This window comes from Gopherus evgoodei, chromosome 2 (genome assembly GCF_007399415.2).
Source record: "Gopherus evgoodei ecotype Sinaloan lineage chromosome 2, rGopEvg1_v1.p, whole genome shotgun sequence".
Classification (NCBI taxonomy): domain Eukaryota; kingdom Metazoa; phylum Chordata; order Testudines; family Testudinidae; genus Gopherus; species Gopherus evgoodei.
This window is the reverse complement of record NC_044323.1, coordinates 32,793,276-32,854,223: the sequence shown is the minus strand read 5'-3', so window position 1 is coordinate 32,854,223 and position 60,948 is coordinate 32,793,276. Positions and strand designations below refer to the sequence as shown.

Genomic DNA, 60,948 nt, shown 5'->3' with positions numbered 1-60,948 from the left:
TGGTATTATTATTATTATTTATTATTACCCATAGATCCTTCCTCAAGTAGCTCTGGGTTGTATTTCCCATATGACACATGCAACCTAGTCATTCTCCCTTCAAAGGGCAAGCATTGGTGCATACCATTATGGGACCCTGAATTATAACCACAGACACAACAGTTAGATACTGGATAAACAAACATACATAACCCATGCCAAAGAATCAGGCTTAAAAATCTAGTTTTGAAAAGCAAAAAGCACTGGGCCAAATTTTACCGTGATTGAGATTGCACGCTGGTGTAAAGCGGGAAAAATGTGTTCCTTTTATTATAGAGTCATGCAAATAAAAAACATGTTCAAAATGACAACTCCAGGTAGATAGCTTTTCCTCCTCCTCCAACACCATCAGATTTTTTCCAGTATCTTGTCTTTCACATTCATGTATCATCCTGCTGCCTGATCCATCTGCTGCTGGAGTCCCATTGACTTCAGTGAGAGCTGAATAGGGCCTTCGATGAGTAGGAAGCTTTATTTCCAAGATACAACACCAACACATTAATGCTTTCCCCCAAAATTGAACAAACATTCTGAAAATTAATATTTATTATTTTATTATTTGTATTGTGGTAGCACCTAGAGGCCCAAGCCCTATTGGGGCCCTTTTGCGCTAGCACCATACATGCATATAATGACTTGAGGATCCTTTCCCCAAAGAGTTTACAATCTAAGGATTGTCTACATAGCAAGTTACTGTGCAGCTGTACTCCAGAAGTTTCACTGCACTCTAGCAGTGTCTACATCAGACACTACCACATAACGAACTGGTGCGCTGTTGATTTATATTCTACATAAGAACATAAGAATGGCCATACTGGGTCATACCAAAGGTCCATCTAGCCCAGTATCCTGTCTACTGACAGGGCCAATGCCCGGTGCCCCAGAGGGAGTGAACCTCACAGGCAATGATCAAGTGATCTCTCTCCTGCCATCCATCTCCATCCTCTGTCAAACAGAGGCTAGGGACACCATTTCTTACCCATCCTGGCTAATAACCATTTATGGACTTAACCACCATGAATTTATCCAGTTCTCTTTTAAACGCTGTTATAGTCCTAGCCTTCGAAACCTCCTCAGGTAAGGAGTTCCACAAGTTGACTTTGGGCTGCGTGAAGAAGAATGTCCTTTTATTTGTTTTAAACCTGCTGCCTGTTAATTTCATTTGGTGACCCCTAGTTCTTGTATTATGGGAATAAGTAAATAACTTTTTCTTATCCACTTTCTCCACATCACTCATGATTTTATATACCTCTATCATATCCTTTATATATCTTTTATGAGATGAGGAGAACACATGGGTACGCAGTATTCGAGATGTGGGCATACCATTGATTTATATAAGGACAATAATATATTCTCAGTCTTATTCTCTATCCCCATTTTAATGATTCCTAACATCCTGTTTGCTTTTTTGACCGCCTCTGCAAACTGCGTGGACATCTTCAGAGAACTATCCACGATGACTCCAAGATCTTTTTCCTGATTAGTTGTAGCTAATAGCCCCCATCATATTGTATGTATAGTTGGGGTTATTTTTTCCAATGTGCATTACTTTACATTTATCCACATTAAATTTCATTTGCCATTTTGTTGCCCAATCACTTAGTTTTGTGAGATCTTTTTGAAGTTCTTCACAGTCTGCTTTGGTCTTAACTATCTTGAGCAGTTTAGTATCATCTGCAAACTTTGCCACCTCACTGTTTACCCGTTTCTTCAGATCATTTATGAATAAGTTGAATAGGACTGGTCCTAGGACTGACCCTTGGGGAACACCACTAGTTACCCCTCTCCATTCTGAGAATTTACCATTAATGCCTACCCTTTGTTCCCTGTCTTTTAACCAGTTCTCAATCCATGAAAGAACCTTCCCTTTTATCTCATGACAGCTTAATTTACACAACAGCCTTTGGTGAGGGACCTTGTCAAAGGCTTTCTGGATATCTAAATACACTATGTCCACTGGATCCCCCTTGTCCACATGTTTGTTGATCCTTTTAAAGAACTCTAATAGATTAGTAAGACACGATTTCCCTTTACAGAAACCATGTTGACTATTGCTCAACAGTTTATGTTTTTCTATGTGTCTGACAACTTTATTCTTAACTATTGTTTCGACTAATTTGCCCGGTACTGACGTTAGACTTATCGGTCTGTAATTGCCGGGATCACATCTAGAGCCCTTTGAAAATATTGGCGTTACATTAGCTAATTTCCAGTCATTGGGTACAGAAGCCAATTTAAAGGACAAGTTACAAACCTTAGTTAATAGTTACACAATTTCACATTTGAGTTCTTTCAGAACTCATGGGTGAATGCCATCTGGTCCTGGTGACTTGTTAATGTTGAGTTTATCAATTAATTCCAAAACCTCCTCTAGTGACATTTCAGTCTGTGACAGTTCCTCAGATTTGTCACCTACAAAAGCCGGCTCAGGTTTGGGAATCTCCCTAACATCCTCAGCCGTGAAGACTGAAGCAAAGAATCCATTTAGTTTCTCCGCAATGACTTTATTGTGTTTAAGAGCTCCTTTTGTATCTCGATCATCAAGGGGCCCCACTGGTTGTTTAGCAGGCTTCCTGCTTCTGGCTTGCATTGCAGTAACTTGCCATATAGACAAGCCCCAAGTAAATTCTTTGTATCTCTATTTCCTTTCTTGATTTTATATATATATATATTAGGGCTGTCAAGAGATTAAAAATTAGTCACAATTAATTGCATGATTAAATAAATAAATCATGATTAATTGCACAATTAATTAGCATATCTGGTACATAGATACCTTGCAATGCTGACTACAGAAATGCCAGGCGAACACCTCTTCTCACTTTCAGGTGACATTGTAAATAAAATGTGGGCAGCATTTTCTACCGTAAATGTAAACAAACTTGTTTCTCTTAGTGACTGGCTGAACAAGAAGTAAGACTGAGTGGACTAGTAAGCTTTGAAGTTTTACATTGTTTTGTTTTTGAGTGCAGTTTTGTAACCAAATAAATCTACATTTGTAAGTTGCACTTTCATGGTAAAGGGATTGCACTACAGTACTTGTATAAGGTGAATTGAAAAATACTGTTTCTTTTATCATTTTTACAGTGCAAACATTTGTAATAAAAATAATATAAAGTGAGCACTGTACACTTTGTCTTCTGTGTTGTAATTGAAATCAATATATTTGAAAATGTAGAAAGACATACAAAAATATTTAATAAATTTCAGTTGGTATTCTATTGTTTGAGTGCAATTAAAGCTGCTATGAATCGTGATTTTTTTTTAGTTAATAGCGTGAGTTAACTGCGATTAATCAACAGCCCTCAAATATATATATAAATACACACATACACCCCTACACCAATTCCTATTTCCTTATATTTTATATATAATTACACCCAAAAAACTATGTAAAAGACAATTAAAGTAGCAATGTCAAGCACTCAGCTGTTAGGAAATTGGGTTGCCCGTGCAGCCTTAATTTGGTTCCCTTGTGTTTATGCATTACAATATGGTCTTTAATTATATGATCACATACTATTTTCCCCAGAGCACCCTGCCTCATTCAGTGCACAAGATGAACAAATTCACCAAATGGGTAGCTTTCTAATATTTTTATTGTTCTCATCATTCAGTGTATGACCTCGTGCACTACTTACTGCACATCACCCAAACCTGCCTTGAATGTAGAATTATTACTTTTGTCCTGGACTTCTCTGTGATGCACTCATAGTATCTTAGTTCTTTACAAACATGAATGAGTCATGGGAGGACATATTATCCCCATTATATTCATGGAGAAATGAGGCACAGAAATTAAAGCCAGAATGTCAAAAGTCTCAGTTAATATTGAGACACAAAATCACCCACTGATACACTGATTTTTCAGAGTACTTAGCATTTAATAGCACTTTCTATGTTTGGAGTACACCTCTCATTGACTTCAGTTGCAGATGAGAATGCTCAGTACTTCTGCTCCTAGTTATTTCATCAGTGGGAAGGATTGAACTGGGAATCTTTGGAGCTTAGGGCAGGAGCCTCTACTGAATGAGCTGAAAGCTGTAGAGTGGACTAATTTTCGATCTCTCTCTCTAAGTTGTCTTGGTGCCACTAGGTGGGACAGAACACCACACCTGGAAGGTGTGTGGGTTACACTGTCACTTGGGATAGGCTGAGGAACTGGCTTTTGTGTTTTGCCTATGTTTGGAAGATAAAACTGTGCCTGGAAAGAGACACTGCATGTGGCACAGTGTCCTTCCTGGGCTGGGGACAAGCTACTATGTTACACTGTGCACTGAATGAGGCAGGGGTACTATGGAAAAAATAGTATATGATCATGTAATTAAAGACCATATGGTAATACATACACACATTGGAGATACGTTAAGATTGCATAGGGAACCTTAATTCTGGCATTTCCTAATATTTTGAGTGCTTGCCTTTACAACCTTAATATTCTTTTAATGAAGATAGGAATTTACATTTTAAAAAACACAAGTTTTTTTAAAAACACTTACAAAATGAAAAAAACAAAAAATTCATCAGGTGGAACCATCCTGACCCACACGTGGATTATCATCAGGGCAGGGATCTTAAGTTCCACAGCACAGTCCTCCACCAGTTGAGTTAATGAAGTACCTGAGAGAACTAATCTTCTAGGTGGACCTGCCACTACAGGAGAATGAAACATACACACTTTGTCAGGGGGATCCACAGCTATTTGCTAGACAGCAAAGTAATGTTGAGACTCAGGAGTAATAGGTTCAAATTCAGCTTCCGTAGGGAGCATTTGCTAGTGATTATGGACCTTTCTCCCCCCACCCCCGCAGCCAATCTCTCCCTGTCCTGTCCTAATCCTATACCCCTAGTTTGTCATCTGTCTCCTCCCCTTTTGTTATCTCCCTGGCTCCTGCATGTCCCCCATCTGCTCACCTCCTGCTGTTTTTTCCCTCCAACTCCTATCCTTCCACCCCTGGCTCTTGCACCCTGCCTTTTCTTCTATTCTTCCTCATTTTCTGTCCCCCTCCACTCACAGCTCCAGCTGCTAAATCCCTGGCCTCCCTGCCCTGCATCTCCCTCTCCCCACCCACTTCCCATCCCTTATCCCTCTACATTAAAGTCAGGCTCTTTTTGTTTCTCTTTCTCCTTGCTGCCTGGGCACCAGAAGTGGGAGAACTGAGCACACAGTAAAGATAGTCTCTGTACAGGTCTTTAGCAGCAATTGCAGGAAAGATCCTGCTCATCCTTGCATCTTGGGGAAGGAGCATGCTCAGTTGCAAGCTCTAACAAACCCCTACCGAGCATGTGCAAACTGAGAGTTTTCAAAAGCTCATAACTTGGCCAAGTTTGGGCAGATTTTCATGGGGATGGGAAAAAGCACATCCCTGACTCCAGAGAAACCCTGATGCTGAGTTTCAAATCCTTTCTCCAAAGCATTGCGGTCAGGTGCAAGAGCTTCTCAGGGAAATAGCTGTATGATTTAATATTATTATTATGTATTTATTATTTGTATTACCATAGTACTTAGGAGCCCTAGTCATGGACCAAGATCCCATTGTGGTAGGTGCTACACAAACACAGCACAAAAAGGCAGTGCCCCAAGGAGGTTACAAACTAAGTATAAGACAACAGATGGATACAGACAGAAAGATGGGGAATAGAAGGAAACAGACAGACAGTATTGGTCAGGATGTTTGACTGTGGTCTCAGCACAGCAGTAGCCTGATGGACAAAACAACATGGTCAAAGTTATAAGTAACTGATAACAGTTTTCTAATGGGAAATGTCACTCTAGGTTTCACTATTGGTGCAGCCTATCATTTTATTAGCCCTCAACAGAAGAAAAGCACCATGCAGAAACTGAAAAGATAACCAAACCCTTCACGGATTATGCCTACACAACTGCATTTCTATCTCTGGGAAGATAAAACTCGAACTCTACCCCCAATAAACATCAAGAACAGGGATTTCCCTACACCCCCCTACGGGGTGTGTGTGTGTGGGGGGGGGTGTGGGTGTGTGTGTGTGTGTGTACACCCCACCTGAATTTTCCCAACCCCCCTACCCTGCCCAAGTTTTGTGAACTAGTTACATGCAGTGTTGCCAGTTTAGTGATTGTTTGAACATTTGAATTGAAATTGAAACATTAATACACACTTTAAAAGCATATAAAGTGTATGATAAAATATGTATGTCTGAAAAAGTATAATAGATTTTAAAAGTAGGAACATAGACTAGCTTCCTTATACAGCTGTTGTTTTTATGACAATGTCAGTGCATTCATTTTGGTGATGTTGGCCAACCGAATTATTTCAAATTATGATTTGTAAGCAAAGTCTAAATGAGCTCTCCCTGACAGCTAGTGATGAGCTGGTGGCTGGGCAGGGAAAGGCTTCAGGACAGATGGTATTTACATTCACACCTAATCTACCTAGCTATCCAGCAAACAGAGCTGTGTTGCCCAAGTAATAGATTTTGGCTTGGGTTGGGTTACAGATCACTTGAATCCGGGGGGTAATGAAATGTTGTTATTCTTATTGTATGAGTAAAGGGCAGTAGAACTGTACTTAGACTGTTCTGATTGAGGGCATCAAAAGAGAGGGTGGGGACAGGTGTTTTGCTTGATGGTCTGCCTGAGTCACAAGTTCTATTTGACCTGCCCCTCTCCACTGTTTAAAGACAGAGCTAATTAGGCTCCATAGATAGTCTCTTATTTTGTTAGGTGACCACTAAAGCTGAAATCACTGTTAAGCAGGTCTAAGTGCTTAGACCTGCTGTGGGACAGTGTTTTTGTGGAAGAGATGGCCCAGTCTGCACTAGCAGTGAGTTTCCCCAACTGAGAGCTCAGCTGAAATCACTGAGAGCTGGGTGGAACCTCAATAGATCAACTCACAGAGGTCACAGTGGCAGGTGGCAGCAGAAGGTGATGGTGCAGGGCCATTGGCAACAGAACGATGGAGTGAACAGTGACACAATGAACAAAAGTGGCCAGAGTGAACAGTGAGGAGCTGAAGGAATGAACAAGGTGCCTTCTTGCCCCCCACCTGGGAGGTGAACTCATGTGAAAGCACCTCTGAACTCTGAGTCTCCACTGACCAAGGACAACACCAGTGAGTGTTAATGAGGCTGTTAAGAATGCTGGAGACACAGCATAGTTCATGTGAAGAAACATGCTTGTGGCATCATACTTTCTATTTAAGCAAGAGATACCACACACTACAAACTGGAGGCCAATGTTAAGTGCATTGTCACTTGTTCATCGTGAAGCTGAACACTGGTTCTGAACAAGACCAGCAAATGCTCACTATCTTTCTGCAAGAAACTCAGCTGACTGGATAGAAGCATGTGGTGCAACAGTGAAAGAGTCAACAGTTAAAAAAGTGAAGAACTCTCTCACCACATTAAAAAACTTTGCATACATGGCTGATGAATGCACCAATGCAAATAGGTATCAAGTTTTAAGTCACTGTGTACGTTATCTTGATGTCAGTGGTAGGCCAGTAGATACATTTCTAGATGTTCAAGTTATAGAAGACACATTGGCTGCATTTTAGAAGAGTTAAATGCTTGTCAATTGGACCCCAAACAGATGGCTGCTTGTGCATTTGATGGAGCTGCAAACTTCTCTGGAAGACATGGTGAAGTACAAGCTTTGCTCAGAGGAAAGTGTAACCCTAATCTCTCCTATATACACTGCAGAGGCCATCTACTCCAACTAGCATTAGTATGAGCTTCAGACTCTTCAACAGACATTAAAAACTATAAAAGTAATGTCTTCATTATGCTTTTTTTTCAGCAAGACTCCAAAAAGACTGAATATCTTGGAAAATATAGATGATACACTGGGACTGAAGTTCAAATTAGTCCAACCTGGGAAAACCCTCTGGCTTTCTCATGAGTGATCCTTGGCTGTTGTCTTAAAATTACTCCAGCCGTTATTACTGGCTTTGGAAAGTATCTACCAAAATGGAATGGATTAAGTAGTGAGACTGGTGGATTACTTTTGCTGCTATGTTCAGAGAAGACTATTGCCATCCTCTCTCTTGTAAGTCTATGGTAGAAACCATTTGGGTCATTAAACAATGCCAATGCTACAACAGTAGTAGATCTTTGTCCAGCAATAGAAGCTACATTTGAATCAATCAGAGTCCTATCTATTGAAAAAGTACTGGAAGAAACAAAAACTTCAGTTCAGAAGTTGACTAATGAAGGCATTTATATTGAATCCTTAAGTGAAGAGGACAAGAAATGTTGTTAAGACAACTGAAAAAGTACACAGACTTGATTCTTAAAAATCTACAACAGCAACTTCTAGATTCTACTCAATCTCTACGTAGCTTTTACAGATCCCTGTCGTATAAAACACCGACAGTTGAGTGGAGTGAGGTACTGCCAGCAATGGGGCTGCCAAATGCTCAGGACAGAATAGAGAATTTGTAGACAGAATGGAATATCAGTTGGAAGCAACAGAGGAGGAGAAGGACCTTGGAGTATTGGTTGATCACAGGATGACTATGAGCCGCCAATGTGATATGGCCGTTAAAAAAGCTAATGCAGTTTTAGGATGCATCAGGCGAGGTATTTCCAGCAAAGATAAGGAGGTGTTAGTACTGTTACATAAGGCACTGGTGAGACCTCATCTGGAATACTGTGTGCAGTTCTGGTCTCCCGTGTTTAAGAAGGATGAATTCAAACTGGAACAGGTTCAGAGATGGGCTACTAGGATGATCCAAGGAATGGAAAACCTCTCTTATGAAAGGAGACTAAAAGAGCTTGGCTTGTTTAGCATAACCAAAAGAAGGTTGAGGGGGGATATGCTTGCTCTTTATAAATAGGGAGGGAGATGAATTATTTAAGCTTAGTACCAATGTAGACACAAGAACAAATGAGTATAAACTGGACACTAGGAAGTTTAGACTTGAAATTAGATGAAGGTTTCTAACCATTAGAGGAGTGAAGTTCTGGAACAGCCTTCCAAGGGGAGTAGTGGGGGCAAAAGACATATCTGGCTTTAAGACTAAGCTTGATAAGTTTATGGAAGGGATGGTATGAGGGGATAGCTTAATTTTGGCAATTGATCTTTGATTATCAGCAGGTAAGTATGCCCAGTGGTCTGTGATGGGATGTTAGATGGGATGGGATCTGAGTTACTGCAGAGAATTCTTTCCTGAGTGCTGGCTGGTGAGTCTTGCCCACATGCTCAGGGTTTAGCTGATCGCCATATTTGGGGTCGGGAGGGAGTTTTTTTCCGGGGCAGATTGGCAGAGGCCCTGGAGGTTTTTCGCCTTCCTCTGCAGCGTGGGGCATGGGTCACTTGCTGGTGGATTCTCTGCAGCTTGAGGTCTTCAAACCACAATTTGAAGACTTCAATAACTCAGACATAGGTTAGGGGGTTGTTATAGAAGTGGATGGGTAGGGTTCTGTGGCCTGCTTTGTGCAGGAGGTCAGACTAGATGATCATATTGGTCCCTTCTGACCCTAAAGTCTATGAGTCTATATCATACGACGAATGAACGAAGATTTGACTTCAACTTCTTTTTTATCATCACTAGTGGCGCAACCCGATCTTTATGCTAAATTTCCTGGGATTGAAAGAAGTAGGAATTCATCTCTTACTACTCCCAGTCACAACAGCTACAGTTGAGCATTCTTTTTCATGACTGAATAGAATTTTGTGTTCTGAAAGAAGTCGCCTCTGCCTGGTCATGTGAATGAACTAATGAGCATATCAACTGGAGGAATGGAAGTTCCGGACACACGAGAAGCCAGCAAAGATGAACACATTGCATTCAAGAAGTTAATTAACAGAGTTGTGCAAAATTAAAACAAGAAACCAAGAAGGATGTAGATGCAGTGCTTCATAGAAGTCTTGAGTACCGAACTTTAATTTGTGTGATGATTTTAAAACATGAGTTATATCTAATAAAATGGTCATGAAACATTTTTCAGTTTTTGCTATGGTGCCATACAGCTCACCTTCACCCTCACAGTCTCACCCCTCATTGGCCCTTACCCCCTCACTCGTAAATTCTAATACCCCCCCTAATTTCAGTTCCTGGGGAAAACACTGATCAAGCACTTGTTTTCATAGAAACATACGAAGAAGGGTAACCTAGAATATGACATGTGAAACCGACCTCTGAAAATGACAAACTCTACATTACAATGAAAGATGACAGGCCAACTTTCAACAATTTTACATGTGTGTAAACTCCATTGACTTTAATGAAGTTACAGTTAAGTTAACACAACAGTGGCCAGGATTACATAAACTATTATGCCAGAAGCCTGTTAGTTTGTGCACACTGATAAATATTGAATTGTTTATATCTTGTATGCATCATGGCAGACATGAATATCTCTGATGCCCTTAATGGTTTGGAAAAAACATCCCACTGTATCTCAAAATGGAGAAAATATTAGGATTTTGTGCGAGTTGTTTTGGTTTTTTGTAAAGCACGCAGAATTTGAGGAGACACAGAAGCACCATTCATCTGCAAATCTTTAATTTCATTATAACTTGGGAATTTTCATTTGCTTATTGTTAAGTAACTTTATTTTTAAAGACAATGTAACATTTTACTTTTATAAGGTAGATCTATGAGAGTTTCAATTTCAGTATGTGCTGTTAAAAAACATTTAATCTGCTTTTAAAAAAATCTTCATTCAACAGGTGAAGGAATTGACAATTTCTGGCAAGTACTAGTGGAAGGCAGAAACTGTACTGTAGAAATAACTCCAGAAAGATTCAATACCAGAGAATGGTATGATCCAGATAACAAACCAGGAAAAATATGCACGATGCGAGCTGCAATTATTGATGGGTAAGCCTGTTTCTGTGATCCAAAATCATTAGCCAAATCTTCCATTCCACGGGAAATTTCAACATTTCAAAATAGCTGAAATTTCAAATGTTTTTGTTTTGGAAAAATCAGTCTGTTTTCATTTGCTTTTTTCTAAACAAAACAAGGCAGTTGGCTTCCTCTGATTCTGTGGGGTACACTCTGCCTCGGTTCCAAGAGAATTTTATCGATATCAAACTGTGAAACATTTTTTATTTTGACAAATCAGCAAATTCTGATGAGAAAAGTATCATTGACATTTTTCTAACCAGCTCTACTGTAAAACCTAACAATGATACATATATACATATAATCTTATTTGTCTGGGTTAGTGGTACAGTACAACTTTAAAAAATACTTTTAATATCTTTTTTCTTCCATTCTTTATTTCACTTCTTTATATAGTTGTGTTTTAAGAACTCCTTTCGCTATTTGATAGCTATACTCTTGTGAAGATAAAATATTTTTGGAGGTGGTGCTTAGCATAGGGAGAAGAACAAAATTTGTACTTTTACCAGCATGCTGCTTTTTAATTGAGATTTTTTTGGAGAAATATACGGACATTTGGCTTATCATGTAATAATAACTGAATATACAAAAAATCTCTAGTAGTGTATGTTGTGTATATATATCATATCATTTACTGGTTTATATTTCTTAGTTTTAACACATTTGACAACAAGCTGTTTGGAATTAGTGATGTGGAAGCTGAGCGCATGGATCCTCAACAGAAATTGCTCCTGGAATGCACGTACAGAGCACTGGAGGATGCAGGAGTCACGATGGAAAATATCAGTGGCACCAAAACAGGGGTTTTTGTTGGTAAGCTTGCAGTCTAATGATGAACTATTTAATAAATTTAGCATCTTGGAAAATGGTACACATTTCCATATACTATAGAAAGTTATCTAACTTTATCTAATGATAGAAAATCGAAAGCTACCATACTATGAACAATGCTGCATACTTATGTTATAAACAGCTCATTTTATCTAACTAGGTTATGGTATTGTTCATTGCTACATAAATAATACTCCAAGGCAGGCCTGCACAACATATGGCCCGTGGGCCGCATGCGGCCCACTGAGGGTCACTGTGCGGCCCGCGGGGGATCCTGCGCACACTGCGCTCTGTGGGCAGCCCAGAGTCCTTTGAATCCCGGCTGCAGCTGGGATTTAAAGGGCTCAGGGCTCCCCGCAGCTGCCAGTAGCCCAGAGCCCTTTGAATCCTGGCCCTGGCTGGGATTTAAAGGGCTCAGGGCTCCCCGCGGCTGTCGGCAGCCCAGAGCCCTTTGAATCCCGGCCACGGCCCCTGATTGCCCCCTCCTGGACACCTGCCCCTAACTGCCCCCCAGGACCCCATCCCCTATCGAAGCACCGCTGATCCTTGTCCCCTGATACCCCCGTCCCAGGACCCCTGCCCCTAACTGCCCCCCAGGGCCCCACGCCCTATCTAAGTGCCACTGCTCCTTGTCTCCCAATTGCCCCCTCCCAAGACCCCTGCCCCTTTGGATCCCAGCCCCTATCTAAGCCTCCCTTCTCCTTGTCCTCAACTGCCCCCTCCTGGGCCCCCCCAACTTCCCCCCAGGACCCCACCGCCTACCTCTCCCTGGATAAACCTCTGGGACTCCCATGCCTATCCAACTGCGGCTTGCCCCCCCGAACCTCCGCCCCATCCAACCCCCCCTGCTCCCTGTCCCTTGACTGCCCCCTGGAACCCCCTACCCCTTCTCCAACCCCCAGCCTCCTTACCATGCCACTCAGACCAGCATGTCTGGCTCCGTGCAGCTCCAGAAACGCTGCTGCATTCATGCTGCCATGCTCCCCCGTGGAGCCCACAGCCCCCTCCACCTCCCAGCACCTTGCCTTCCAGATTTGAACACCTCATTCAAGAGTGCTCAGGCTCAGTTTGGGCAGCTGTTACTTCATTTCTCCCAAATCAAATATACTGATCCACTGTAACTTGCTGTAGAAGAAGTAGGATAAAATTGAGCAAGAAATGCTTATTAGGACTGGAATTGCTATTTTCAACAGCCATTGCCTTTTTGTTTGTTTAAAAGGAAGACAGTGATATTGCATTGGCAAATTCCCCATAGAAAGAAAGAGTGGAACAAAAGAATAATAAAGGCACCTCAACTTTTCCTCATTTATGGAGGACAGGCTTATAATATGCATCCAGATATCCTCCAATCACACAAGCTGAAAATTGTTCCACTTTACTGCAGCTCTGTAACCATATGGGAACCAATCCTGTCTGTGTTTTGTGCGCATCCAAAATTCCTGCTGAATGACCCGCCCTGGGAGTGAGTTACCAGTGACCCAGGGCTGGGGTGGCAGAAGGTGTGTGTGGGGCACTGGTGGAGGGGAGCCCAGGGCTGAGGCAGCAGCGGGGTGGGGGGAGGGCACTGGTGGGGAGGAAAGGGGGAAGCCCAGCGCTGGGGCGGCAGGGGGTGTGGGTAGGTGGGGGGAGAGCCCAGGACTGGGGCAGCAGGGGGATACAGGGGGGAGCCCAGAGCTGGGACGGGGAGCAGCCAAATTTATTTTTGCTTGGGTCAGCAAAAAAAACCTAGAGCCGGCCCTGCTGGGTTTCCCCAGCCGCCAGAGCCCCAGGCCCTTTAATTTGCCCCTGAGGGCTCCCAGCCATCTCTTCAGCTGGGAGCCCCTGGCTGATTTAAAATAAAGTATCATCTCCCTACCCCCAACCTTCCTTTTTGGCCCACAGCTGTTTTGGTGGGGCGGCCCTGGGGAAGAAGGGTTTGTTTCTGCAGGGCTGGGCAGCCCTGGGGCGGAGTATTTCCGCGGGGCTGGGAGGTGCTGGGGGGGGGTGTTTCTGTGGGGCCGGGAGGTTTTGGCCCTCAGCTGTTTTCTTTGGAGTAATGTGGCCCTCACCGCTTTACGAGTTGCGCAGGCCTGCTCTAAGGCAGTGGTTTTCAAACTGCGGGTCATGACCCAGTACTGGGTCATGGAATGTAAGGCACTGGGTCACGGTGGCTCTGGTCAGCACTGCCGACCGGGCCATTAAAAGTCCCATTGACAGTGCTGCCCAGGTGAGGCAGGCTAGTCCCTACCTGTTCTGACACTGTCCTGTGCCCTGGAAGCGGCTAGCAGCAGGTCTGGCTTCTAGATGGGGGTGGGCCAGAGGGCTTCGCACGCTGCCCCCGCCCCGAGCACTGGCTCTCCACTCCTCTGGGAGAACAGGGCCTGCAAGTGAGAGCCACGTGGAGCTGCTTGCGTGCCTCCGCTTAGGAGCCGGACCTGCTGCTGGCTTCTTCCGGGAAGCAGTGCAGTCCGTGGTGCCAGGACAGGCAGGAAGCCTGCCTCTGCATCCCCATTGTGCCACTGACTGGGAGCTGCCCAAGGTAAGCCCCTGCCCCAATCTCTTGCCACAGCCCTGAGCCCCTCCCTGGAGCCCCTTCCTGCACCCCAAACTCCTCGTTCCTGGCCCCATCCTGCAGCCTTCACCCCCGCACCCTAACCTTCTGCCCCAGCTCTGAGCCCCTTCCACACTCCAAACTACTCATCCCAGCTCCATTGGGTCATGGGCATCAACAATTTTCTTCAACTGGGTCACCAGAAAAAAAGTTTGAAAACTACTGCTCTGAGATCAAGTCTACACTAGGGAGCTTACAGTAGTGCAGCTGTACTGATGCAGCTTGCAGCTGCACTGCTGTAAGATCTCTAGTGTAGCCACTTTAATCCGACAAGAAAGAGCTCTTCTGTTGACATAATTAATCCACCCCTATGAGCGGAGGTAGCTATGTTGGTGGGACAGCTTTGTGCTCATACCGGCACTTATATCGTTGTAACTTATGTTGCTCAGGGGCTGGAATATTCAGACTCCTGAGCGACATAAATTCTGCTGACATAAGTGGTAGTGTAGACATAGCCTAAGTCTAAATCACAAACAGCACTGCCTGGCTAAGGAGGTGGGTGGACACTGTGCTCTCCGGATGGAGGTAGCAGTGTGGAATCTTCCCTTGCACTCCTGATGACTCTGGGAGCCTTTGTGCCTGCAGCTCCTGGTGCTCCAGCTGGACTGGTCCAGCACCTCCCACTGCAGGGCTGCATGCCCACAGGATCAGTAACACTGCCTCTTTCCCCTCATCTACCTGCTCACATGAAATCACAGAATCATAAAATATTAGGGTTGGAAGAGACCTCAGGAGGTCATCTAGTCCAACCCCCTGCTCAAAGCAGGACCAATCCCAACTAAATCATCCCAGACAGGGCTTTGTCAAGATGGGCCTTAAAACCTCTAAGGATGGAGATTCCACCCCTCCCTAGGTAATCAATTTCAGTCCAAGGAGACTATTGGGAGTGCAGCTCCTGCTCTTGCCTCACCAAACCTAATGTCTCATAAGCCAGCTAAACCCTGCATGGCCACATGGGATGGTTCTTATATAGTCTCACTGCCTGGGCCAGCTGCATAGGGCTATGTCAATATCAAGCACTAAGGCTGGAGCTACACAAGAAAGTTGCGCTGGTTTCACTAAAGGTGTGATTAAAAAACCCAGTCAGTTAAACCAGAGCAAAAGGCTCTGTGGACTTTCTTATTTCCCTTTAAACCAGGCTCATTTTGGTTTAGTTTAAGTTAATCAAGAATCCTTTGAAGGTAAATCAAAATAGGAGTTTGTCCCAGTGTCACTAAATGAGTTTAGAATCACACCTTTAGCTAGACCACTGCAACTTTCTCTTGCAGACAAGCCTTCATGTCATTTAATACCTTTAGACAGATTTCAAGTCTTAAATATATAGATGTGGAGTGAAATCCTGGCGGCACTGAAGTTAATGGGAGTTTTGCCATTGACTTCAATACTGCCAGGATTTCACCTTAGGTGCTGACATAAGGCAGCATAGGATAAAATTAGGAGAGGAAAGAACACCATTAGGTTTAGATCTGATCACCTATTTTTATCTCTCTCGCTAACATGAAACATGTCTGCTGTTTTTACAGGTCTTATGAACCGAGACTATGAGATCATCACAAGCAGAGCAGTAACTGAAATAAATCATTACGATGGGATTGGGGCAGCAATGAGCATAGCTGCTAACAGAATTTCATACACTTTTAATCTGACTGGACCATCACTTTCCATTGATACTGCCTGCTCATCATTTCTTTTTGCTTTGCATTACGCCTCGCAAGCCGTTAAACAAGGTACTGGGACTAAAAGTAAATAAGCAAATAAATTAGGATTGCTACAGCAATTAAACTGCTAAGGTATATATGTGCAGTACTAGAATTTGACTAATATCGCAGCTGGTAAGGACTAAAGCATTTGCATTTTACCATTACCAAAGTGAACAAAATGAAACTTTTGCATTCTGAGTTCCTGTGACAGGCAACAGCAATTGCTAGTCACTCTCACTGATTATCAGCAGCCATGAAATATTTGAGTATGACATTCTGTGGTGCAATCCAGATCAGTGAGGGGTTGTGTCACTTCCTGCCCTGTAACCTGGGATGCCTCGCAATGCTTTGCTACTGCAGCACCCAACCTGGGCCCCTCACAAACAGAAAAATAGCATGCAGGTTCATACCCTGTGTGTCTGTGTATAGCTGCAACTTGCCAGCACTCTCCAGTCACATTCTGACTTCCACCAGCCTTGTTTACCACATGCAGGGGGACTCCACTACACTCCCAGTCCTGGATTTCCCTAAAAAAATGTTTGTTCTTCACTGCCCAGACTTCTCCTGATAGTCCAGATATATTAGGTCTGTTGCCCCTCTAAGGGGATCAACATACAGCAATTTGCCACCTTAAATGGAGTTACCCAAACCATTCACAACACTGGATTAGTTTTGATTAAATAATAAAATAAGTATATTTAATTACAAAGAGAGAGATTTTAAGTGAGTACAAGTTTAAGGCATTAAAGTTAGAAGTAGTTACAAAAGAAATAGAGATAAGACACTTAACAAACTAGACTTGATTCAAGGTGAAGTCCCTTACCACATAATTCCAGCAATATCGCTGACCAAATTCTCAGACCACGATCTGCCTCAAGGTCTGTTTCTTTTGTCTTCTTAGGTGAAGGAGAGAGAGAGATGGATAGAGAAGGATAACTTGGGATGTTTTTGCTTTGGGATGTTTATAGTTCAGTCACCCTTTGAAAGGCATTTTCCTGAGGTTTTCCCTTCTAGACAAAGTTCATTCTTGATGTGAGGAAGAAACAAGGAGTCTCATCATGAAAGACATTTCATGCTATTGTTTGATAAAATGCAAATTTCCTTCTCTGCCTCTTCCTGTCTCAAGGATCCAGTTTACTACTTATCTGTAAAGTGAGGTAAACACACATTCCTGTGTTTAAGATAGACCTACTTGACCAGTTCTGCCTAATTGGGGCTATGTGGGCTTGAACATGTGCCACAACCAATATTCTTGGGGCATTCATAACTGTACATATAATGTTGCTACCTAAATTTTACCATGATATTATTGACTCATGAATTGTTAGTTTTCAAATGATACCTCACAAGGCATATTTTGCACAAAGATTATTACAATAGTGTGTAGGGTGTGAACATAGGGGTGCATTTGGTCAAAACGAGCTTTCCATTTTTAGGAACTTGTGAAATTGTTAGTATCTGCCATTCTGCCCTATCATTTACTTTTATTTTTTTAGACGAAGAGTATTTACTACCTCACTGACTTCTACTAATATTCTGCTGTCTGCTCAGGCCAATTCCAAACACTGAGAATTTTACCATCTGTTGGATTTCAGGCCCTGAAAGTCTGAATATGTCTAAGAACTTTCAGTGGGTCAGTTCTGTTTTTATAATCTCTCCATAAATTATTTCATTTTATCAGCAATGGGTAATGCTGTCAATTCAGTATGTTACCACAGCGTGTTAATGTAAATCTGTAGAGATGTACAGAAGATGGAAAACAGTCACACATTTATTTTACTACAGGAGATTGTGAAGCGGCTCTGTGCGGAGGAGTGAACTGCATTATAGATCCCCGCACCTTCGTATCTCTTAGTAAAGCAAAAATGATCTCTCCTGAGGGGATGAGTATGCCCTTTACTAAAAAGGCAAATGGTTATGGAAGGGGAGAAGGCTGCGGTGTTCTTTTACTGAAGCCACTAAAAAAGGTAGGTTCATTTTCATAGAGCTTGCAAAAATAAGATTTCCAGATAACCAGGAGTGTGCAATTCCCATTCTAATATGTCCTCTTATGGGAGGACAGATTCACAGCTCTAGATGCAACTCTTCCACTGTGAGGTTAATATCCAGGGCTAAAATATTTAGGCACTTGTCTTTGTGTAAGAAAAAAAAGTACATTGAACGGTTAAATAAGTGTTCTATATGCTCTTGCTTTTGTGGTATTCCTTATATTATAAAAATCCCAAATGATACCATACATTAATTCATTCTTCTGGAACAGGCACTAGAAGACCACAACAGAATATGGGGAGTTATAAACATCAGTGCAGTCAATCAGAATGGCAGATCCGTGACTCCAATCACAAGACCATCTCAGACAGCACAGGAAAAGTTACTACGCAGCATTTATCTGACTCATGTTGACCCATCAGTTGTGCAGTATGTTGAAGCACATGGCACGGGAACTCCTGCTGGAGATCCTACAGAAGCAGAGAGCCTAGGTAGCATCATTGGTAATAACAGATCTCCTAAAATGCCTGTTCTAAAGATTGGTTCTGTTAAAGGGAATGTTGGCCATGCTGAATCAGCTGCTGGGGCAGCTGGGTTAATTAAAGTTCTTTTAATGATGCACCATGAAACGATTGTTCCATCTTTGCATTACAGAGAGGATATTAGTAGCATAAATGCAGAGAAATTAAATCTATCAATTCCAACGACTGTAGAAAAATGGGAAGAGTCGAGAGAATTTGGAAGAGTAGCTGGTGTCAACTGTTTTGGATTTGGGGGAACCAATGCCCATGTTGTTGTCAGACAGTTCAAGCAAACACAGGTTCTTCCCTCTTTTAAACGACCGATTGAATTATTTGTACTCTCTGCGGCTTCAGGCAAATCCCTCAAATTGACAATGGAAGACACAGCTGAGCAGTTAAACATAAGCAACTCAGTAACTCTCCCAAATCTGGCCTATACATCTGCCTGTAGAAGAAGCCATGTAAATTACAAGTACAGAAAAGCATTTGTTACAAACTCTCTTCGACATTTACAGCAACAAGTTGCATTAGCGGCTAAAACAGGAATAACTCCGTCAAAGATGACTCCACAACTAGTTTTTGTCTTCTGTGCTAATGGAGTAAATTTCAAAGGGATCTGCAGGACATTATTGAGTTCAGAGCCAGTATTCAGAGATAAATGTAAAGAAATAGAAATGTTATTTCAGCAATATGTACCCATCAGCCTCCTGGGATTAACAGAAGGTGAATGTGAGGATTTCTCCGGGCCAGAAATTGCCCAGCCATTGCTTTTTACTCTCCAGGTTGCCTTAACTTCTCTTCTGAAACATTGGGGAATTAAGCCCGTGGTTGCTGTTGGCCATTCAGTTGGAGAAGTTGCTGCCGCCCATTGTGGAGGGTTTCTTTCCCTTGAAGATGCCGTCAAAGTAATTTATCACAGGAGTAGGTTACAGGCGAAGGTTACCGGAGGCAGAATGTTGGTAGTTGGTAATGTCCCTGTTCAAGAAGTATCAGAAGCCCTTGGCCCGTATTCTGGGAAGGTGTGCATTGCAGCTTTTAACAGCCCTTCTTCCTGTACCTTGTCTGGAGATGCAGACTCTGTGAGTGCCCTTCAGAAAGAACTAGCTCAAGTGTTCAGCAAGAGAGACATATTTCTTCATGTTTTACATGTTCCAGCTGCATACCATAGCCACATGATGGATCCAATAATAAAGGAGATGATGGAGCATTTACAGTATTTGGAAAAACAGAAGCCGGAAATTGAAGTGATTTCAACACTGACTGGGAAGGTTGCTTCTGCAGATGATTTCACTACAGGCAAATTCTGGGCCCGACATGCTCGAGATCCTGTAGCTTTCACGCAGGCCATCGTGACTTCAGCTAAAGAAAAGGACAATGTTGTGTTTGTTGAAATAGGCCCAGGAAGAGCATTACAGAGGTATATAATAGAAACACTAGGCAAAGAAACTAGAGTTTTGTCCTCCTTGCAAACTGATAAAGAATATCAGACTCTTCTTAGCCTTGCAGGGAATCTGTTTGAACTGGGATATAATCCTGACTGGCATCACTTTTATGAAGGGTATCAAAGTATTCCAGCAGTATTTCCCAGGTACCAGTTTGATCGTAAGAAGCTAATGACCTATTTGGACATCCATCAACAAGCAAATCGAAGAGCAGTAAATTCAAATCATCCTTTGATTTACAGTTTGAACAACGACAACACCGAATTCAACTGCCCAGTGTCCCAGGCATTAACACCCTATTTGTATGAGCACAAGAACAATGGTGTTGCTTTAGTTCCAGGTGCATTTTTTGCAGAGCTCGGTTTGGCATCTGTGATGAGTAGCTCAAGGCCAAAAGTGCCTTTAAGTACTTGTCAGATTAGTATCTATTTTTCGGCACCATGTGTTTTAAACAAAAATTACCATGTTTTAAAGATAGAATTGGCATCACAAAAAAATGTGACAGATTTCAAAATACTGTCATCCTCAGCTGCAGTTTATGCATCAGGACAAATTACCAAGAAGTCTGAAGCTGCAGTGGAAGAAAACAGCATCTCCTTTCAAGACATCTTTCAAAGGTGTAAATCAGTAGTTACAGCCAATGAGGTTTATGAAACACTATCTCAGGTTGGATTTCAATATGGTTCCATGTTCAGACAGTTAAGTGATGTATTTTATTGTGAAGAGCTAAAGGAAGCTATAACCACCATAAAGGTGAACAGAGAGACAAGAGAAGAGATGTCTGACTATTGTATCCATCCAGTGCTGTTAGACTGTTTTCTGCAGATGACCGCTGTCATGACGACAATAACTTTACAAACCAGAGCAGGCTTTCCTTCTGGCATAGGCAGCCTTGTAGTTTTCAGACCTTTGGAAGAGGAAATGATGATATATTTGAAAACAAGCAAATCAACTGGGAACTACTTAGAGGTTTGTGGATGCTTTGCAGATAAACGTGGCTCTGTTTTGGCAGAACTGAAATGTGTTGGGATCACTTTTATGAAGCCAACATCCCCCAGAGACAATGACTTGCTCTTTGAAAATAAGTGGAAAGAAATATTTCCCGCTCATACCATAGGAAGTTTAGGGGAAGCACCCAGAGTCATTGTGTTTGCTGACAAACTTGGAATAGCTCAGCAGCTCAAAAAATACTTACACAGTGATTCGAGATATGTTATGTATGAAGATTGGGAAACATTGCTGGAAGCCAAGAGTTCAGAAATGACCACACAACATAAAATGAAAAAGGAGCTTGAAGACTACCAGGAGGTTTTGTTCATGTGGGGAATTCAGAAGTTAAATGACGAGTTCCCAAGAAAACTGGTAGCACATTTAGCTAAGTGTTGTGAGGCTTATCGCCAAATTATTGTGGCATTAAGAGAGAAAAAATCCAGTTGTTCAGTTAGAATAATCACGTACAGAACAACAGATAGAAATGTAGATCATCTTAACCCTGGATTTGCTTTGTGTGGCATGACAAGAACCTGCATAGTTGAAGTTTCAGAAATCACATTTCAGATGATTGACATCAGCTCTTCCAGTACACTGGACATCTCAGCCTTAGCAGATGTTATTGTAAAGTACGAAGGACAGGATCATCCAGAAATTTGGATTCATCAAGGAAGAATTTACACTTCGGAAATCAGACGCACACCATTTAAAGATGTGGATTACAGTCAACCTTCAAAGTCTCTTCAGAACTCAGAGACGTTCACTTTATACACTACAGATCCTTACCAAGTGAAAGATTTATCTGCTGAAATAGCCAATAATACCATTACTCAGCTTGCAAATCACAGTGTTGAAGTTCAAATGGATAAAGTATGCATCCATTCAGAAAACTATTTTCCTGTTAGCATTTCAAGCTGTAACTTTGGGAATACATTGTATTGGAATTCATATACAATAGACAAACATAAGCTTTTAGCTCTGGACTTCAGTGGCACAGTAACTGCAGTCGGTAGTGAAGTGAAAAAAGTTAAGGTGGGAGATCATGTGGCTTCATGTTATCCAGTTGTTGCATCATCGAGAGTCATGGTTCCAGGAACAGTTTGTTTCAACATCAAGAAGTTTTCTTGCTTTAGAAATGTCCCTTGTGTGTCATACTTTGTGGTAGCATGGAAAATTGTAAATCAAACATTACCGAAGGTGAAACACAGTGGGACTTTAGGTATTATTTCTACTGACCCAGAGTCAGTGTTTTGCAAAGTGCTCACTCTGACAGCAGAGGAAATGGGCTGGAGAACAGTACTTGCAAAACCTACATCTGATGAGTGGCAATGTGTAAATCAGTGCAATGCCCTTGTTTATTTGCCTCCAGTAGATGGAATGTCTAAGGAAGTTCTAGTCCATCTTCCCAATCTCCGAGACCTTGTTTTAGTACATGATAATCAACAGTCTGAATGTTTTCGATACCTAATTGGAAGTGATCAAGAAAATATCTGTGTTCATGTACTGAAACTTATCAGTATCTTTCAGAAAACAACTCTAAAACAATCCCTAAGGGCTGTCCACAGATGGATCAAATCAATGCAAATGAAACAATTTAAAAACCTATCATATTCTGTTTTTCAGCAGAATGAGTACTTTGAAAGTACAAACACTGCAGCGACCTCCTATTTCACCTGCAAATCTATCCCACTTGCTGTGCTGAAAGGGGATGTGGAGACCAATAGGATTTCAGACATACCAATATATGAAGCACAGAAGAAAATGTTTAAGCAGAATGCTGTTTACATAGTGGCAGGGGGGCTCACTGGGCTTGGATTTGAAACTGTGAAATTTATAGTCCAGAACGGAGGGGGCTGTATTGCGATACTTTCAAGGAGCAATCCAAGCAGTGAGAAGCAAGAAGAAATCAAGGCTTTGCAAAATCAGAGTGAAGGGAGCAGAATAGTCAGTTTGCAGTGTAATGTTATTTCTAGCTCTCAGGTTGAGAAAGCTATCAGTTCAATTGACAGAGTCTTTCCAAAGAGCCCAATCAAAGGTGTATTCCATAGTGCTGTGGTTTTGCATGACGGACGTCTTGAAGCTCTGAACTTATCTCACTTTGAGAAAGTGTTAAGTCCCAAAGTTGCAGGGGTAATAAATCTCCACCGAGCTACCAGAGGGCAGGAACTTGACTATTTTGTGTGTTACTCCTCTGTGACTTCATTTCTTGGAAATTCAACACAAGCAAACTATGCTGCTGCTAATTCTTTCCTGGATGTTTTCTGCCACTACAGGAGGAATTGTGGACTTTCAGGACAATCCATTAATTGGGGTGCCTTGAATCTTGGCTTATTGCTAAATCAAAACAAGATTCAAAATATTTTGGAATCCAAAGGCATAGATATTCTGCAGGTACATGAAATTTATGAATATCTTAAAAAAAGTTTAATTCTGAATAATCCTCAGCAAGCTGTAGTAAAATTAAATTTTGGAACACTAAGCAATCACGTTCTTTCTCGAATAGCGTCACTCAAAAGTCGCTTCTATACACTAATTTCAGAAGAACTGGGCAGTAAGCTTGACCTATCTGAACAAAGTACACCTCAGAATTTATCTCCAGTAAATTCTGAAGATTATATCACCTCTCTGGTGAGTCATCTCAGTAGTACAAACGTGAGTGATCTTACAATGAACACATCACTTGCATCACTGGGCATGGACTCTATGTTAGCCATGACGCTACAGAATCGTATCTTTCATGATAGAAGGGTGGAGATCCCCCTTGTGAAACTACTTGATCCTCACACAAATATGTCAAGTTTAGTACAACTTTTAGAGGAAAGTTCTAATGAAAATGGGATACTTGAGAAAACAACTCATGTAGCAGAAAATATCTATTATGGAAACTGACGATAGAAACCCATTTCATGTAGCAATTTGGTAACTCTGAAGTTACTTGGATCCTAGTGATATTTTGAAAAGAATCATCATAGATTTTGGGTAGAGTAAAGCTTTCAGTGATAATAAGTTAGCTCTTTTGGCCATTAAACCATCTTAGTTTTGGTACTATACTAGCTTTATTATTCTGTGTTTTATTGGATGTATCATACTTTGCGTATGTAGCACATATTTTTTGCAAATGTGTATTACTAACAATACAAGTAAATTAATGTATATATTTATATTGCAGATTTGTATATGAGATAAACTATAAGGTAAATTGTATATTTTTTAACCATTTTTGGTATTAAAACAATAGCTTGATTTGACCATCTTAATTTATGAACACACTAAAATAAAACACAATATTTTAGCAATTATTTTGATTGGTATTTTTTATTACTTGTTTATCACATATGTTACTTATGAATAAAAATGTCTTTTTGTTCAAGTAAAGAAATGCTTTGCATGACTCTACCATGTACCGTAAATTAAGAAGTTTTCTCAAAGGCTACACATTTACATTTTTCCTAATGTTTTATTTAGTTTTCACTTGTCCATGAAGAATGTCAAAAATGAATCAGCATAAAAGCAGGCAATATAACAAGTTGATTTCATGTCTCTATATCCAAATATTATCTGTTCACTACTAAGGAGCAAACAAATAAGAACAGTAGAAAAGAAAAATCTAGTAAAAAAACTTTTTTTTACCTTATGTTAATTCTTTTCTTCTCTTTCCCCCCCATTTTTTCTCCTTCAACCTTTTAAAAAAACACTTTATTTCACTCAGGTAAAAAAGGTAATACATTCTGGTCTTGTCTACACTTAAAACACTCCAGTGGCATGGCTGCACTGCTACAGCTGTTCTGCTGTAATGCTTCAGTGAAGATGCTACATATGCTGACAGGAGTGCTTCTCTATCGGGGTAGATAATCCACCGCCTCTGGTGCTTCAGTTGACGAGAGAATTTTCCCATCAACCGAGTGCTGTCTACTCCAGGGGTTTGGTTGGTTTAACTTTGTCACTCAGGGGTATGTTTTTTCATGCCCTTGAGCTATATAGTTACATCGGTGACATACCAGGGTACAATTTAGACTAATGAGCAGCTTTGCCACCCCTGCACTGCATCCTTGGGTGCCTTACAATGCTTTGCTAAAGTAGCTCCCAATGACATTGCTCACAGCCTATCAGCATGCAAACCACATGCTGGTTGTTTGTATGTAACCGCTGCCTGCCAACCAACTTGGGTTACTCTCTGGCTCCCAACAGCCTTGGTTATACTGCAAGGTAACCCAAACTCACCTCCCACTCATAGATTTCCCCCCAGAAATGTATGTCCTGCATAGCCTGCTCCTGGACAATACAAGTTAAAGAAAGTCTGTTATTTCTTTAATAGAAATAATATGCACACAGCTTGCCACTCCAAATGGAGTTTCCCAGTCACTTCAATTTAAACAGACTGGATTAGATAAAACAATATGACAAGTTTATTAATTACAGCGAGGTATGTGATGCTGGCAGACCAGGTCATGTCAGACTGTATTCAGGCCAATTCACTTGTGTATTAGTACGGATCAAAGCAATTGTTAAATGCATATATGCAGTGGGTGTTTGAGCTTCATAAAACTGATGGGCCATTATGTACATTATTTTCTCTTATCTGTATCCTGTTATGATGCAGCAGCAAACATTTACCTTGTAAATGCCTCTGTAACAAAATAACTCATCAAACATCAAAGAAGCCTTGTGGAATGCTAAAGAAGTACCCCGAAGCCATTGCCTTGTCTAACATTGAAACTGAGACAGTGGCAACAGCTTTATTCACCATTTTCAGCAGAGTAGGTTTTCCCAGAGAAACCTTGACAGACCGTGGTGCAAACTTCATGTCTGTAGTCTTAAAAAGCTATGAGAAATATAAAAGCTGCTTCCTATCACCGAGAAACTAATGGGCTTGTGGAAAGATTTAATGGAACTTTAAAAGCTCTGCTAAGAATATATATCTTCAGGTTTGAAAATGACTGGAATAGGTTACTTCCTTATCTTCTGTATGCATATCGAAGTGTACCCCAAGAATTTACTGGTTTTCCCCCTTTGATCTCCTATATGGGAGGCAGATGAGAGGACCCCTAGATTTGATTCAAAGCTCTTGGGAGGGCAGTACTGAGGAAACAGGTCAGATAGTAATGGAGTATGCCAATTGTTTTAAGGAGAATTTACAACTTATGCTGAATTTAGTCCAACAGAACCTTAAGAAAAGTCAGGAAACTCAGAAAGTTTGGTATGATCAGCATACTGAAGCAAGATCATTTGATATTGGTGATCTGGTGTTGGTGCTGATCCCAATGAAAAAAAACAAAATGCAGCATATTGGGAAGGACCTTCTGAAGTGAGTGAAAGAGTAAATGAAGTCACATATGATGTAAGGAAGCCCAATGGTAGAGAGCTGTACAAAGAGTGAATATCAATATCAAGAGCTTACCATGAAAGGGAGGTGGCAGTGAACATGATTTGTTGTGCTGATGAAGAAACATTCTCCACTCCTTTAATTGATTCGGCCAAAGAAAGGAGGGGAGAAATTCCTCTGGAAAGTGTTGAGTTTGGGGAGGGTTTTACTCCAACCCCAAAGCAGGAAATGCTGGCCCTATAAAGCACCACAAACAGGTATTTTCCAACTGGCCAGGTTTAACTGACAAGATTGTACACTCCGTTCAAACTATGGGACCGTGCCCCGCTCCTACCAAAGCATACTTGGCGAAAGGGTAAATGCAGAAGCAAATCCAGGAGGAGATAGAAAGCATGATGGAAATGGGGATAATCACTAAGTCAAAAAAACTCCTCTATTGTAATGGGACCTAAAAAGGACAAAACAATGAGATTTTGTGTGGATTACAGAAAACTAAATGCCATCATCCAGCCTGATAAGCATGCTGGATTTGAGTGGGGGGTACTGGCAAATCCCCCTAAATAGTGGAATCTGGACTATATGAATTTAAGGTTCTGACTTTTGGATTAGTAAATTCTGGGGCTACTTTTCTGCAGCTTGTCAATGAGGTGCTCCAGGCATTACAAACATTTACTAGAGCCTATATAGCTGACTTGGCTATTTTCAGTAGCTCCTGGCAAGACCACTTAAACTATGTGGGAATTGTGTTACAAAGGCTGAGAGAAGCCAGCCTTACTGTCAAGGTCTCCAAATGCAGAGATATCGTACCTAGGACACAGGGCGGGCAGTGGGTTGATTTGCCCTGACCCTTTGAAGGTAGAAGCCATTTGGAGCAGGCCTGGCCCTCAACCAAGAAGCAGATTCAATCCTTTATTGGTCTGGCCAACTATTACTGAAGGTTTGTAAAAAGGTCTAGTGGCATTGTGGCCCTGTAGCAGGGTGGTTACCTGCTCCTGCCCTGAGGGATTTAAAACAGCCCTGGAGGAGGGCTGTGGGATGAGAAAAGCAGTGAGGCTGATTGGGGGTGTCTGTTACAGCTATCCCTCTATTCCATTTTGTTTCTTACAGCTGTCCCCATACTCCATTTTGTTTTTGTTCTCCTCCTGTGGCCGCCCTTCCCTGGCTGTTAAGTTGTTTGCCAGGGCCACTGCCCTTCTCAAAGGGAGGGCCCCTTAAGTTGTTTAACAAGAGCCATTGCCCTTCTCAAAGGGATGGCCACTTGTGCTGCGTGCTAAATGGGACCACTGCCCTGTTCAAAGGGTTGGTCCTGTTATCACCTCGTTGAACCTGGGCTCGGTGTAGGGCAGGCAATGTCCAGAGCTGCAAGACCTATTGTGTTTTTAAGATCCTGGGCATGAGTCATAGGCCTCATGTGCTTTTGAGTCACCTATTGCACAGGACTCTGCCCAGACATGTTTCTGTGCTCACCTGCAGTTTTTACCTGTGCCTCCTCCCCTGTGACAGAGGGAGCCTATCAGGATTACTGGTGGGAAACTGCCTAAGTTTGCCTTTAAAAACAGACATTTTTGAAACAAACATCAGAAAGGTTCCTGCATTGCTGCCTGGTCTGATCAGGCAGGGGTTTTGGGGGGTCCTTTCTCCGCTCTCGTTTTATTTTTGAGCGTACCCCTGGTTTTTTAACCCCCCCCCACGAAGAACGAATTGCTACCTGAGAGATCTCCTGATTATTGAGACTGTACCGAGCCCTCCTTGCTTCTTCTGATGTTGCTGCTGCTTCTGCCTTTGCTGCTGCCTTGGGGACTGGTAAGAATCCCTCTGTGAAACTTTCTATACTTTTATTTTATTATTTTAGCTGCTGGCTCTGTTTCCCTAGCACACAGACTCAAGCTAAACCTTGGTCTGTGTCTTAAAACCTCTCTTAAACTCCGCGGAGCTTTGCTGCTAAAAATAAGTTTGTGCCGATGCTAAGCTCTGCTCCTGTGGGCTTTGCCTTGGGGCTCCCTGCTTTCAGCTGTATCCATTGCTGCAGCCACCATCCCTTGGCTTCCTTGGGAGCTGTATCCTGGGCACATACCACTCTGCCCTCTGTGACTTCCCCATAGCACAAGGTGCACCATAGGTTTTGTTTTTTTAGTTTAATAAGTCATAGTTTGTTAAGATTGTAGAGCTTGTAAGTTCACCTGCCTTGTTATAGTTTACTGTTTTGTTGCTCCGTATAGTTGCTTGTTATAGTTTTGCTTAGAATTGTGATATTTGTTGTTTTGCCTAGTCGTTGGTTAAGATAGATAAGGTTTTTGCTGCTTAAATTCGTCTTCCCGCTGTCCCGATCTCTCCCTGAACTTTCCTGTGTCTGTTTTTCCCCCGCTCCAATCTCCCCCTCTGTGTGCTTCTCCGTGTCTCCCTGTTATAACCCTTTGCTGCTTTTCCCCCCGCATCTGCATCACCCTCCGAACTCCCCAAACCCGTTGCTGCTTCCCCCCCTGTGAAACTTCCCAAACCCTTTGCCGCTTTTTTTTTCCCTTTGTTTTTGGTGTCCGCTTGTTGCTTAAACCTCTCTCTAGCCCTTCTTTACACTTCTCCGCTGCCCCTCCCCTACCGAAGATCACCATCACACTGCTCCGTTGTCCTTACCCTGCAGGGCATCAAAGTCTCTCGCTGCCTCCAGCCGCACTCTCCTCTCATCAGCTGCCACTAATCATTCACTCCCCTCCCCCTTCCTGTTCCTTGACCCAGCCTGTAGGGACACTCTTGCAGATTATCTGCTATCCTAGCCTCACAAATTAAGTCATTAATTTTCTTTTATACCATTACATTGCATAATTTCACTTATCACCCATATTGTATTATTGCACTGTGATTCACATTTTACTTGTAATTATAACACCCCATTGGTTGCTTCCACTTTTCTGTTATACTTTGTATTTGCATTGATACCATTGTGTTACATTGTGTATAAGGCCACTAACCACTTAATACATTCTATCTAAGATTGTTGACCATTTTATATAGAAGCGACCATTTTATTTTGCATTTCTTTTTGATACGCTTATTGACTGTACTGTATCCCATAGTGCTGAACCCCACTTACTGTATCCCACTGTTAGAACTCCCTACACTGTTTAATAAGAACCCCTCGCATCATTGTCTATTGTAAACACCCTATACACCCCATCCCATTGTATTGCATTGTTAAATTCCCACCACTTCCTTTTTCCTTTAATAAAGAAATTAATTGGCACCCCACCTTTGTGGTAATTGCTCCCCAAGATCCCATATACCTGCAGGCAGGGACAGGGGGAAACAGCCTCAGCTGGAGGCCACACCCCAATCACGGCCCAGCTGGCTCTCTAAAGGCTTGAGCCAGGAGTAAAGGCACACAGTCTCCCTCTAGGTCTGAAGGGAGAGGGCTCTAGCTGCTGGGGAAGCTAAGGGTACTGGAGTGAAGCAGAGCTGAGGAAAGGCCAGAGGAGCTGGGGAGCTCCAGGCCGGCAACTCCTCAGGCTGCAGGGCCTTGTCCAAGGCCCACGGAGGTACTGAGTTGCAGGGAAAGGCAGCAGGTCCAAACCCCACTTGCCAGTGATGAGTGGCATACACTGCAGTCTGCCCCGGGAATGGGGGCTAGTTGGTGGCTGGCAGTAGCCTTACACTGAGGCAAGGTGGGGATAGGGTTTGGGGGTTCCCCTGGGTGGGGAGACCCTGAGACTGAGGGGCAGCACCCCAGAGAAAGGGGCACTGGGGTCCTAGGAGGGACATGAGGGCCAGCGGTAAGGTGGATCACCGGCCTGTAGAGGGCGCTCTGGAAGCTGGATGAGCTAATCCCCGACAGAGACCAGCAGGAGGCGCCACAGGGGTGTCTGCACCTTTACAGGCTCCCATAACAGGTCTTACAAAAAAGGGGAAACCAGACTGGGTGGTATGGACAGAGGTATGTGAGAGAGACTTCCAGAACATAACAGAAGCTGTGTCTAAAGAGTTAGTTCTGGTCAGCTCCGATTTCAGCAAAACATTTGTGCTGTGAACTGACGCTTCTAACATTGGATTGGGTGCAGTACTGATGCAAGATGGCATCCTGTTACCTACTTAAGCAAAAAATTGACACCTTCCCTGTGACAGTGTACCCCATAAGGCTTTATGGGGGGTGCTTATAAATGTACGTATGATAAAACTGGAATAGACTTTTGCTACATATGCCATGTAACATATCAATGTAAAGGTTATGATCTACTGGTTATGTTCATCCTAGTTGTACGCAGGCACCATTTGTGTGTTCAAAGTTATAAACATTAGCTGTATAATTGCTTGATTTCTAAGTAGCCTTAGTTAGAACATTTGGTCACTTCTTGGGAAAGGAATGTGCTCTGTCAGGAAGCATTTAACAGACAAAAGAGCTTGGAAGACTCCAATCCACATAAGAAGTCTACCTGAAGACATTCAAGGTACCATGTGGGTAATGACTGCTGCCTGCAAGTCCTGAATCATGCATGGGCATGTGACTTGCCCATGTGATTCCAAATTTCCATTTTGTGACTGGATTCTACACAGGGTGAGGAGGGGGTCTCCACCCACAAGAGAGTCTATTTAAACCCCTGGGGGACCCCTCCATTTTGTCTTCAGCTGGCTAAAGAAGGAGCCTCTTCACCCCACCAGGACCCTAAAGAAAACTGAAACAAAGGACAGTAACCACAGGGGGTGTGAGCAACTGCTGGACCCAGACTAAAAGAAGATTAGCCTGCAAAAGGGAGCATTCTGGAACTGGTGAGGATCTTATCCTTATTTAGTTTAATTAGGTATAGATTTGCGCATTTTATTTTATTTGGCTTGGTGACTCACTTTGTTCTGTTACTACTTGGAACCACTTAGATCCTACTTTCTGTATTTAATAAAATCACTTTTTACTTATGGTCTGGAATCATTGCAGCACAAAGCATGGCAGTAAATGGTCCTGAGTTTTGGTTGCATTCATGAAATATTCAGTCTTTATCTTTCTGTGTCAACCTCAGGAGTGATATCATTCATGGTCACCTGGTTGAAATAGGGGAATTTTTGCAAGGGAACAGTAATCCCTTCTGTTTGGTGATCCCTGGCACATTAGATCCTGGTCATGCTGGGCTGTTTGTGCTTTGCTAAAAGGGATCAGCCCGGAGAACAGCCACGCCTGAGGGGTTGGGAGGGAGGAGGGGTGTGCTGCACATCCATCCTGAAACCCGTAACTTCTTCTTTAAAATGGCAAAACCAACTGGCATTGGTTGCTATGGGAAAGGAGGGCGCTGCAGTTTGAAACCATTCCCACATGTTGTGAACGCTGAAGAAGCCAACCCCACATACCCTTTGGCTTACCATGACTGCCTGGAAACAGAATTCTGTTGCCCAGCTATGTGTGATGTGTCACCATACCGGCAGGTGCTCAATATAAAAGGCAAAATGCGACTTTGTACCTATAACACGTGCTGTCTGCTATGAATTGCTTGATTCACTGTGGAAGAGTCTCACTTTTGTTCTCAGAAATGTATCTTCTTAAATTCTACTCTCCCTTCTTTTTCCCCCTTTAGCTGCCAATGTTTCTATGCTCCTCATATCAACTCCGTCCCTGAGATTAGCGCAGATTAGAAGGCAAAAAAACGCACTCACAATGCCATGTTTTCAGAGCTCATGCAGTCCTCCTGCACTGATAGGGCATAGCTGAATGCATGGAGGCATTTGGTGGCAGAGGCTAGGAAAGGATACAGTGAGTGTGATCAGAACACAGAAGGAGATGCTGAGGCTAATGGGGGAGCAAACAGACATGATGAGGTGTCTGGTGGAGCTTCAGGAAAGGCAACTAGAATACAGACTCCCGCTGCATCCATTGTGTAACTGCCTGCCCTCCTTGCTAAGTTCCATATCCTCCTCACCTAGATGCCCAAGAACACGGGGGGAGGCTCCGTGCACCCAGCCACTCAACTCCAGAGGATGGCCCAAGCAACAGAAGGCTGTTATTCAAACAGCTTTGATTTGTAGTGTGGCTACAATAAGCAATGTGGCCTTATCCTTCCCTCCTCCCCCACTCCACCTGGGCTACCTTACTTGTCAGTGATCTCAGTTTTTAAAAAATAAAGAAAGAATGAATGGATTCAAAACAATAGGGACTTTATTTCCTGTGCCAGCTGTGGTCAAAGGGGGGAGGGGGACTGGCTTACAGGGAAGTACATTCACCAAAGCGGGAAGCTTTGCATCAAGGACAAACACACACAACTGTCATACCGTAGCCTGGTCAGTCATTAAACGATTTTTCAAAGCCTCTCTGATGCACAGTGGACCTAGCTGTGCTCTTCTAATCCCCCTGGTATCTGGCTGTTCAAAACTGGCTGCCAGGTGATTTCCCTCAATCTCCCACCCTGCCATAAACATCTTTCCCTTACTCTCACAGCTATTATGAAGCACATTGCAAGCAGCAATAACAGTGGGAATATTGGTTTCGCTGAGGCCTAACCTACTCAGCAAACATCACTAGGACCCTTTTAAACATTCAAAGGCACATTCTACTACCACTCTGCACTTGCTCAGCCTACAGTTGAACTGCTCCTTACTAGGAGCAGCTTTAGGAAGTGTGGGGCCCAATTGGAACATTTTTGGTGGGGCCCTGGCAGGGATGACTAAAAAGAAAAAAACCATGTAAAAAAGGAGGGTGTGAGGCGGGCTGGCTGTGGGCAGGGCAGAGGGTGTGGGGCTGGTGCGGGCAGGGTGGGTGCAGCAGGGGCTGGCTGTGGGCAGGGGGTGCGGATACAGGAAGTACAGCCCACCCTGTACAGTGAGTGCCCCCTCTTCCTTCCTCCCCCACCAGGGTAGCAGCAGCAGCCCAGGGCTCCCCTGCTTCTACCACTGGCCCTTTAAATAGCCAAGGGAGCTTTGGGGAAGCGGCGTGGCTCCCGTGGCTATTTAAAAGGCCAGGGCGGTAGAAGCAGCCAGAGCCCCGAACTTTTAAAACAGCTCCCAGAGCCCCACAGCACTACCCCAGGGCTCCAGCAGTGAGGCTCTGGTGGCAATGGAAAGCCGGGCCACCCCAGTGCGGCGCACCAGCCCTTGCCAGTACACCATAATGGGGCTTGGGCCTGAGGCCCTCTTAGGCGCGGGGCCCGATTCAGGGGAATCGGGTGAATCGGCCTGAAGCCGGCCCTGCTCCTTACTACTGTCCAGGCTGCCGGTGTATGGCTTCATGAGCCATGGGAGTGTTACCGAAATATCGGGTCTGCCTAGCTGAGAGCTAATAACAGCCTGACAGGGATAAGGAAAAGATGCTTTATTCTGCAGAAGAAAGGAAAGCACTGTACCTTGGTACAAAAGACTCTATTCCATACAAATTTCACAAGCCTTTTATATACTTTTAGACAAAGACCCTTGCGTGTTAACATTTGATTGGTAGGTGTCAAACCCTGTACTTCTGTTATCTGGTCTGTGAAAACCAGTTTGGAGCGAGTTTCTCCTGCTTTAAGGCAGAAGAGAAAAGATAGTTCAAAAGTTCAGGGTACTGTGTACATGAGGCTTCTGCTTTCCCCTATTGGCTGCTTGAAAGCTGTTAAGGGGGGCTATCAGTAACTTTCACAGGAGCAAGCGGTAGGCTGTGTTCTCAATGATAACTATTGGCATTTCAACATCCCCAACGGTAATTTTCTGGTCTGGGAAGAAAGTCCCTTCTTGCAGCTTTTTGAACAGCCTGGAGTTCTGAAAGATGCGAGCGTAATGCACCTTTCCCGAACATCCCATGTTGATGTCAGTGAAATGGCCCTTGTGATCCACCAGTGCTTGCAACACCATTGAGAAGTATCCCTTACAGTTTATGTACTGTTTGGTAAGGTGGTCCGGTGCCAAGATAGGGATATGCATTCCGTCTATCGCTCCATCACAGTTAGGGAACTCCATTGCAGCAAAGCCATCCACTATGACCTGCACATTTCCCAGAGTAACTACCCTTGTTAGCAGAAGGCGAACAACTACCCTTGTTAGCAGAAGGCGGCGAACAGTGGAGGCTAACAGAGGGAGTTTGCCTGGGGAGAGCCCACTGAGGCTTTCATCTTGTGGGCTTCTCCGAGTAGTTTCTGCCACAGCCGAGGAAGCTCTTAGAAGGAAGGCAATATGGATGGTGAGTGTTCAGCTGTTATTACCTGCACAGGCTGCACCATGTTTGTCTTTCTTCCACAGGTAGAAGTGACTTTGTACAAAGTGCAAGCTGGTCTCCATATTGGAAGAGAAGGTCTGAGGTCTGGAAAAACAAGTATCAACTCTGCATTGCCTAAGAGAAGATGAAGATTTCCTGGACAAACATCAGGATATGCTTCTACAGGCACAATGTTCTGAAGAATCAGAGCAGGCTGCGCAACGGGGACAGAAGGACGGTGAAGAAATCTGGCAGCATGTGACCTCCAGAAGAAAGAGGGACGTCCATGTACCAGCAATGGAGATACATATGAGCAACCGTTTTCATTTTCTCTCCACAGGTACTAATGCGGAAAGTGGACTAGATGATACATCTGAGGGAAGGGAGCAGAAGGAGACTCCACTGATTGGAAGGCATGAGATGCACTGTCCTAGGGATAGGGGTTCCGTGACCACTGCTCCCAAAAGAAGGAGGCGGGTGGTGGTGGTTAGGGACTCCCTCCTCAAGGGGACTGAGTCATCTATCTGCTGCCCTCACCAGGAAAACCGAGGTCTGCTGCTTGCCAGAAGCTAGGATTCACGATGTGACGGAGACAGTGACGAGACTCATCAAGCCCTCAGATCACTATGCCTTCCTGCTTCTCCATGTGAGCACCAATGATACTGCCAAGAATGACCTTAAGTAGATCACTACAGAATACGAGTCTCTGGGAAGAAGGATAAAGGAGTTTGAGGTGCAAGTGGTGTTCTCGTCCATCCTCCCTGTGGAAGGAAAAGGCCTGGGTAGAGATAGTTGAATCGTGGAAGTCAACGAATGGTTATGCATGTGCTGTTGGAGAGAAGGCTTTAGATTCTTTGACCATGGTATGGTGTTCCAAGAAGGTGGAGTACTAGGCAGAGACGGGTTCCACCTAGTGAAGAGAGGGAAAAGCATCTTCGCAAACAGGCTGGCTAACCTAGTGAGAAGGGCTTTAAACTAGGTTCACCAGGGGATGGAGACCAAAGCCCTGAGGAAAGTGGGGAAATGGGATACCAGAAGGTAGCACGAGCAGGAGAGCACAGGAGGGGAGGACTCCTGTCATACTGAGAAAGCGGGACTATCACCGAGTTATCTTAAGTGCCTATACACAAATGCAAGAAGCCTGGGAAACAAGCATGGAGAACTGGAAATCCTGACACAGTCAAGGAACTATGATATGATTGGAATAACAGAGACTTGGTGGGATAACTCACATGACTGGAGTACTGTCATGGATGGATATAAACTGTTCAGGCAGGACAGGCAGGGCAGAAAAGGTGGGGGACTTGCATTGTATGTAAGAGAGCAGTATGACTGCTCAGAGCTCCGGTATGAAACTGTAGAAAAACCTGAGAGTCTCTGGATTAAAGTTTAGAAGTGTGAGCAACAAGGATGATGTCATGGTGGGAGTCTGCTATAGACCACCAGATCAGGGGGATGAGGTGGATGAGGCTTTCTTCGGGCAACTAACAGAAGTTACTAGATCGCAGGCCTTGGTTCTCATGGGAGACTTCAACCACCCTGATATCTGCTGGGAGAGCAATACAGCGGTGCACAGACAATCCAGGAAGTTTTTGGAAAGCGTAGGAGACAATTTCCTGGTGCAAGTGCTGGAGGAACCAGCTAGGGCCAGAGCTCTTCTTGACCTGCTGCTCACAAACTGGGAAGAATTAGTAGGGAAGGTAAAAGTGGATGGAAACCTGGGAGGCAGTGACCATGAGAGGTCGAGTTCAAGATACTGACACAAGGAAGAAAGCAGAGCAGCAGAATACGGACCCTGGACTTCAGAAAAGCAGACTTTGACTCCCTCAGGGAACTGATGGGCAGGATCCTCTGGGAGAACAACATGAGGGGGAAAGGAGTCCAGGAGAGCTGGCTGTATTTTAAAGAATCCTTATTGAGGTTGCAAAAACAAACTATCCCAATGTGTAGAAAGAATAGTAAATATGGCAGGCGACCAGCTTTGCTTAACAGTGAAATCCTTGCTGATCTTAAACACAAAAAGAAGTTTATGAGAAATGGAAGGTTGGACAAATGATCAGGGAGGAGTATAAAAATATTGCTCAGGCATGCAGGAGTGAAATCAGGAAGGCCAAATCACACTTGGAATTGCAGCTAGCAAGAGATGTTAAGAATAACAAGAAGGGTTTCTTCAGGTATGTTAGCAACAAGAAGAAAGTCAAGGAAAGTCTGGGCCCCTTACTGAATGGGGGAGAAAACCTAGTGACAGAGAATGTGGAAAAAGCTGGTGTACTCAATGCTTTTCTTGCCTCTGTCTTCACAAACAAGGTCAGCTCCCAGACTGCTGCACTGGGCAGCACAGTATGGGGAGAAGGTGACCAGCCCTCTGTGGAGAAAGAAGTGGTTCGGGACTGTTTAGAAAAGCTGGACGAGACATGTCCATGGGGCTGGATGTGCTGGATCAGAGAGTGCTAAAGGAGTTGGCGGATGTGATTGCAGAGCCATTGGCCATTATCTTTGAAAACTCACGGCGATCGAGGAAGGTCCCGGATGACTGGAAAAAGGCTACTGTAGTGCTCATCATTAAAAAAGGGAAGAAGGAGGATCCGGAGAACTACAGGCCAGTCAGCCTCACCTCAGTCCCTGGAAAAATCATGGAGCATGTCCTCAAGGAATCAATTCTGAAGCACTTAGAGGAGAGGAAAGTGATCAGAATCAGCCAGCATGGATTTACCAAGGGCAAGTTATGCCTGACTAACCTAATTGCCTTCTCTGATGAGATAACTGGCTATGTGGATGAGGGGAAAGTGGTGGATGTGCTAATCCTTGATATTAGCAAAGCTTTTGATACCGTCTCCCACAGTATTCTTGCCGGCAAGTTAAAGAAGTATGAGTTGGATGAATGGTGGATCGAAAGCTGGCTAGATCGTTGGGCTCAACGGGTAGTGATCAATGGTTCCATGTCTAGTTGGCAGCCGGTATCAAGCAGAGTCTCCCAAGGGTCGGTCCTGGGGCCGGTTTTGTTCAATATCTTCATTAATGATCTGGAGGAGGGCATGGACTGCACACCCAGCAAGTTTTCAGATGACACTAAACTGGGAGGAGTGGTAGACATGCTGGAGTGTAGTGATAGGATACAGAGGGACCTAGACAAATTAGAATATTGGGCCAAAAGAAACCTGATGAGGTTCAACAAGGACAAGTTCAGAGTCCTGCACTTAGGACAAAAGAATCCTATGCACTGCTACAGACTAGGGACCGAATGGCTAGGCAGCAGTTCTGCAGAAAAGGAGAAAAGGACCTAGGGGTTACAGTGAACGAGAAGCAGGATATGAGTCAACAGTGTGCCCTTGCTGCCAAGAAGGCTAATGGCATTTTGGACTGTATAAGTAGGGGCATTGCCGCAGATCGAGGGACATGATCATTCCCCTCTATTCGACATTGGTGAGGCCTCATCTGGAGTACTGTGTCCAGTTTTGGGCCCCACACTACAAGAAGGAAAACTTGGAAAGAGTCCACCGGAGGGCAACAAAAATGATTAGGGGGCTGGAGCACATGATTTATGAGGAGAGGCTGAGGGAACTGGGATTATTTAGTGTGCAGTAGAGAAAAATGAGTGAGGATTTAACAGCTGCTTTCAACTACCTGAAAGGGAGTTTGAAAGAGGCTGGATCTAGACTGTTCTCAGTGGTAGCAGATGACAGAACAAGGAGTAATGGTCGCGAGTTGAAGTAGGTTGGATATTAGGAAAAACTTTTTCACTGGGAGGATGGTGAAGCACTGGTATGGGTTATCTAGTGAGGTGGTGGAATCTCCTTCCTTACTGGTTTTTAAGTCAGGCTTGACAAAGCCTTGGCTGGGATGATTTAGCTAGGAATTGGTCCTGCTTTGAGCAGGGGGTTGGACTAGATGACCTCCTGAGATCCCTTCCAACCCTGATATTCTATGATTCTAAGGTTCTTGATTGCCTTGGCTAGTTGAATCACAGCAGCCCCAAGGGTAGATTTGCCCACTCCAAATTGATTCCCGACTGACCAGTAGCAGTCAGGCATTGCTTCCACAGGGCTATCGCCACTTGCTTCTCAACTGTCAGAGCTGGTCTCATCTTGGTATTCCTGCGCTTCAGGGCAGGAGAAAGCAACTCACACAGTTCCATGAAAGAGGCCTTATGCATGCAAAAGTTTTGCAGCCACTGGGAATCACCCATACCTGCAAAACTATGTGGTCCCATCAGTCTGTGCTTGTTTGCCGGGCCCAGAATTGGCATTCCACTGTATCAACATGTCCCAATGCTGCCATTATATCACAATTGCCACATCCTGTGCTTTCAGGAATGTCTGTGTCTATGTCTGCCTCACAATCTTCCTCGTGCTGCTGGCTCCTAGCTAAGCTCTGCACATACTGCAGGATAATGTGTGAAGTGTTTACAATGCTCATAAAAGCAATGTGCAGCTGAGTGGGCTCCATGCTTGCTGTGCTATGGCGTCTGCACGGATAATCCAGGAAAAAAGGTGCTAAATGATTGTTTGACATTGCTTTCAAGAAGGGAGGGAGGGCAGACTGACGACATACACCCAAAACCACTTGCAACAATGTTTTTGCCCCATCAGGCATTGGGAGCTTAACCCAAAATTCCAATGGGCAACGGGAACTGTGGGACAGCTACCCATAGTGCACCACTCTATGAATCGATGCTAGCCACGGTATTGAGAATGCACTCTACTAACCTACTGCACTTAGTGGGGACACGCACGATCGACTGTATAAAATTGGTTGCTAAAGATCAGCTTCTATAAAATCAACCTAATTTTGTAGTGTAGACATGCCCTAAGTGATGGATACCTAGAATGTCTTTTTATTCTCCTTTTATTTTTCAGCCTCCATGGTCTTTGTCTTCCTCAGAGTGCAGACTCTGCCCTCCGTGTGGTCACTAAACTGTTTTCTTCACCACTTGTTAGTTTGTATGCTTTGTTTACCTCATATGTTACTGTGCTTTCCTTGTCCTCTGCCTGGAATCAAGTGGGCTAGACAGGTAAATCCACATTCCTTTGTATAAGGCAGGCTTGATTTTTGCACTGCCTCCAAAATACATTTTAAGAACATATTTGGGGCACATTTACATAACTGTTTATAGAGAACCCACACATACATCACACAATGATATTCCTGACCTGCACATCACTGTTTTACATACAATACCTTATAAGTTACCTTTTGGATTCATATTATGACAATGGTGTGTTGGGGGCAGTGACTGTGTCTTCCCTGATATGATTTATAGTATAGTGGGCCCTCTGTCAGTGAGCATTTAGAATCACAACGTCATACTCCAGCTGCCAGGACAGACAGCTCTCCACAATGTGGTTAGTAGTTTTTGTCTGCCCTCTAATATTAATGCACATTTAATATTTATCCATAGCTTCTCAAATATCACAGAAACAGCAAATCCTCTCTCAAGGTCAGGGCCTTTCAGGAGACCTCCAGCCAAATACCCAGGTGTGCAGACTCTCAGGTATATGTGGAGGAAGTAAATACTGTCAGAATGATGGTTGTAACATCAGAGCTTCCCTCCCACTTCCAGTCTCCTCTGCTTTCTTCCCCAGCACTTGTGATGGCCCAAAGGGAGGGAAGTGGTCTGCCAGTCTGTCACTGCCACCCAAGAACACCATCACCACAAAACTCATCTGACGGCAATCTGCCCTCACTGGAGGAACAATCTTCCTCTTTGTCCCTATCACAACTAGATGTGACTGGCCCGTCTGGCTCTGTAGAACTCGCCCCCACCCCAGACTTCCCTTGAAGAACTGACAAGAGATGATCTCCTCTCCTGAGCTTCTATGAAAAGGATTTGTAGACCTTAAAAGACATAAAAAAGGAATGCCTCATGGATAAACAGGCAGCTGCCACGCCTCAGGAAAAATCTGCACTGGGCCCACATAGGGGCACTTGCACAGTGTGGAGCAACTTGTGCCCTTCATGGAATGAGGTATACCCTGACACACATTAATTGGGGATACTTGCAGAGTCCCAGCCACCTTTTGTGGAGTCAGCATCAGCTGCTTGCCCAAAATCTGCCACACACCTGATCTCAAAAAGAGCATCTCCTCATGTTGAGCTGATTCAAATGTCACATGGACTGGTGATAACAACATCTCCCCAGCCTCCCTCAACCTAACCCAGAACACCACTGAGCCTACAATTTCAACTCTACATGCTGCATCCACAGCCAGGATATTAGTATACAGGCCTTCAATTCACTACAATCTCTCCTGTAGGCAGGTCAAAACAGTTGGCTCCGCAGTTACAAACGAGATCCTGCACCTTTCCCCTGAGGAAATGCTATTCCCTGGGAGGGGTTCAGCTGCCATATCGTCTTCCACAAGATGCACATCTGCAACTGTCTGTTCGGTATGACACCAACAGTTCCATTCTCATGGCCTGCCTGGCAGAATCTTTCTAAATTGCTCCACCACCAATAACTAAACAGGTCCTGCAGAAGAGTGGATCTCAAGTTTTAGCCACCACTACCAGAGATCCCAAAACCATTGTGTGCTGACCTCGGCTGTGTCCCAGGAGAACACATTTCACTCTGAAACCAGCATCTATATGTCCATCCAATCTACTGTGTTCTCTCCAGTTGATTGTAGCCCATTGCTCCTGCAAACTCTAACACCTTGAAGGTGGCCTGTTCTTTACTATACATGGGCTGGGCCAGGCAGATTTCTGACAGGAAAACTGTGGCAACCCTTTCAAATGTCACCAAATAATTTGGTGACATTTTGGTCAGAGGGTGGCTATTAAACAGGGTCACTGCTGATGAGGCCAGATGGGTCAAAGGTGGCAACTCGGCTGCCATCTGCTGCAATAGGTCCTGGGGTGCTTCTGCTGTTTTGCAATAACCTGCTGTTACCTGAGTTGCCAGTTGCTGTAGTACTTAAGTGCTGCTGCTGCTCCTAGGCCTGATTTTTGATCAACCACTTTAACAACTTGTCTGCTTGCATGGTAATATAGGGCCCCCTACATTTAAATTTCATAAGAAAGAACACTATGAGAAAGCCCAAATAATGCTGGCACAATTTAACATATTCTTGACAATGTTTCTTTTGAAATAGTTACTGGTAATTTAACAAAGAATATATAAAATCAACAGAATACACCCAAGAACATATATCCTTCATAGAATACAGCAGAGTGGAAAATTTAAGGCTGGTGACTGGATTATGTAAAGTGGGATTATAATAAGTGACAAAATATTACACAGCAGTATGGAACTAGGTGGCGCTCTTAATTAATGATCTCCAAACTTCTTAATATTTTCTATAGCATTTTGGTAAAGGAAAGTGTCGTTTCTGAAGGGTTTAATCTGGACTCTGTTGAAACACTTTTTTAACTTTAAATGTATTTTAACAAAGTGTTTTTGTTTGGTAAGCTTTTAATTTTGTGATATCATTTTACTTGACCCACACATTTTCTCTAATGATCTAAGTGCTTATCTAGATGGACAGTTTGTGCATGGTAAACTGTGGTACAAATTTACAGCACACTTGCATGTTGTGCAGTAACTGTCCACGTGGACCCCACAATGGTGCATTAAAAGTTCCCTACTGGGCTTCGAGCTACTCCCATTAAGTGTTAAACCTGAACAGTAGAAAACTGACATTTTCATACAATATAAATTTAAGTCTGGTGATTAATGTTTTGAAACCTACAACATGTACTTTTTGGCTCATATGCTGTATTTTAAATTGTAAATAAATTTATGGGCAATCTGGATTTATTTTACCTTCATCATGAAGCTGTTTGATTTGTTTTTTGTAAACCATTACTGCATTATTCTGATAGAGGAAGGAATTGCTGTCATGATTTTGTGAAACTGGAAAGAAATTGGAGTGGAGGTAGCCACTGTTTGGCTTTTCCATTCCTATATCATTTAGTTGTCTAATAATATTGTCTTTTAGAAAACTGTTTCCATTACAATCAATCTGGTTTTCATAACACCTAACATTATTTGGATTTTGTGTGTTACTAAAAGAGTTGCTGTCTTCCCCTATTGTTTTGATATTTACTCTTTTGTTTGCTGATCTGCCACAAATTCCAAAAAATGTTAAAAATACTGGAATAAAAACAAGACCATGAACAGCTCCAAACAAGATAACGAGAAACATAATCTTAAAAAATGTTCTGAAGATGTAAGCTTGTGCTGCAGACAGCACAATTACTCCTAATATAGTGGAGATAGCACCTTGTATCACGGGGTAGCCAAGAAGATACAGTGCATCAACTGCCTTCTCATTCATCGTTGACTTTTCACTTGAAACAAATGCATACGATATATGAGCAGAAAAATCTACTGAAAATCCGATGCAAATGACAAGGTTGAGCATAGATATGGAATCAAGATTGACATCCCAGTATGTCATGAAACCAGTAACGCCAACAATAACAGAAGCAATAGCAAAAGTTACCCACAAGGAGCAGAGCAGATTGGGAATAAGCAGCAAGGAAATACACAACATAACTCCAGAAGCAATTCCAACATTCTGAATGGTGTTTGGCACTATTACGATATACTGATCATAATATATGAATGCTGGGTGATATACCATTAATGGGATCTTACAGCCCTTGGCCAGGTCTCTTAATTGGTGTAAAAGGTTTTTCTCATCAACTGCAGTAGTAACGTTCACTGTTTGAATGAAAAAACGTGAGGCTGCAATTTCCTTATAGCGAATATCAATGTCCCATTCAAACTCTGGAAATAATTTATATAGTTCAGATAAATTACCCATGAAAAACGCCTTAGTATCTATATTCAGTGAACCAATTCTAGCAACATTCTCATACATTCGTAGCCATGACTCTGACAGACTCTTGTCCACGTAGGAGTTATTTTCTAAAGACTCCATACAGTTCTCAATGTCATTACGAATGGATAGATTCCAATAAGGTACATTTTCTGTGATAGTGACCATAATCCTAGGACCGTACTCTGAGAAATATTCATCTTCCCAGTCATAGTACCGAATGACATAAGAATCGTCACTAGCCAGATTTCGCAGGTCTATACCTTCCTTCATCTGAGTACACCCATAAATACTAGTAGCCAGGAACCCTCCATACAGCAACACCACAAACACTTTGGTCCAGATCTTTGTAAGGAAAGGACCATAATATTTCCTAAAGAATTTATTCATTGGATGTTCATCTTCTCTCCCAGAAGATTTATCAGAAAAGCCTCCTACACAGCACATGTTGTACAAGCAGGAGCGATGACGCTGAACAATGTCTTTCACTTTTGTGCAAATTAACCAGTGTCTGTTGCCTTCTTCCCTTTTACCATTTAAAGCAAGAACAGCTCCAAAGAATGTGATGTTGTATAAATAGCAGAAGATGAAAGCAGTTCCTGTGTAGAGACAAAAAGACTTCACAGATGGAAAGGAAGTCATGATCCCTATGTAGAAGGCTAAAACATCAGTGAGAGTGGTGATTGTGATAGACACTGCTGCCTCTGCATAAGTTTCAGCCATCCGCTTTTCAACTTTATTTTCAGGATTAGTCTGTTGCCAGGAGGAGATCATAATGAACATGTCATCAACACCAACCCCTACAAAAGGGAAAAGGTTAATAGCTTATTGTATATACCATCAACATCAGTTTCTAATAGAAAATAGCAAAAATGCAAAACAAGTAAGTTAAGCCACTAAATGTAATGACGAAAGCTGAGCCATAAGCATTGTGTTGACATGAAGTGAAGTTATGGACCCAGAGAAAATAACCACCCCCCAACTCATATATGACCTAATGTATTACATTTCCCATTGCACCTTGCCTTTAGGTGAGATTTCTCTCTCTCATTCTCCCTCTGTCTCTCTCTCACATTTCTCTGAAAGAGGAGCATGGCTGGGGCGATAAGGTATATCCCTCATTCATGATATGGAAATATAGAACAGCTTTCAGGAGCATGAATCCAGCTCCAATCTCACATTGAGCTGAATGGCCCTCTGATATTGTACCCTCCTCTATGACCATAGAGAATTGAGCCCCCACTCCCTCCCCCTTTTTTTTTAAAAAACATTCTGCACTGCTGAATACCAGAATGGGCAAACACCTTGAAAACGATGAATTTACTCAGTGGTCTGAACTTTTAATTGTGCGGATTCCTGATTCATGTTATGTTAAAATGGTCTCCCGCAAGGCATATTTTGCATTTCCACTTTTTCATCAAACCCATTTTTTCACTTACCCAGTATAAGAAATGGTGCATTTGCCACAGTCACGACAAATGGTACCCCACAGAACAGCAACAGTCCAAAGCTGCTTAGCACAGCTAACCCAGAAGACAGCACTCCAAATGCTGCAACCCACACTTTATTTCGTACACAGTCAACCCTGGAAAATTGTGTAAAAGCATCTTGTTTAGATTTTTGCATGCTTATATATATATATATATGCACTAGCATGCAAAATCCTTCTAATATATCAATTATAATTTTTTTTATCAAAGCAACTTTGAAAGCATGATTCTGATTAATACTTTATTGAGAGCACCAGGAACAAATATTTTAAAATCACACCATGGGTCAAATCAGTCCTCAGTTTAACCAGCATAATCACAGTGTAGTTGCATGAGTTTAACTGACAGCAGAATTGTTGTACCACTCCCTTCCCCCATCGTACAGTCGTCCAGGTTAAAGTTGTTTCGTTGTTATGTTGCTGATCAATTAGGGAACATGCTCATTTAAAGTTGTGCAATGTTTCCTTCTAATGTTGTTTGGCAGCTGCCTGCTTTGTCCACCGCTTGCAGGAAGAGCAGTCTGTTGCAGCTAGCTAGTGGGGGCTTGGAACCAGGGTGGACTGGCAGCCCCCCATCAGCTCCCTGCTCCCCTAAGTTCCCTGTGCTGCAGCTGCCAGCAGGCTAGCAATTGCAGTTGTCCCTCCCCACATGTGATGCTCTTGCCCTCTGCCTTGGAGCTGCTCCCCAAGCCTCCTGATTGCTTTCTTGGGGAGGGTGCTAATGTCAGGGTGTCCCCCTGCACCTACACCCCGCTTACCCCTTCTTCTCCATATAGAGCAGGGTGGGGACAGGGACGGAGAGAGACAGAGAGATCCTGGGGTAAAAGCTGCTCTCTCAACTTCCTGATCCACTTAAAAAGACAATGCACTTAAGAGTGGGTCAGCTTACTTAAAGCGGCAATGTGCATCTCTCTCTCCCGCACACAGGGTGTGTGTCTGGCCACGTCCAGACTAGGAATTAAAATCGATTTTAGATACGCAACTTCAGCTACGAGAATAACGTAGCTGAAGTCGAATTTCTAAAATCGAGGTACTCACCAGTCTGGACGGCGCTGCATCGATGTCCGCGGCTCTCCGTGTCGATTCCGGAACTCCGTTCGGATTGATGGAGTTCCGGAATCGATGTAAGCGCGCTCGGGGATCGATACACCGCGTCCAGACTAGACGCGATATATCGATCCCCGAGCAATCGATTTTAACCCGCCGATGCCGCGGGTTAGTCTGGACGAGGGCTCTGTCTCTGTCTGCTATGCTGTCTCCCCAGGGCCGCTGCAAGGATGTTTCGCGGCTTAGGCGAAAATTCCACCTTGCGCCCTCCCCGCTCCCCGAGCCTGCGGCAGCTCCCTGCCCTCCCCACCCTGAGGCACCCTCCCCCCGCGGCAGCTCCCCCCCGTGCCCTGAGGTGCCCCCTCTGTGCAGCTCCCCCATCCCCTCGCCCTGGGGCACCACCACATGGCAGCTCTCCCCCCGGGGAGCTGTGTGGCAGCTCCCCACCCCCTCTCCCAGGGCTGGTGCTTCCATTTAGGCGACCTAGGCGGTTGCCTAGGGCATCAGGATTTGGGGGGGCGGCATTTTGCTGCTCTCGGCGGCAATTCGGCGGCGGGGGGCCCTTCCGCGCTCTGGGTTTTCGGCGGCAATTCTGTGGCGGGTCCTTCACTTGCTCCGGGACCCGCCGCTGAAGTGCCCTGAAGACCGGGAGTGTGGAAGGACCCCCCCTCGCCACAGAATTGCCGCCGCTGACCAGGAGCGTGGAAGGACCCCCGCCTAGGGTGCCAAAAACCCTGGTGCCGCTCCTGCCCTCTCTGCCCTAAGGTGCCCTCCCCGTGGCAGCTTCCCTCCCAGGCCCAGGGAGCCATGCGGCAGTTCCCCGCCCCAGCTCACCCTGCTCCGCCTCCTCCCCAAGCACGGCGTTGCTGCTTCACTTCTCCCGCCTCCCAGGCTTGCGGCGCCTAAGCTGATTGGCGCCGCAAGCCTGGGAGGCAGGAGAAGTGAAGCGGTGTGCTCGGGGAGGAGGCGGAGCAGGGGTGAGCTGGAGTGGGGAGTCCCCCTGCGTGCCGCCCCCCCACTTGCTGCAGGAGGCCCTCCCTGTCCCCCCTGCTCCAGTTCCCTCCACCTAAATGTCGGCAGCGACCGGGGCGGCTGAAGATCTGGCCGCCCCGGTCGCCGCTGAAGAAAATGCTGCCCTCCAAATCCTAGTGCCCCAGGGGACCGCCTAGGTCGCCTAATAGGTTGTACCAGCCCTGTGTCTCCCCTGCCCTCAATTCCTGTTGCCTTGTAGAATGTGAGGCTACATTAACAACAATGTATTAACCTTTGAGGGTTCAGCGAAGTGCTAGTTCATCATTTAGCACAGGGGTTCTCAAACTGGGGGTTGGGACCCCTCAGGGAGTCACGAGGTTACTACATGGGGGGTTGTGAGCTGTCAGCCTCCACCCCAACCCCTGCTTTGCCTCCAGCATTTATAATGATGTTAAATATATAAAAAGAACTTTTATATGAGGGAGTTGCACTCAGAGGCTTACTATGTGAAAGGGGTCACCAGTACAAAAGTTTGAGAACCACTGATTTAGCAGCAAGGCATTCCCTGGGAAATATCCCACTCTCTTCTACTCTCTTCCTTCACTACCTCAACCAAGCTTCACAATCATCATAGCTATGAACAGTATTAAATTGTTTGTTTAAAACGCATACTGTGTGTACATATATATATAGTTTTTGTCTGGTGAAAAAACATTTCCCTGGAACCTAACCCCCCCCATTTACATTAATTCTTATGGGGAAATTGGATTTGCTTAACATCATTTCGCTTAAAGTCGCATTTTTCAGGAACATAACTACAATGTTAAGTGAGGAGTTACTGTACAAGGATGGATAAAAGTCAAAGTATTATGATGCCACCTACTGGGAAACAAAGAGTTGTGAACTCTGCCCTGCTTATGTAAACCTTAACCAGATCCTCTTCTTTCAGTTTTGCCTCCTTGCCTTGGAAGTGTGGAATCCTTTCTCCAGTTCTCTTTCTCCTTCTCATTATCTTGCAGAGATAATAAGGAAAAAAGAGAAGATAAGAAAAAGGAAAGAAAATGGACATAGGCAAGAAACCTGAGGGCTTTGTTTTAGTCTGGAGGGAAAGAGTGAAAGGCAGAGCTCTGAGCTCTGCCACTGAGCTTCTGTCTTTTGCAGCAAGGGAAAGGCTCAACTAGGGCAGCCATTCATTTGGACATTGTCTCCCACTTCTGAGATAGTTTCCAGGATGTCTAGTCTTTGGCTCTCTTATGAGCAACAAGTTGGCTCCCATGATGAGAGTATGTGGGCCATAGCATGCTGCCTCTCTGCCAGACCAATATTAAGCACCCTGCTTCAGGCTGCAGCCCTGCTTCACAGCTTACACAGCTCTGTAATAGCTTCTCTATCCTTCACAGAGTCCAGGGGTCCCAGCTGGTCCTCATGCTAGTGAGTCCAAATCTGATGAATATTATCAGGAGCCAATAATTTTTCTTTTGGCCCCATTGTTTAATACATTGTTGGAAAAGTATGCAGGTTATGTTGGGAATGTATATCTTAGTTTGGTGTGAAATAAATGCTTTTAGTGCATCTTTGTCCTTCATAAATGAAAACACAAGGCTTGATCTTGCAAGATCCTGAGGACTATCAATCCCCACTGAAATTAACATGAGTAAAGAGGACTCTGTCTCTGTCTATAGAATCCCTTTATACCATGCCTACCAAGGCAGTATCTAAGCATCTTGCAAGAGATGCTCAGTGCCTCACAGAATCAACCTCTTTAGCTATGAAAATGTCCTGCTGATCATCTACACCTGACTAGTGGAAAACCAGACATGAAAGGGCTGGGGAAAGTTGTAGATTGAAACTTTACAGTGAAGCAGAGAGGAACAGAATTGCTTTAACAATAATATTTTTCACTTATTCTAATAAAGCTTTTCTGCTCTCAGGATACAGTATTTCTTTCTCTGATTCTTTACATATGCCATATGACATGGTGTCAGAAGTTGACTAATTCTAGACATAAATAAGAGGAAAAGAAAATGCCAAAGTTCCTGCTCTCCACAAGTCTTGGTAATCACATGGAATGGACTGAGAGCAGAGGTGAGCTGGAGCCAGTTCCCACAGGTTCCCAAGAACCAGTTGCTAAAATTATCCGTGGAGAACTGGTTGTTAAAGGACCAGGGGATGGGCAAAGAACTCCTGTCCCCGGGCTGGACCATCTTGTTTCTCCCAGGATTCCCAGCTGCAGAGGCTGAGGCTCCCCTGGCCCTTCCCCCAGCCCCCCCAGCTGCAGCATTGCCAGCCATCAGCATCAGCTGGGCAGCTTAGCGGAGCTCTGGAGTCGTCCTCCTGCTACTTTTTGAGAGGCCCAGCAAGGTGTATGTGGAAGTCCTGCTGCAAGCTACAGGGCTGGCCAGAGGGGAGGGGAGGGGGCAAGTGGGGCAATTGGCCTGAGCCCTGCAGGGGCCCCTGGCCCCATGAGGATGTCTCTCCCGGGCCCTCCCCAGCTTCCCCTACCCCGAAGAGCCACAGCATGGCCAGCAGCTGGGCAGCTCTGCTGAGCTCTGGGCTGCCGGCAAGGTAAGGGGGCTGCAAGCTGTAGGGCCGTGGGGGGGGGGGCAAGTGGGGCAATTTGACCCAGGCCCCTGACCCCATGAGGATGTCTACCCCCAACCCCCTCTACAGAGCTGAAGCATGGCCAGCAGCTGTACAGCTCAGTTGAGCTCCTGAGTCTTATAGACTCTAGGACTGGAAGGGACCTCGAGAGGTCATCGAGTCCAGTCCCCTGCCCTCATGGCAGGACCAAATACTGTCTAGACCATTCCTAACAGACATTTATCTAACCTACTCTTAAATATCTCCAGAGATGGAGATTCCACAACTTCCCTAGGCAATCTATTCCAGTGTTTAACTACCCTGACAGTTAGGAACTTTTTCCTAATGTCCAACCTAAATCTCCCTGGCTGCAGTTTAAGCCCATTGCTTCTTGTTCTATCATTAGAGGCTAAGTCGTCCTGCTGCTTTGAGCTGACAGCAAGGTAAGGGGGGAGGGGGCTGCACGCTCTAGGGTTGCCGGGGGGGCAAGTGAGGCAATTTGCTCCAGGACCTGCAGGGACCCCCGGCCCCATGGGTATGTCTCCCCCCACCTCAGCCCCTCCCCCGCTCCCCCCCCCAAATCGGAACTTTTTATAGGGAACTGGTTGTTAAGATTTTGGCAGCTCATTACTAGCTGAGAGGAAGAAACACATCACAAGATTCTGAGCCATAATGTATTTTACACAGGGAACAGCAATGCCCAGAGAAGTTCATTAGGTGCAAAATTGAAACTGTTTATAAATGGAATTAAAATTGAAATTAAATTAAAATGAATTGACAGGCTGCAATCAGGGACTCATCATCAAGCCATTGTATGCCTAGTGAGGGTCCCACTGCGAATAGCTCTTGGGCCTTGCACTATTTATCAATGGCATGGAAGGGAAACATAAACTCATCAGTAAGGCTAAGATTTTGTCACAGTTATTTTAATAAAAGTCAGTCAGTGTCACGAACAATAACAAAAATTCATGGAAGCCTGAGACCTATCCATGATTTTTACTAAAAACTGACTGCAACAAAATGGGGGTGGGGCCTAGCACCCATCGCTGCTGTTGCTCAAGGGTCCCCCACGTGCCCCTGGTGGCCTCAAAGATCCTGGGTCCCCCACCAACGTTCACACCACCATGGGCCTCATCTGCTGCCCACGGTGCCTGGAAGCTTTGGAGGTCTCCTCACCCACTCGCACGAACTGGGGCTGCCAGGGGCCTCCCTTGCTGCCCACGGTGCCTGGGAGCTGCTGGGATCCACCCTGCTGCTCCACGGCTGCCTGGAACTGCCAGGTTTTTCCCCTCACCCATACACCTGTGGTGGTTGGGAGTTCCAGGGTCCCCCTGCTGCCCTTGGAGGCTGGGAGTTCCAGGGTCGCCCACCTGCTACTGTGGTAGCTGGGAGCTGCTGGGGTCCGCCCTACCGCCTGTGGTGCTGAGAGGTGAAGGTTCCCATTGCTGCCTGTGGTGCTGGGAGCTGCAGGGTCCCCCAGCCACCACTTCAGAACTTCGGGCCCAAGTGCTGGTAGTTCTGGGGGGGCTTTGGTGGCCTGCGGGCAGTCGAGAGCTCCCCCTGCTGGCTGACAGCTCTAGCTCAGCCACCCTGGTCTGAAGTGGAAATATTACGGAGGTCTCTGGAAGACATGGATTTCATCCTCTGTGACATAATCTTAGCCTTAATTATCACTTATAAAGTTCACAGATGATACAAAGATTGGGGGAATGGTAAATAATGAAGTGAACAGGTTACTGATACAGAGAGCTGGATCTTTTGGTAAGCTGGGTGCAAGCTAATAATATGTTTTAATAAGGCTAAAAGTTAAGGTTAAAGTTATAAAGTTAAAACCAAATGTAAAGTTATAGACCTAGGAACAAAGCCTATTATTCCAGGATGGGAGACTCTATTCTGGGAATCAGTGACTCTGAAAAATACTTGAGCGTCATGGTGCATAATCAGCTGAACATGAGTTGCCAGTGCAACGCTTTGGCCAATAATGATAGTGCACTCCTTTGATGTATAAACGGGAACATCAGTAGAAGTAGGAAGGTTATATTACCTCTATATTTGGCACTGGTGTGATTTCTGCCAGAATACTCTATCCAGTTCTGGTGTCCACATTTCAAGGATGTTGATAAACTGGAAAGAGTTCAGAGAACATCCGCAAGAATGGAAACATAACATATGTGGGCCACATACAATACTACCTGTATGGCCCTGAGGATGTCACTTCAGCCTCAGCTCTGTGCAGATTGGGCACAAGCAGCTTGTGGGATGCAGGTTGAGAAACACTGGCCCACACAGTAGAAGCATATGTAGAAAAGGTAATAAGGATATTTGAACATGTCCATGGAAGAAAAGAAGTCAAGGAAATATGCCAAGCAAGGATGAGTGCCTATTTTCTGGGATCTCTGTTCAAAGACAGCATTCATGTATAGGGTTGGATCTCAAGATTTCAATATTATAGTTAAATTTAAATTTGATTCAGGAGCAGAAACAACCTTGATTTGTAAAGAGACTTTTAATAAGATAAGTTCTACTCTGATAATTTAAGCAAATCACCTGGAAAAACCCTCCTCAAGGCCAGAAATCTGGATGACTAGTGAAGTTGGTAACTCATCTGGATCTATAATTTCTCATTAAATATTAATTTCTGTTAAAGATTGTTTATACCAAAAAAGTAAGTATGTGCTGATGGCTCACACATGAGGATATGTGTGCCATTTCTTTAAACTTTAAAAGATCCTGGACAGAAGCTCTAAAGTGAAGGAAAGAGAGAGAGAGGCAGTATAAGGATAATACCATTTTCTTTATTCTAATAAAGTTCCTTCTTCAATGTTAAGAAAATGACTGTTTCTGTGACTTTTTATCATTATCACAATACACTCAGTGAGTATATTTTATTAAATAAGAAATGGTAAAACCTCTGAAATATTAAACATTAATACTGATAAATGAGCTGCAATGAGGAAAATAAAAAATGAGGAATAAAAATACGGACATGGACTTTCTTTTGTGCTCACAGAAGAACTGATCACATGGTAGATTTCTGAAATTTGTATTGTTCCAAAATCTTTCATAAATCAAAAAGGCCATGCTAAATAATGAACTGTTCAGCCATTTAGATACAGGATTGAGCAAAATAGCTCTGTTGTAAAAGTTAAATATTTAACTAATGTAAATAAACAAAAGTCGATTACGGCTAACATATTCATTCCCTGATAGTTCGGAGACCACAAATAGAAGTTCTGAATTGGGGACAAGAGGCCAAATTAGTCTATTTGTGTCATGTTTAATCTGACTGTTTAAGAAACTAACTTAAGAAAAGATTGATTTGTGTTTTTAAAAGTTTTAGGAATAGTTATGAAATTAAAGAATTAAAGTTATCTTAAATTTGGTTAAGAAAATAATATATTTTCTTTATGATTTGAGGCTAGTAAGGAAAAGGTCCCAATCAACTAGTAAAAGAAGGCTCTGAGAATGAGGATTTATAAGAATGTAGTGGGAGAAGGATGTATGGTTCAAAAAGTAACTATAAAATAAAGAGCGGCAATAACAAGAAAAAAAAAGGTGTCTTAAAAGAAACAAGCACAAATCTTCCCACTCTGCTGCTGGTAGGCAAAGGGTGGTGGTGGTGAAGGAGATAAGAAAGGAAGACTGTAGAAGAAGGAAAGTAAGGATAAACTGCCTCAAATTTGGGATTTTTTTTGCTAATACTAGTAGGTTAGCTGAAAGGGAAAGAAGAGAGCTGTGAATTTGAAGAATCTTTATCAGATCAGGGCCAATTAAACTGGGACAGAGCAGAATGAGAGGACTATTCTCTGGTCTGGTCCATCTGTAAATATAATTGACCATATCCTTATGAATGTGTGTTACTGTGTTGGATGTAGTAAATTGTTTATTGTCTAGGCTTTTTAGATATGTTTAAAACAATTGTAGAAACGGTAGTTGGCCTTTGGATTTAATAAAGGAATTTATGGTTAAGTTAATGTTTGGTGTTGCCTTATCATAAATAATAACTCCAGCCCAGGGACAGTTAGAAGACTCAACCTTTCCTAAGTATCAGAGGGGTAGCCGTGTTAGTCTGGATCTGTAAAAGCAGCAAAGAATCCTGTGGCACCTCATAGACTAACAGACATTTTGGAGCATGAGCTTTCGTGGGTGAATACCCACTTCCTCAGATGCATGTAGTGGAAATTTCCAGGAGCAGGTATATATATGCAGGCAAGCTAGAGATAATGAGGTAGTTCAATCAGGGAGGATGAGGCCCTGTTCTAGCAGTTGAGGTGTGAAAACCAAGGGAGGAGAAACTGGTTTTGTAATTGGCAAGCCATTCACAGTCTTTGTTTAATCCTGAGATGATGGTGTCAAATTTGCAGATGAACTGAAGCTCAGCAGTTTCTCTTTGAAGTCTGGTCCTGAAGTTTTTTTGCTGCAGGATGGCCACCTTAAGGTCCACCATGGATGTAGAGGCTCTCTGCACGAACATCCCACACACAGATGGAATACAAGCTCTCAGGAAGAGTATCCCTGATGATGCCACAGCACAACTGGCTGCTGAGCTCTGTGCCTTTATCCTCACACACAACTATTTCAAATTTGATGACAATATATATCTCCAGATCAGTGGCACCACTATGGGCACCCGCATGGCCCCACAATATGCCAATATTTTTATTGCCGACCTGGAACAACGCTTCCTCAGCTCTCGTCCACTCACGCCCCTTCTCTACCTACACTACATTGATGACATCTTCATCATCTGGATCCATGGGAAGGAGTCTCTGGAAAAATTCCACCACGATTTCAACAGCTTCCACCCCACCATCAACCTCAGCCTGGACCAGTCTACACAGGCGGTCCATTTCCTAGACACCACGGTGCAAATAAATGATGGTCACATTACCACCACCCTATACCGAAAACCTACGGACCGCTATGCCTACCTTCATACCTCCAGCTTCCATCCTGGGCACATCACACGATCCATTGTCTACAGCCAAGCACTGAGGTACAACAGCATCTGCTCTAACCCCTCAGACAGAGACCAACACCTACAAAATCTCCACCAAGCATTCTCAAAACTACAATACCCACACGAGGAAATAAGGAAACAGATCAACAAGCCAGACATGTACCCAGAAGCCTCCTACTGCAAGACAAACCCAAGAAAGAAACCAACAGGACTCCACTGGCCATCACATACAGTCCCCAGCTAAAACCTCTCCAACACATCATCAGGGATCTACAACCCATCCTGGACAATGATCCCACACTTTCACAGGCCTTGGGTGGCAGGCCAGTCCTCGCCCACAGGCAACCTGCCAACCTGAAACATATTCTCACCAGCAACTGCACACTGCACCATAGTAACTCTAGCTCAGGAACCAATCCATGCAACAAACCTCGATGCCAACTCTGCCCACATATCTACACCAGCGACACCATCACAGGACCTAACCACATCAGCCACACCATCACCGGTTCATTCACCTGCACCTCCACCAATGTAATATACACTATCATATGCCAGCAATGCCCCTCTGCTATATACATCGGCCAAACTGGACAGTCGCTACGAAAAAGGATAAATGGACACAAATCAGATATTAGGAATGGCAATATACAAAAACCTGTAGCAGAACACTTCAACCTCCCCGGCCATACTATAGCAGACCTTAAGATGGCCATCCTACAGCAAAAAAACTTCAGGACCAGACTTCAAAGAGAAACCGCTGAGCTTCAGTTCATCTGCAAATTTGACACCATCATCTCAGGATTAAACAAAGACTGTGAATGGCTTGCCAATTACAAAACCAGTTTCTCCTCCCTTGGTTTTCACACCTCAACTGCTAGAACAGGGCCTCATCCTCCCTGATTGAACTACCTCATTATCTCTAGCTTGCCTGCATATATATACCTGCTCCTAGAAATTTCCACTACATGCATCTGAGGAAGTGGGTATTCACCCACGAAAGCTCATGCTCCAAAACATCTGTTAGTCTATAAGGTGCCACAGGATTCTTTGCTGCTTTAACCTTTCCTAATTTAGCTTTTATTAAAAATGGAGAAATATCTTTATATATTTGGAATAGTGCATTTTCTAGTTTTTGTTTTACATGAAATGTTAGTGTATTGAATCCCAAAACCTTCATAAAAATGTTCTAGAGTATTCACAAATCACAAACTACCATAAAGAGATTTTCCCATCCCTAAAACAATGTAAAACTGATAATTTATCAAAACATGAAACTCAGAAAAATGCACATATTCATATTACACCATTTTACTTGAACATTTCATACATATTTGTCTTTGTTTCAAAATGTTTTCTTCAAATTAAGGATAACATACTGAAATGTTGATCTTATATAGGCCAAAACTACAGACAGATGCATAGGTGCAGGAGGGAAAGATTTTCACGTTGGAACCTGGCAGCCTAGAAACTCATTTTGGTCACTGTGAACTGCCTCAAATCCGTATTTTCAGATTGTCCTGCAATGTAGCAGGAGTAACTAGATATATAAGAAATGGTATCTGCACATCCTGACGGAGGACAGCTTCAATTGCAAAGAAGCTTATGAATGGCACCCCACTTATTTTTCACTTTCATTCTATTTTATTCCATTTTGTGTCAGTGTTCAAACTTGAGGTACACAGAAAACTCTGCCTAGTCTAAACACCTGCGATGGATATTTGAACACCTGCTGTCATGGCCAAGGATCTCTGTACCCTGTATGTGCTATTGCAGAATTGGTCCCTCTATGTGCTAAATTACTTCAGAAAAATCTGTATAAGTGTAAGATTCCTTTCTTGTATGGGGGTCAGACGAGATGAAACTTTCAAGCTGAATTTTAGTGGCATTCTGCTGCCAGCTGGGGTCCCGCCTCCTGGCCCCACTCAGCCTGTTGCCTGCCTGGATGGACAGAACCCTGGGCCGGCAATGGGCTGAGCGGGGCTAGTGGCCGGCACCCCAGCTGGCAGGAGCTGGCAGATGGAACCCTAGATCGGCAGCGGGCTGACCCACTCAGCCCGCTGCCAGTCTGGGGTTCCGTCTGCTGCCCCTGCTGCCAGTCTGGGGTTCCATCTGTCGGCTCCTGCCAACCGGGGTTCTGGCCGCCAGTCCCGCTCAGCCTGCTGTCAGTTTGGGGTTCCGTCTGCCGACCCCTGTAAATGTGAAATGTATTACTGGCACGCAAAACCTTAAATTACAGCAAATAAATGAAGACTTGGCACACCACTTCTCAAAGGTTGCTGACCCCTTGACCAGGGCCTCGTTGTGCTAGGCAAGAGGGTCCTTTCTGAAAGAACTAATTATGAACTCTTCTTTTTCCAGTTGGCTTGATCTAAGTTGGTATTTGTTTGAGGTTTGCAACTCTGAAATATGGATTTAAATAGACGGAAAAAGAATGTAAATGATTTGAAAAAAAACACAAAGAAATCTGTTGGGAAAATTTTTAAATTTAGTATTTAGTATGGTTGCTTAGCTAATGTAATCTTTTTTCTAATATAGATACAGGTCATCAGCAATATTTGAGTTACTAAAACATGAAAAATTTGTATAAGTGTAAGATTCCTTTCTTGTATGGGGGTCAGACTAGATGACCCTTTTGGTCTCTTTGAACACTATGATTCTATGTTTGTTTTGATTCATTTCAGTAAAATGGAAAATATATAAATGAGTAAGTTCAAAAGAGAATTAACAGAAGACAAGATCTTACCTTAAACAAGAAATAATGGAAAAGGTTATAGTTAGAAAGTATGTTATGGAAAACAGGGGGATCACTTTCCTGGTATTTCCTTCAAACTCTTCCTGTCTGGATATTGAGGTAAAGTAAGCCACCTGCCACCAAAAAATATAATGGGTTAAATAAAATTTTTCTTTAGCCTTGTATTTTATACATATAATTAAAATATTATAGGAATAGGGTTCAGATTGTTATTTTAGGCACTTTCATTTTAATTATGATTTTAGCTATAATTATCTACTGTGAACCCTAAGCTAAAAATCACATATTAAGAATAGAAAGAAATTAGCACATAGTTAAGTATTAATTAAAACTAATCATACAGTCCAAGAGAAGATGAATGACCATGCCGCCTAGCCTGAGCGCGGCGTGGTTCGGCTCAGGGGCCGGTTTAAAACGGCTCGCGGGCTGGATTCAGTTCGCCGGCTGCAGTTTGCCCACCCCGGCCTGGAGTGAACACGGCAACCTAGCCCAGGGCAGGTGCAGCACAAGGGGCCCCTCCCTGGGGCATTTCAGCGCCTTTCCTCTCACGCCGGATCCGTGCTTGGGTGCCGGGTTTGGGCACAGAGCCCGGCTCTCCCGCCCCCGAAGCGCGGAGGCTCCAGCCCCAGGCTCCCGCTGCACAGCCCGGGGAGGGCTCCGTACCCCGGGGGCTGCTCGGCACTGTACCTGGACAGAGGTGAGATTTAAAGCCTCCAGCTCAGCCGGGATGCGCTGGAGGAAGTTTTCCAGCCACTGCAAACTCCTCTCTCGGTCCGCGGCTTCGTCTTCTCTCAGGTAATAAACCAGCCTCAGGGCTTTGGCTGCCTGCACCCGGGAGGCGCCCGCTCCGCCAGCCAGCTGGACGCCTCCTAGGAAGGTGCCCATGAAAACGCTGCTCCCGAAGCCGGGGTAGGTGAGCTGCGGGAGGAGGGGCTCTAGCCGGGCCGGCTCCCCCTGCACTGCCGCCAGGAGCGGGTTGGGGCTGCTGCAGGACCCACTGCTCCGGACGCACAGGTCCGGGTAGGAGAGTTGGGTGCCTGGGTCCCCCCCGGGAACAGCGAGGCTCTGCACCGCCCCGTCCAGCCGCAGGAGCTCCCCGAAGGCTCCCGCCGTCAGGATGTTGTTGCCTGAGGCGGAGACCGCGATGAGGGAGGCGAAGGCGCCCTCTGTGAGCAGCCTCTGGCCGGAGAAGCGCTCGGAGTCGCGGGTCGGGAAATGCTCCTGCGCAAAGCGCCTCTCGCTCTTGGCGGGCCCCCCGAGCGGCGTGAACTGCCCCTCTATGCCATTGGCTTGTCTCTGCGGCAAGAAGAGGAAGCCCGCGCCGAGCCCGCCCGAGAGCAGCAGCGGGAGCAGCAGGAAGGGCCACGGGTGGGCGCCTACCAGCCCCCCCAGCCGGGCGAAACGCCGGCTGAGAAACAGCGCAAAGTTGTCGTGCGGGTGCGGGGGGATGGTCGGTTCGGGGCCGGGACCTGGTTCTGGGTCCAACTCAGAGCCCATCTCCCCGCTGCCCCGCCTCTGCTGCTGGGTCCCGGCCTTCCCGCCGGGCTCCTCGGGCCCCATGCCCTGTCCGCTGCCCCCCGCTCCTGGCTTCCTGCGCCCCCTGGCTGCTCCTGGCCCCGCTCCCTTCCCCGGCGCTAGCGGTTCAGGGCAGGGGGAGGGGCAGCTCTGCATCTCGCCTGCTCTCATCTGCACTTCACTAGCTGCCTAAGGCCGCCGCGTGGGAGAAGAAAGAATTGTCTCTAAGCCCTGTGGTTCCATGGTCCTGCTCCTCTAGACACGTAGCGCCTGGGAGGAAAGGAAAAGTGGCGGGTTAAGGCTGTGAATGTCTCTGGACTGTTATAGGTAGCGCTGCTGCAGTACTTTCCCCTCCTTCCAGTGTCTCCTAGATGATTAATTGACCTGGGCAGGGCTTGTGTCATAAGGAAGTTCTCATAAATAATTATTTACCCAAAGTATCTGGTAACTCCTGGCAATATACTTCCCCATGATCCCCCTGCTGATATGAGGTTATATTGGATAATTCCCTTCCGACTAAAAAGATAAAAAGAGAACTACTAAAAATAACTAAGGCCAGGCCCATTGCTAGCAAAGAAAATGCTGTTAGGCTGCCCTGGCTGAGGCAGTAAAGATTTAAATGCTGCTGCAAAGATCATTTTCATGGTTCATTGCTTTGGCTGTGTCACCCCTCTCTGCATCTCATTCCCTGGCTCCCCCTTCCATCACACTGAACATAAGCTACCTGTCTTCACTTTCAGGACCCTTCACAGCCTGTCTCCTAGACTTTAAAGCCAGAACGGACCATCGGGATAATATAGTAGTCTGACCTTCTGCATATTTCAGGCTACAGAAGCTTGCCCACCCACTCCTCTAATAGATCTATAAACCTCAGGCTGAGTTACTGAAGTCCTCAAATCATGATTTAAATAAGTTACAGAGAATCCACTATTTACACCACTTTAAACTGATAGTGACCCAGGCCCCATAGTGTAGAGGAAAACAAAAAAAAAACCCTAGGGTCTCTGCCAGTCTGACCTGGGGGAAAACCCCTTCCCAACCCCAAATATGGCAGTCAATCAGACTCTGAGCATTTCAGCAAGACCAACAGGAAAGAATTCTCTGTAGTAACTCAGAGCCATCCCCATCTAGTGTCTAATCACTGGCCATTGGGGATATTTGCTACTAGCAGTCTCAGATTATATATAAGGCTGCGAGTTTGTCATGGAAGTCACAGATTCCGTGACTTTCCCTGACCTTCGTGACTTCTGCAGCGGCTGGTGCTGGCCTAGGGGCTTCCTGAGCCGGGCAGCCCATGGGCCAGCAGCAGCAGTTTGGATGTGTGGGAGGGGGCTCAAGGCTAGGAGCAGGGGTTTTGGGGGGGCCCCTGCAACTCCTAGGTGGCAGAGTAGTGGGAGTCTCCACCCCATGCACTGCTGGTGCCCACAGGCCCTGCCCCCACGGCTCCCATTGGCTGCGGTTCCTGGCCAACGGGAGCTGCGGCAGCTGGCACTTGTGGTGGGAGCAGTGGAGGAGCCCCTGCCCTGGCCCCTGCCTCCACCACCCTAGGAGCTGCAGGGATGCAGAGCCAGACAGGGAGCCCTGCCAACCTCCCCTGCCCCTGCACCAGAGGGGGTCCCAGGTCACCTCAAACCCTGCTCCCAGCACCCATGGCATCCCCAGTCTGCCCCGCCTACATTTTAGTCATGGTAGGTATTTTTAGTAAAAGGTCAGGGGCCCGTGAATTTTTGTTTACGGCCCATGACCTGTCCATGTTTACTAAAGATACCCCTGACAAAATCGTAGTCTTTGCCTACAATGGTATATAGCTATCTCATCATACCATTCCCTCCATAAACGTATCAAGTGCAATCTTGAAGCCAGTTAGGTTTTTTGCCTTCCTGCTTCCTCTTGGAAGGTTATTCCACAACTTCACTCCTCTGATGGTTAGAAAATTTCATCTAATTTCAAGCCTAAACTATTTGGTGGTCAGTTTATACCCATTTATTCTTGTGTCCATGTTGGTGCTTAACTTAACTCCTCTCCCTCCGTGGTATTTATTCCTCTGATGTATTTATAGAGAGCAATCATATCTCCCCTCAGCCTTGTTTGGTTAGGCTTTCTTAAACATGGGAGACCATTATTGCACACAGTATTCCAGATGAGGTCTCACCAGTGCCTTGAATAATGATACTAACACTTCCCTATCTCTACTGGAAATACCTCCTCTAATGTATCCTAAGATCAATTTAGTCTTTTTCATGGCCACATCACATTGGCAGCTCATAGTCATCCTATGATCAACCAGTACATCCAGGTCTTTCCCCTCCTCTGTCTCTTCCAACTGGTAAGTCCCAAGCTTGTATAAAAAATTCTTGGTGTTATTCCCTAAGAGCATGACTTTACACTTTGGACTATTAAATTTTATCCCATTTCTATTACTCTAGTTTTCAAGGTCATCCAGATATTCTTGTATG

General features: G+C 44.4%; 2 protein-coding genes across 2 annotated transcripts; one reads left to right on the top strand and one right to left on the bottom strand.

Annotated features, from left to right (window-relative positions):
- Positions 1–9,532: 9,532 nt before the first annotated feature.
- On the top strand, positions 9,533–23,826 carry LOC115644809 (highly reducing polyketide synthase 40-like). Its single transcript, XM_030549275.1, has 6 exons — positions 9,533–9,620; positions 10,697–10,847; positions 11,527–11,687; positions 15,819–16,022; positions 17,781–17,962; positions 18,256–23,826. The coding sequence occupies exons 1-6, from the start codon at positions 9,533–9,535 to the stop codon at positions 23,824–23,826; spliced, it is 6,357 nt and encodes a 2,118-aa protein (XP_030405135.1).
- Positions 23,827–42,127: 18,301 nt separating this feature from the next.
- Positions 42,128–58,537, bottom strand: PTCHD3 (patched domain containing 3). Its single transcript, XM_030549274.1, has 4 exons — positions 57,665–58,537; positions 56,969–57,090; positions 44,614–44,759; positions 42,128–43,974 (listed from the first exon to the last, which is right to left on the bottom strand). The coding sequence occupies exons 1-4, from the start codon at positions 58,535–58,537 to the stop codon at positions 42,128–42,130; spliced, it is 2,988 nt and encodes a 995-aa protein (XP_030405134.1).
- Positions 58,538–60,948: the final 2,411 nt, after the last annotated feature.

Excerpts from the sequence above, each read along its gene's own strand:
- PTCHD3 (XM_030549274.1), bottom strand. The coding sequence starts at position 58,537 with ATGGGGCCCGAGGAGCCCGGCGGGAAGGCCGGGACCCAGCAGCAGAGG. Across the intron at positions 44,760-56,968 it reads TCCATTATTTCTTGTTTAAG|GGTTGACTGTGTACGAAATA; the intron begins GTAAGATCTTGT and ends ACAATTTTCCAG. Across the intron at positions 43,975-44,613 it reads TGCACCATTTCTTATACTGG|GGGTTGGTGTTGATGACATG; the intron begins GTAAGTGAAAAA and ends TCCCTTTTGTAG.
- LOC115644809 (XM_030549275.1), top strand. The coding sequence starts at position 9,533 with ATGAACGAAGATTTGACTTCAACTTCTTTTTTATCATCACTAGTGGCG. Across the intron at positions 9,621-10,696 it reads ATTTCCTGGGATTGAAAGAA|GTGAAGGAATTGACAATTTC; the intron begins GTAGGAATTCAT and ends TTCATTCAACAG. Across the intron at positions 10,848-11,526 it reads CGAGCTGCAATTATTGATGG|TTTTAACACATTTGACAACA; the intron begins GTAAGCCTGTTT and ends TATATTTCTTAG.